Source organism: Piliocolobus tephrosceles, chromosome 15, assembly GCF_002776525.5.
Source record: "Piliocolobus tephrosceles isolate RC106 chromosome 15, ASM277652v3, whole genome shotgun sequence".
NCBI classification, from domain to species: domain Eukaryota; kingdom Metazoa; phylum Chordata; class Mammalia; order Primates; family Cercopithecidae; genus Piliocolobus; species Piliocolobus tephrosceles.
The window spans coordinates 62,248,659-62,320,214 of record NC_045448.1 but is presented as its reverse complement, the minus strand read 5'-3'; the positions used below and the strand labels follow the sequence as shown (position 1 = coordinate 62,320,214).

Genomic DNA, 71,556 nt, shown 5'->3' with positions numbered 1-71,556 from the left:
ATTATATTAATAAAAGAAAAAAACAAGCATACATGTTTTTATTTTGTGCCCCTGGTGACAACCTGAATGGAAAAGACAGTTTATGGACTGTCTTCTTATGGGTGTTTCCCTCTTCGCACGCACACTCTACCGCAAAAATTATTAGAGCCCTTAAGTATATTTGTCGTTGAAAAATTAGGACTTTTTCTACTGTGAAGGTAACTTTTTTTTTTTTAAATAATTCTAGGTTGTTTCTCAGTATTCAAGTCTGCTTTCTCCAATGAGTGTAAATGCAGTGATGAAAGTGATTGACCCAGCCACAGCCACCAGTGTAGATCTTAGAGATATTAAAATAGTTAAGAAGCTTGGGTAAGCATCTCTAATTGCAATTTGAAAAAAAATTTGAAAATGAGCATAAGATTGCCAAAAATAAATAAGTTACGAACACCTAGATGAAGGTCACAAAGCTCTCTTTTCTCTTTTTGGTTTTGTTTTCATGAGAACTTGTATTAGTAAGGGGATCTCAAGATTTTGTTTATATTACTTTATGATGATAAGACAGCAGTGGATCAAAGAGATCCAGTAATGGGGCAATAGTAAATGTGAGGCTGAATCACATTTTATTGGACTGATGACTTTTAATCTGTTAACAGTCTATTAAATGTACAGATGTCCACTCCCTCTTAACTACCCCTTTTTGTTTTTTTCTTAGTGGGACAATTGATGACTGCGAGTTGGTGGAAGGGCTGGTTCTCACCCAAAAAGTATCAAATTCTGGCATAACCAGAGTTGAAAAGGCCAAGATTGGGCTTATTCAGTTTTGCTTATCTGCTCCCAAAACAGATGTAAGTAGAATCCAAATGAAATTGGTTTTGTGTTTAACTTTTTAATAACTCAGGCATTTCTTTATTAAAAATAGAAAATACTTCTAGTGATTTAAAGCATAGATCTCAAAAGAATTACTAGAATTGAGACAAAAATAGAAATTGTTGGTGCTACAAGTGACAAGTCTATATTGTCAATTTGGATATTGAAATTGAGAACTAGCCAATTGCAGCGATGCCTGTAGTCCCAGCTCCTCGGGAAATTTAAGCAGAAAAATTGCTTGAACCTAGGAGTTTGAGGCTGCAGTGTGCTATTCCATCACCTGTGAATAGTCCCTGCACTCCACTCCAGCCTGGGCAACATAGTGGGACCCCATCTTTTGATCGTTGTTAATTTGCAAATGCACACAGATTAGAGAGGGACTCCGTCTTTTAGAAACGACTAGGGTACCCATTTTATATTTTTTGGTTATAAAAAATGTACTTGCAAAAAAGTAAGATGCCAGTGTATTTAGTTGAAAGTAAGACTGAAGTTTGGGGTATGTATCTTATCCAGACTCTTTTCTATGCATGTCTGTATAATTTATTGGTTGGTATAGTTTTGGTTGAATTTATACAGTACATAGTATTTTCACTTAAAATTCTACTTTTAAACTTAAAATAACTTACAATGCAAATTATGATGTTTTTTCTAAACAGATGGATAATCAAATAGTGGTTTCTGACTATGCCCAGATGGACCGAGTGCTGCGAGAAGAGAGAGCCTATATTTTAAATTTAGTGAAGCAAATTAAGAAAACAGGATGTAATGTCCTTCTCATACAGAAGTCTATTCTAAGGTGTGGGACAATTTATTTTGTTCATCCCTTAATGATAATTTTGAGTCTCCACTAGCAGTTTATTTTTTCTGACAAAATATTTGATTTAATCACTTACTCTAAATTCGTATTTTTTAAGGGACACCTCTTAGGTGAAACGAAATAGAGAATTTTTATTTTAAAAGCACAGAGATAAAATGTTAGGCCTCAATATTGTACCATCATTTGCTCAGACCAAGGGAAAAAAATGGTGTAAGTTCAGTTAAGATGTCTAGGAAAAGCACTTTAAAGAAATATATGACTTGTAAATTTAAAACAATAAAGGTGTAATTTTGTTTTTTTGTTTTTTGTTTGTTTGTTTGAGACGGAGGCTCGCCTGTGGCCCAGGCTGGAGTGCAGTGGCATGGTGTTGGCTCACTGCAAGCTCCGCCTCCCGAGTTCACGCCATTCTCCTGCCTCAGCCTCCAGAGTAGCTGGGACTACAGGTGCCTGCCACCATGCCCGGCTAGTTTTTTTGTATTTTTTTAGTAGAGACAGGGTTTCACTGTGTTAGCCAGGGTGGTGTCAATCTCCTGACCTTGTGATCTGCCCGCCTTGGCCTCCCAAAGTGCTGGGATTACAGGCGTGAGCCACCGCGCCCAGCCTCTAATAGCAATTTTTATAGAAACATTTGAGTTGGGTAAACCACCAGAAATCTGCATTTTAACTGGAGTTTTGCTCTTGTTGCCCAGGCTGGAATGCAATGGTGTGGTCTTGGCTCACTGCAACCTCCGCCTCCTGGGTTCAAGCGAGTCTCCTGCCTCAGCCTCCTGAGTAGTTGGGATTACAGGCATGCACCACCACACCCAACTAATTTTGTATTTTTAGTGGAGACGGGGTTTCTCTGTTAGTCAGGCTGGTCTCAAACTCCCAACCTCAGGTGATCCACCAGCCTCAGCCTCCCAAAGTGCTGGGATTACAGGCATGAGCCACCACACCCGACTCTATCCTCCCTTTTAAATGTGGGATATATAATCTTTCCTAGACCAAGGTCCTAAACATCAAGCCTTGTTCTTTTAAAAAGCAAGTTTATTGCAGAATTAATTACCCAGTTAAAAGTGGAATTTATTTAAAGGTCTGTGCAATTGCTTGCCTTGTCACGGGCATGTGTCACCATGCCTGGCTAATTTTTGTCTTTTTAGTGAAGATGAGGTTTTACCATATTGGTCAGGCTAGTCTTGAACTCCTGACCTCGTCATCCACCCGTGTTGGCTTCCCAGAGTGCTGGCATTACAGACATGAGCCACTGTGCCTGGCCAGTATTTTTTTCTAATAGACACATTCCTATTTATTAATATGCCAGAATGTACTGTGGGTGTTCATTTTATATAGTCTTTGATTAAAGACTCAGAAGACTTGGTTCTAATCCCAATCATATAGTAGCTACTGACCTTGAGTAAATTGCCCCCCAAACTCAGTTTGCTCATCTGTATAATAGGGATAGTAGTAATATCTACCTTTCTAGTATCACAGAGTTGTTAGATTATTCACAGTTCATGCGGAAGTGTAAATTTGTGGAGTCTGAATTAATACTTCTAAATTCATGAAGTATTAATAAGCTTTAATTTACCAAGATGTGCTCATTTTTTAAGAAAAATGAGATCAGGCACAGTGGCTCACACCTGTAATCCCAGCACTTTGTGGGGCTGAGGTGGGAGGACCACTTGAGCCCTGAGTTCAAGACTGGCCTGGGCAACATAGGGAGACCTTGTCTCTATTAAATAAACGGGCCAGGTGCGGTGGCTTATGCCTGTAATCCCAGCACTTTAGGAGGCCAAGGCACGTGGATCATCTGAAGTCAGGAGTTCGAGACCAGCCTGGCCAACATGGTAAAACCCCGTCTCTACTAAAAATACAAAAATTAGCCAGGTGTGGTGACAGGAGCCTGTACACTCGGGAGACTGAGGCAGGAGAATCGCTTGAACCCAGGAGGTAGGGGTTGCAATGAGCTGAGATTGTGCCATTGCACGCCAGCCTGGGCAACAAGAGTGAAATTCCATCTCAAAAATATATATATATAAATAGGCCGGGCGCGGTGGCTCAAGCCTGTAATCCCAGCACTTTGGGAGGCCAAGACGGGCGGATCACGAGGTCAGACCATCCTGGCTAATACGGTGAAACCCCGTCTCTACTAAAAAATACAAAAAAAAAAAAAACTAGCCGGGCGAGGTGGCAGGCGCCTGTAGTCCCAGCTACTTGGGAGGCTGAAACAGGAGAATGGCGTAAACCCGGGAGGCGGAGCTTGCAGTGAGCTGAGATCCAGCCACTGCACTGCAGCCTGGGCGACAGAGCGAGACTCCGTCTCAAGAAAGAAAGAAAGAAAAGAGAGAGAGAGAGAGAGAGAGAGAAAGAGAGAAAGAAAGAAAGAAAGAAAGAAAAAATAGTGACCTAGTTATTTTGTGTGTGTTATTAGTGTCATTGGGGACAGAGTACATTTTAATACTGGAACTGTACTAAAATGTCCTTAGAACTGGAAATCTTAATTTTGACCTTATGAACTTAGTAAACTAAAGCATTTTTCTTCAGAAATAATGATTGGTCATTTAAGAAACAGTAATTAAAACCTTAAAGACATTTGAAGACCAAAATTTTTCTTTTAACCTAGCATTGACATAATCACTGATTTTGTATTTTAGAGATGCTCTTAGTGATCTTGCATTACACTTTTTGAACAAAATGAAGATTATGGTGATTAAGGATATTGAAAGAGAAGACATTGAATTTATTTGTAAGGTAAAACATTAACATCTATATTTGTGGAAAATGTCTAATAATCAGATAAATGTTGCCTTAATTTGTGGATTTGACTTTTTTTTCCAGACAATTGGAACCAAGCCAGTTGCTCATATTGACCAATTTACTGCTGACATGCTGGGTTCTGCCGAGTTAGCTGAGGAGGTCAGTTTAAATGGTTCTGGCAAACTGCTTAAGGTAACAATATTACACTTAAATTTTTATTTGCTTAGTTTTGGGTGTGAGTCTTTTTTAACCCTTCAGATACTTAATTTAGAATCTGTTTACTGAAGATTACAGGTTGTGCTAGCCCTGGAAAAACAGTTACAATTGTTGTTCGTGGTTCTAACAAACTGGTGATTGAAGAAGCAGAGCGCTCCATTCATGATGCCTTATGTGTTATTCGTTGTTTAGTGAAGAAGAGGTAATGTCAGTGTTACATTATTAAGTAACGTTTTGAACATTAAAACTACTGTATTCTATTTTTTAAGATATAAATAGTAAATTATTAAAAATTTCTGTTGGATAAAATAAGCTGAAAATATATTTGTGAATTTCAGGGCTCTTATTGCAGGAGGTGGTGCTCCAGAAATAGAGTTGGCCCTACGATTAACTGAATATTCACGAACACTGAGTGGTATGGAATCCTACTGCGTTCGTGCTTTTGCAGATGCTATGGAGGTCATTCCATCTACACTAGCTGAAAATGCCGGCCTGAATCCCATTTCTACGGTAACAGAACTAAGAAACCGGCATGCCCAGGGAGAAAAAACTTCAGGCATTAATGTCCGAAAGGTAATCATTTAATCTCTAATGTAGAAAATGTTGATTAATATAAAATATTGAAAGCTTTGTAGTCATCTGTTGAATGGAAAGCTCTATAATGAAAAGCATAATCTTGGATTTAAATATGAGGCCTGCTGCAGGTTGATTAATCTATGCCATTGAGTGAGAAGGAAGGTGGTGACATCTTAGGGGGTAGTATTATTTATTCACTAAATCTGCCACTTACTAGCTTTTAGCAAGTTACTTAGTCCTCAGTTTCCTCAGGTGTAAAAACAGATGATTAATAGTTCCCTCATAGGCCTGTTGTGAGAATTAAATGCATTTCTAGTTAACAAGCTAAGCTCTTAGATAAATGCTTGGCATATACTAAAGACTATAAAAAATCATTGCCCTAGTTAGCATGAGCTAGTGTAGTTGTGTAAGGTAATCACATAGTAATAATATCGCTTTTTTTATTGATGTTTTGTTGAGGAGACAAATAATAAACACATGACGGGAAAGAACTGATAATCCGACATTATATTTTCTCTATGGTACAGAACTCCAAAGGATGGAACTGTCTGTTTAGGGAAGGCTTTATGAAGATTCATTTTTGGTTGGTAGGGGATGAGGAAATTCCAGATGGGTAAGCAGTGGTTTTACAGGTGAGAAGGACCAAGTAGTTCTTCACCTGTGTAGAGCTGGGATTATATATTAAAGATAATAGTGGGCTTTAAGGTTGGAAAGATCAGATAAAAGCTATTAATAGACTGGACGTGGTGGCTCACGCCTGTAATCCCAGCTCTTTGGGAGGCCGAGGTGGGCAGATCACCTGAGGGCAGGAGTTTGAGACCAGCCTGGCCAACATGGCGAAACCCTGTCTCTACTAAAAATACAAAAAAAAAATTAGCCAGACGAAGTAGCAGGCGCCTTTAATCCCAGCTGCACGGGAGGCTGAGTCAGGAGAATTGCTTGAACCAGGGAGGTGGAGGTTGCTGTGAGCCAACATCACACCATTGCACTCCAGCCTGCACAACAGGATGAGACTCCGTCTCAAAAAAAAAAAAAGGCTCTTAATAGAATGAGGAGGCCCTTGATTATTGAGCCAGCCATTTTTTTTTCCCTGTCCCGTAGTTGGGATCCACTAAAGTGTTTTTTGTTTGTTTTTGGGGGGGGGGGGGCAGAATCCTGGTCTGTCGCCCAGGCTGGAGTGCAGTAGCACTGTCTCAGCTCACTGCAACCTTCTCCCAGGTTAAAGCAATGCTCCTGCCTCAGCCTCCCGCGTAGCTGGGACTACAGGTGTCCGCCACCACGCCGGGCTAATTTTTTTGTATTTTTTAGTAGAGACGGGGTTTCACTGTGTTGCCCAGGCTGGTTTTGAACTCCTGAGCCCAGGCAATTTGCCTGCCTCGGCCTTCCAAAGTGCTAGGATTATAGGCGTGAGCCACCGTGCGCGGCCTAAAGATATTTTTAAGCACGAGGCTAAGGACATGAGTATTTTAAGAAGAGAAGACTGGAAGGAAGGATGCCTGTTAGAGGCCATCAGGAGTAATCCTGGGATAAAGGGAAGTAGGATGGTTCAATGAAGAATTTAAGGTGGGAAATATGAGACTCTAGACTGGTGTTGGTCTAATTAAGAATTAAAATTCAGAGATGATTTAAACATTAAACAGATAATGTTTTATTTGTTTTGTTTTTTTGAGACAGAGTCTCACTGTCACCCAGGCTGGAGTGCAGTGGCGTGATCTTGGCTCACTGCACTCTGCCTCCTGTTCAAGACATTCTGTTGCCTCAGCCTCCCAAGTAGCTGGGACTGCAGGCGCTTGCCCCCACGCCTGGCTAATTTTTTGTATTTTTAGTAGAGACAGTGTTTCATTATGTTGGCCAGATGGTCTCAATCTCCTGACCTCGTGATCTGCCCGCCTTAGCTTCCCAAAGTGCTGGAATTATAGGCGTGAGCCACCACGCCTAACCAAGATATCGTAATTTTTAACTATGAGCATAATGTTTAACTGTGATCATTTTGCTAATTTTACCAACATTTAAAAATAAGTGGCAGGGTGCGGCGGCTCACACCTGAAATCCCAGCACTTTGGGAGGCCAAGGCAGGCCGATCATGAGATCAGGAGATTGAGACCATCCTGGCTAACATGGTGAAATGCTATCTCTACTAAAAATACAGAAAATTAGCCAGGCGTGGTGGCGGGCGCCTATAGTCCCAGCTAGGCCGAGACAGAATGACGTGAACCCGGGAGGTGGAGCTTCCAGTGAGCCGAGATTGCGCTACTGCATTCCAGCCTGGGCAACAGAGCGAGACTCCGACAAAAAAAAGTGATACTTAGAAAAGATGTTGTTTGTGAGTTAGGATTGGGTGACTATAGCATTAATTCAGTTTTTCCAAATTTTAGTTGAAATAACATCCCGCAGTATAGAGAAGGGCTTAGTAGAGTATCATATTCTAATCTGCCTAGACAAGACAAAGGGAAAACTAGATTCAAGTCTTGAGGTACACTGGTAACCACATGGCTGCTGATGTATATTATTAAAGACACTAAAAGCAACTTGCGCTGATTTGATTTGCAGGGTGGTATTTCCAACATTTTGGAGGAACTGGTTGTCCAGCCTCTGTTGGTGTCAGTCAGTGCTCTGACTCTTGCAACTGAAACTGTTCGGAGCATTCTGAAAATCGATGATGTGGTAAGTGTTTCCAGGTTGCAGATTTTCTTAGGAGGTCAAAAAGGCATATATTTTTTAAAATTTTGTTGTTGTTGTTGTTTGGTTGGTTGGTTGGTTGGTTTTTTTTGAGACAGAGTTTTGCTCTGTTGCCCAGGGTGGAGCACAGTGCCACGATCTTGGCTCACTACAACCTCCGCCTCCAGGATTCAAGTGATTCTCCTGTCTCAGCTTCCTGAGTAGCTGGGATTACAGGTGTGAGCCACCACACCTGGCCATTGTTTTTTAAAGGTTTTGCTTTTTTTTTTTTGAGATGAAGTCTTGCTCTGTCGCCCAAGCTGGAGTGCAGTGGCACGATCTCGGCTCACTGCCACCTCCACCTCCTGGGTTCAAGCAGTTCTCCTGCCTCAGCCTCCCACCTCCCAAGTAGCTGGGATTATAGGCATGTGCCACCACACCTGGCTAATTTTTGTATTTTTAGTAGAGACGGGGTTTCACCATGTTGGTCAGGCTGGTCTTGAACTTCTGACCTTGTGATCCGCCTGCCTCAGCCTCCCAAAGTGCTGGGATTACAGGCATGAGCCACTGTGCCCGGCCAGGTTTTTACTTTTGATAAATGTTTGCTAGTCATTAAGGTGACAGCAGTTCTTAATACAGTTTTTCCTTTTATTAATTGCCTTAAACATTTTCCAGCCTTAAAATTTTGTCTGGTTTTGAAATCTAAGTTTTTCTCTTATCAGGTAAACACTCGATAATCTGGATAACTGACTAGCACCATTATGGTCACCAGTATTGCAGCTGGCGTGGAAGAAGATCACCTTGGTGTTCCTTGTTTGGAAGATTATTTCCTCTGAATTTTTGGGCTTGGTCTTCCAGTTGGCATTTGCCTGAAGTTGTATTGAAACAAGTTAATGAAAATATTAAATATTTGGTTTCAAAAGGCAGATTGATTTATCTTCTCCCAACATTCTGTTATTTCTGATACTTTTGAAAAACTAATAAAAGAAGAGTAAAAAGTGAGTTTACATGTTGAGGAAAAAGATGGCCCAGTATGCTCAACACTGATAAATGCTCATTGGCATTAAAAACTACCAACATGTAAATATATATATATGCTGTCTTAAAAGTGAAATATATATATGCTGTCTTAAAAGTGAATGATACTAGTGGCACGTCTCTGAACCTACTCTGGCTTGGGAGGCTGCCAAATTTAAAAAGAAATAATGTTGCAGAAAGAAAATTGAAAAATGAAAGCCTCCTTTTATCCTATCCTAATCCCTTTTCCCAGTAATAATGACTGCTGTGTTGGATTCCTTCTGCAAATACAAGTGTATGCATGTATGTAGCAAATCTTACTTATAGAAAAGGGATTCTTAACTAATGTCTTGTTTCATTGGTTTTAAATATCTTGATTGCCACTGTCCTCATCTAAGCAACAGTGTCATCTCACCATGAAGAGTGTCAAATCTGTAACTAGTCTCTTCCCTTTAGCCATTTTCCCGTCTATTTCGCACACATTGAAGTCTAGTGATTATTTTTTTAGAGAAAAGCTTGTCACCCAGGCTGGAGTGCAGTGGTGTGATCATAGGTTACTGCAGCCTTGAACTCCTGGACTTGAGCTAAGAATAAAGAATCCTGCTTTATTCTTTTGAATAGCTACAGCTATAGGTGTATGTCACCATCCCCCTGTTTGTTTGTTTGTTTGTTTGTTTTTCCAGAAGCAGGATCTTACTATGTTGCCCAGGCTGGTTTTGAACTCCTGGCCTCAAACAGTCCTGCCTTGGTCTTCCAAAGCCCTGGGATTAAAGGCACTTAGTCAAGCACTCCTTTTGTAAGAAGCTTTCATGCCTTTGAGTAAAGGCTAGACCTCTTAAGGTGGATCACAAGTTGGGCCTACACCATCTGGTATTTCAGCTACCATCTCCTTGGGTATTTCACAAGGAGTGTCATGAAAGCAACTGGGCCCCTTTCTAGCATTGTGGAGAAAGGATTTCGGCCAGTCTGAAGCTCCTTTTGTGTTCATCACAGAACTGCAATAGTTAACTAACTTGGTAAGTGTCTTAATATTTTTAGATAGAGATCTCTGTATTATCTGGAATTCAGTATTTCAATTTATTCTTCCTTTTGATAATTAAGAATGTGTGAAATATGTTAATTCTAGCTGCCATAAAACAGTTGAATCAGGTATCTTTTGTGTGTGTGTGTGTGTGTGTGTGTGTCTTTTTTTTTTTTTTTTTTTTTTTCCTTTTTGTGGAGAAAGGGGTCTCGCTGTATTACCCAGGCAGGTCTCGAACTCCTGGGCTCAAGCTATCCTCCCGCCTCTGCCTCCCTGAGAGCTGGGATTACAGGCGTGAGCCACCGCGCCCGGCCAAATCAGGTATCTCTTAAAATCGTAAGTCAAAATACTTAACCTAATCCATATTTAAACATTTGTCACTCACTCAGCATAAGATGTTTTTCAGTGGCAGTGCCTTGCCATGTTGCCTTGGCAGGAGTGTGGTGGCTATTCATGGGCAAAGATCATAGCTCACTATAACCTCAAACTCCTGGGCTCAAGTTATCCTGCCACAGCCTCCCAAGTAACTAGCAATACAGGCCTGTGCCACTGCATCCAGATAGCAGAAAAGTTTTTTTTTTGTTGTGTTTTTGAGACGGAGTCTCTCTCTGTCACCCAGGCTGGAGTGCATTGGTGCCATCTTGGCTTACCACAACCTCCGCCTCCCAGGTTTAAAGGAATTCTCCTGCCCCAGTCTCCTGAGAAGCTGGGATTATAGGTGCACGCCACCACACCTGGCTAGTTTTTGTATTTCTAGTAGAGATGGGGTTTTACCATGTTGGCTAGGCTGGTCTTGAACTCCTGACCTGGTGATCCGCGCATCTTGGCTTCCCAAAGTGCTGGGGTTACAGGCATGAGCCACCATGCCCAGCCAAGTGCTTTTATGTGTTTTGAGACAGGGTCTTGCTCTTTTGCCCAGGCGGGAGCGCAGTGGCACAACTATGGCTCACTATGGCCTCAACTTTCCAAGGCTCAAGCAGTCCCTCCACCTCAGCCTCCCTAGTGGCTGGGACTACAGGCACACACTACCATGCTTGGCTAGTTTTTGCATTTTTTTTTGTAGAGACGAGGTCTCGCTGTATTACCCAGGCTGATGTTGAATTCCTAGGCTCAAGCTATGTTTACCTTGGCTTCCCCAAGTGCTAGGATTACAGGCGTGAGCCACAATGCCCAGCCTAACAGCACAAAGCTTTTTGTTACTAGGTTATGCCTAAATAATACAAATAGTTTATATAGCAGCATTCTTAAAAGAGGATTCTTCCAGCGGTCACTCATGCCTGTAATCCCAGCACTTTGGGAGGCCGAGGTGGGTGGATCACGAGGTCAGGAGTTTGAGACCAGTGTGGCCAACATGGTGAAACCCCGTCTCTACTAAAGGTACAAAAAAAAAAAAATAGCTGGGTGTGGTGGCAGGCACCTGTAATCCCAGCTACTCGGGAGGTTTGAAGAGTAGAATGAACATTGTATTACCCTCCACTTAGATTTAGTTATTAATTGACTTGTTATATAGTTATGTAACAAATAGAAGTCATTGCAGTATGCAAAATTGAGGCAACACGCAAAAACTAGCACAAAAGGAACCTAATAAAAGTTTTACCTATGTTAAATGGTTATAAAGTACCATATTAATACATCCATCTCAAGGGGAAAAAAAAGGGGGAAACAATTGTAAGAAAACAATTGTGTGATGTCCAACACCCAATCCATGTTCAGATTTTTCTGACAGTCTCTAGAGCAAGGGTATCCAATCTTTTGGCTTCCCTGGGCCGCGTTGGAAGATGAAGAATTCTCTTGGGCCAAACCATAAAATACACTTAATGCTAAGAATAGCTGATGAGCTAAAATGAATAAATGCATATATATATATATATAATGTTTTAAGAAAATTTATGAATTTGTGTTGGGTCGCATTCAAAGCCGTCCTGGGCTGCATGCGGCTTGTGGGCCGCGGGTTGGACAAGTTTGCTCTAGAGTGTCTTTTTTTTTCCTTTTTTTTTTTTTTGAGACGGAGTTTAGCTCTTGTTGCCCAGGCTGGAGTGCAATGGCATGATCTCGGCTCACTGCAACCTCTGCCTCCTGGGTTTAAGCGATTCTCCTGCCTCAGCCTGCTGAGTAGCTGAGATTATTGGTGCCTGCCACCACACCTGGTTAGTTTTTGTATTTTTTGGTGGAGACAGGGTATCACCATGTTGTCCAGGCCGGTCTCGGACTCCTGAAGCGGGTCTCGGATCCACCTGCTTCAGCCTCCCAAAGTGCTGTGATTACAGGCATGAGCCACCGCGCCTGCCTTCAAGTGTCTTTTCTACCTTGGGGTTTGTTTGTTTGTTTTTGTTTTTGTTTTGTTTTTGAGACTTCTCGCTCTGTCACCCAGGCTGCAGTGGCACAATCTCGGCTCATTGCAACCTTCACCACCCGGGTTCAAGTGATTCTCCAGCCTCAGGCTCCTGAGTAGCTGGGATTACAGGCACGTGCCACCATGCCTAGCTAATTTTTGTATTTTTAGTAGAAACGGGATTTCACCATGTTGGTCAGGTTGGTCTCGAACTCCTGACCTCGTGATCCGCCTGCCTCAGCCTTCCAAAGTGCCGGGATTATAGGCGTGAGCCACTGTGCCCAGCCCACCTTGTGTTTTAAACCAAGATTCATTTGAGGTTTACACATAGTATTTAGTTATGTCTTACGAGTTTCTAATCTACATTCACCCACTTTTTTGTCTAATGGCATTAGTTTTTTGATGAGTCCTAACTAGCTATTGTGTATCTGTCATCTGGATTCCCTCTTTCTTGTTTCTCTGTTTCCTGTAAAATAAAAAATTAGCTCTAAAGAGGCTTAGATTCAGATTAAACTTTTAGCAAGAATATTTCATAGGGGATACAGTGTATGTTGCAGCACATCTGCCTTAGGGTTCTCCAGAGAAACAACCAATAGGATAAAGAAAAATATGTCTCTAGAAAGATTTATAATGCAGTATTAGATCACATAATTATGGAGGCCAAGAAATCTCACAATCTGCCAACTGGAGATCTAGGAAAGTTTGTGGTGTAGTTCAAAGACCTGAAAGCCAGAAAGACGATGGTGTAGATTTCTGGTCCAGATCTGAAGGCCTAAGAACTAGGAGCTCAGAAGGTAGATTTGTGTCCCAACTCAGCAAGAGAACAAGTTCAGCTTTCCTTCACCTTTTTCTTCTTTTTCTTTTCTTTTTTTTTTTTTTTTGAGACAGTTTTGCTCTGTTGCCCAGGCTGAATTGCGATGGCACAATCTTGGCTCACTGCAACTTCCGCCTCCTGGGTTCAAGTGATTCTCATGTCTCGGCTTCCCGAGTAGCTGAGATTATAGGCGTGCGCCACCACATCCAGCTCATTTTTGTTTTTTTGTTTTGTTTTGTTTTTTAGTAGAGATGGGATGTCACCATGTTGCCCAGGCTGGTCTTGAACTCCTGAATGCAGTTGATCCACCTGCCTCAGCCTCCCAAAATACTGGGATTACAGGTGTGAGCCACCATGCCCAGCCTGAGCCCACGGTCAGCCACCGAGGGCTATCTGCATTATTCAGTTCACCAATTCAAATGTTAATCTTCAGAAACATCTTCACAGACACTCCCAGAAATGTTTAACCAAATACCATCCCTTGGCCAGGTTAACACATTAGGCATCGTAAATCCACCCACTGTCAACTTGGCCATCATATACATCTTCTTAAACCATACTTAAACCTTCAAATAAGGTAATAATGTGGTCATAAATCCAGCTGACATGATACAACTATCCTGTGTAGGACCAAAAACACACTAACCCCTTCCTTAGAAGAAGAGATAAAGTCACCGAGTGAAGTCTTACACTTCTTGATACCCCATAACCAAAATACTGTAATACAAAAAATACACCTTACGTTATTATGGGATAAGGAAATAATGAGAGGAAAATATATGTATATATATCCACATCCATACTCATGACAAATGAGGAACTACTCATGACAATTATAGCACTCATTTCTGTAATGTGATTTTGGTTGTAGCTGTTATTGATAACTACCTTCTATTACATGCTCTGTTTTCCCTTTGTCTTCAGCAAGCACCTCGACTGTTAGTGGTCCTTTCCTCAGTGGGGTGATCCAAATCATTCTGAAGGGTCTGGGCCATTAGTAGTTATACCTTAATTGGGCGGTTGTTATTTTCCATTGGCTGTAATCACAGAGCATGGTAATACTAAGAGACAGCCTAAGGGATCTCCTGTATTCCAGACATGCTCTCCCTTTCCTCTATTGTGGAGAAGTAATTCAGTTTCCCCTTGGTAGTCAGTATCAATCACCCCAGCCAGCACTGTAACTCCCTCCACATGTTGATTCAAAGGTGCATAAGGAGCCAAAAAAGGCCAAGTGGCCAACTTAACTTTCCATTTCAGTGGAATCTTTGTTATGTCTCCTGGTGGAAGCATCCCTCCGTCTAGAACTAAGACCTCTAGACCAGCAGAGCACAAAGTCACAAGAACAGGAAGCAAAAATTGTGTTAGTGGGTCACTGGGTGTAGTAGTAAATGGTACCACTTCCATTTCCACCTCTTGATTCCTAGACCCATGAATTCTGGCTATGGGAGAACAACTGTATATTGGGTACTAATTCAGAGTATACAGCCTCTGGAGAACGTCCCAGCCCTACAAAGTGTTGCCACCTAGCTGGCACTGTAATTGAGTCTTTAAAAAGCCATTCCACTGTTCTTTAAAACCAGCTGTATCTCACGCCTGTAATCCCAGCACCTTGGGAGGCTGAGGCAGGTGGATCACAAGGTCAAGAGATAGAGACCACCTGGCCAAGATGGTGAAACCCCGTCTTTACTAAAAATACAAAAATTAGCCGGGCGTGGTGGTGCGTGCCTCTAGCCGGGCGTGGTGGTGCGTGCCAGGAGAATTGCTTGAACCTGGGAGGTGGAGGTTGCAGTGAGCCGAGATCGTGCCACTGTACTCCAGCCTGGCAACAGAGCGAGACTCCATCTCAAAAAAACAAACAAACAAACAAAAAAGCTGTATCAGAGTAGTGGGGAACACAGTAAGATCAGTGAATTGTATGGGGTTTGGCCCATGACCTTTTTTTTTTTTTTTTTTTTTTTTTTTTTTGAGCTGGTGTCTCACTATGTTGCCCAGGCTGGTCTAGAACCCATGGGCTCAAGCTATGCTCCTTCCTGCTTTGTCCTCCCAAAGTGTTGGGATTAGATGCATGAGCCAATGCACCCATAATCCCAGTGTAACCAAGATCTCTATTTTCAAAGTAGCCATTACTTTCTCAAATTTTCCATGTAACTTTTTCTCCTTTGTGTAATGTGTTAAGGAAGTGGCATCAAGATAAATCTAAAAGGGAGTTTTAGAAGGGAGAGAAGCAGCACAAGATAGGGGAAAAAGTGAAGCAATCTTAAGGTTTCCCCTGGAATCTTGCCTCAACCTGATCCCATAAGGATCTCCCAGAGCATGGATGACAACATATAGTTGTCCCATCAGTATGCAAGGGGTAACTTAAAAACTTTTTTTTGTAATAGCGAAAAACTGTAAACAACTCAATATATAGTAGAATGGTGAATCAGTGATCAATTCATGTATAACTAACTCCTCCCTCAAACTTGGTGGCTTTAAACAACATTATTTCATATGATTTTGTGGGGCACCTAGACCCAGATGGGCAGTTATTCTGAGATCACTTATGTGGCTGCATTTAACTGGGAACATTTGGGGCTGGCATGTTCAAGATGTCTAGTTTTTAGCAAAAATTATGAGCCACGCAAAGAAACAAGAAAGTATGGCTCATATGTGGAGGGAAAGAACAGTCAATATAAACTGTCCCTGAGGAAGCCCAGATGCTGTGCATATAATAGAGATTTTAAATCTGCTACTATAAATATGTTCAAAGAACTAAAGGAAACCAGGGTTAAAGACCTAACCAAATTATTTATGAGAATGATGTCTTGCAAAAAGAGAATATCAATAAAGAGATAGAAATTATAATTTAAAAAACAAAACTTCTGAAGTTGAAAAGTACAATAACTGACATGAAAAATCCGCTGAAGGCACTCAGCAGATTTGAACTTGCAGAAGAGAATCAGCACACTTGGAGGTAGGTCAACAGAGATGACCAGGTCTGAAGGAACAGGAAGAAAAAAGAATGAAAAAAAATGATCAAAGCCTCAGAGATCTGTGGGACTCCCCATCAAGTGTTCCAACATACTCATAATGGGAGTCCCAGAAGAAATGAGAGAAAAAGTGGCAGAATTAGGTTTTTTGTTTGTTTGGTCTTTTTGACAGAGTTTGGCTCTTATTGCCCAGGCTGGAGTGCAATGGCACAATCTCGGCTCACCGCAACCTCCACCTCCTGGGTTCAAGCAATTATCCTGCCTCAGCCTCCTGAGTAGCTGGGATTATAAGCGCTTGCCAATACACCCAGCTAATTTTTGTATTTTTAGTAGAGACAGGGTCTCTTCATGTTGGCCAGGCTGGTCTTGAACTCCTGACCTCAGGTGATCCACCTGCCTCGGCCTCCCAAAGTGCTGGGATTACAGGCGTGAGCCACCACGCCGGGCCATGAATATTTTAAACTCCCTGAATTTGATGAAAAATATGAATCTGCTCATCCAAGAAGCTCAATATACTTAAAGAGATCCATATTTAGACACGTCCTAGTTAAACTGTCAAAAGACAAAACACTTCTTTTTTCTTTAGATGGAGTCTCACTCTTTCACCCAGGCTGGAGTGCAGTGGCACAATTTCAGCTCACTGCAACCTCTGCCTCCTTGGTTCAAGCAATTCTCCTGCTTCAGCCTCCCCAGTAACTGAGATTACAGTTGCACGCCAGCGTGCCCAGCTAATTTTTTTTGTATTTTTGGTAGAGACTAAAATGGTTTCACCATGTTGGCCAGGCTGGTCTCAAACTCCTGACCTTGAGTGATCTGCCTGCCTTAGCGTCCCAAAGTTCTGGGACTACAGGTGTGGGCTGCCGCACCCAGCCAACAAAACACTTTTTAAGCTTTTGTTTGTTTGTTGTTGTTGTTGTATGCAATTTAGTGGTTTTTAGTATGTTCAGAGTTGTACAACTACCATCACCACTATCTAATTCCAGAACATTTTCATCCTCCCACACAGACACTCCCTTCCCTTTAACAATCACACCTCATTTCCTTTCTCTCCAGCCCCTGGCAACCACTAAATACCTTCTATCTTTATGAATTTTCCTATCCTGAATGTTTCATATAAATGGAATCATATAATATGTGGCCTTTTGTGTCTGGCACCTTTTACTTTGCATTATATTTTAAGGTTCATCCACCTTGGAGTATGTATCAATAGGTAAAGCCTTTTTTTTTTTTTTTTCCAATGTAAACCCCTGCATCATTCATTCATTTATTTATTTATGTATTTATGTATGTATTTATTTATTTATAAACGTGGTGAACTTCAATATAGCAATTTTTCTTTTTCTTTTTCTTTTTTTTTTTGAGACGGAGTTCCACCCTTGTCACCCAGGCTAGAGTGCAATGGCAGGTTCTCAGCTCCCTGCAACCTCCGCCTTTCAGGTTCAAGTGATTCTCCTGCCTCAGCCTCCAGAGTAGCTGGAGTTATAGGCGCCTGCCACCACACCTGGCTAATTTGTTTGTATTTTTAGTAGAGACGGGGTTTCACTATGTTGGCCAGGCTGGTCTTGAACTCCTGACCTCAGGTGATCCACCCGTCTCGGCCCCCCAAAGTGCTGGGATTACAGGCGTGAGCCACTGTGACGGCCAAAATAGCAATTGTTACAACAAATGTTATAGTCTAAAGCTCAAACACAGTTTTGCAATTTTGAAATGAATTGCATACAAACCAAATAAAACTTTGTCTTATTTTTTTTTTTTTTTCCTTTTTGTGGAGAACGGGGTCTCGCTGTATTACCCAGGCAGGTCTCGAACTCCTGGGCTCAAGCTATCCTCCCGCCTCTGCCTCCCTGAGAGCTGGGATTACAGGCGTGAGCCACCGCGCCCGGCCAACCAAATAAAACTTACACAATAACAAACATTTCCATCTAAGACTGTGGGAGCATTTGAGCCTTCCCTGTTTGATCTCAGGACCTTTTCACGCAGATGCTTTTCTATGTCATCAAAGTTATGTTCAGCTTCATTTTCGGTCTTCTTTGGCTTGTGCTCTGCCGCTGGTTCTTGTGCTGAACAGCCCAAGAATTGTTGTGGGAATAGCAATGGCTGCAGGAGTTACAGCCATTAGGCCATTAGGGCTAGCTGCCCCCACAGGCTTTTCCTTCTCGTGTTTTTTGTGCTTCATGTATTTCTTATCCATTTTATGTTGCTCGTCCCATTCTTTTTCTTTCTGACTCCTTCATAGGAATTCCTTGCCTGTGGTGGGCTTGATGTTTGAGCAGTCCCACTCGTGACCAGTTTGTAGAGTAGAGGATGACTAAGACTGAACAGAGGATGGAGGTTCTGGGTTGTTTGTGTTTTGTTTTTTATTCTTCAGCTTCTGGCTCAAGAGATTGTGAAACAGATGGGATAGCACTTGAGGAAGTCCAAGGAGCTTCATTTGGTTGTGCCTTCCAGGTAGACCCTTTCCTGTGCTTTGATGATGATGAAAGAGGACATCTCTTGGTGACTTGGGAAATCCTTTGTTTGGGAACTGAAGAATGAAAGATCCTGTGCTTTGTGGGTGGAGAAAGTGATGCCCTTTGTTTTGGAAGCTGAGGTGAAGAAGAGTATCTCCTCAGTTTTGGAGGAGAGTATCTTCTTGAGGAAGGTGAGTGTTGATGGAAGGAAAAGCAGCCCTTCCTGGTGGTGGTATCAAGAGACCTGTGCTGCAGCTGAGGAGGAGGAGTGAAAGGAAAATGTGCCTTCTGGTGGGTGCTGGGGAGGGACTTCTTTTCCGTCTAGCATAAGAGGACGTCTTCTGGTGCTTTCATGGTAATGAAAGGTAATGGTAAATAAAGGTAATGAAAGGAGGCACTCTGGGGAGCTCCCTGCCTGCCTGCCTATTTTTCACACGGAACTTCTTGAATTGCTCACCATCATCTGAGGAGAGGAGCAAAGTCAGATGAAGACTGCTAATTTTGTCATCTATATTGGTATCTCTGCTGCACAGAATCTGTGGCAGCCATTTTGCTACCTTTATCTTCTGATTCGGATAACTCAACTTTTCTAGACTTTGGGTGCTGATGAAGGGGACTCTTTTTTTCTAAGTACCTTCACATTTTGTCACTTTACTAAGTTCTTCGTGGAGCAGCAAAACCACAACTTTTTCTTATATAGTTTGGCTGGGGTATTGGGGAATGATGCATTTTTGGCAGTGGACTTGCTGGAGGCGACAGCCAGTGCACACTCACCTTCAAGGATTTGCTGAAGGAAAGAACTTACTAGTTTTTCAGGGGGCGCTGGATGTCGTCTTGGGAGGCTTCTCTGGTGGTTCCTGGGAACAAGAGGACAACAAGCTACTCCTAGTCAGGATGCTGATGAGTGCCTTTTTCATCTCACTGGAGATCTGCTCCCTCTATGGCTTGGTGGAATCCTTCAAGGGGATGGCCACTTTATTGGCCCTTTTGTTCTTGTAGGTGAATATCATCTTGATGGGATCAATGGTGCCATCTAAAGAAAGTATGATAAGGAAAGCCAGATGCATCTGTGATATTGATCTGGAAAATGACAGAGATCTTGGGTGAATCTTCTTTAACTTTTCAGATTTGTTTATTTGTTTCTGGAGAAGGTTCGTTACTTGCTCTGGTACAAGTGCATGTTTGGGAACTTTCAGATGTCACTAGTAGAAGTGGCCTTTTGTACTAGGTTCTTTCACTTTCTTGAAAGGTTCTTGTAGTGCTGGAGTTTTCTGCTTTTCTGGAGCTGGGGAAGGTCTCTGCCTCTTGGTTCTGTGATGGGGAGATTGAAAATGACTGTGCAATCTCTTGCTCCTGACAGGGTAGGATCCTCTTTTAGGAGAAGGAGATCTGAATTTACATTTTCTTGGGCCTTAAGACCTCTCCCCCTTTTCTCTGCTTTCTTTTTTCTTCCTTATCCTTATTTTTCTCTTTATATTGCTTTTTCATAGACACCAATTTTTTCTTGTTCTATCTGTCCTCCTCCTCCTCCTCCTCCTCCTCCAGTTCTAGGAAAGCAGAACAGATTCCAGTGATGTCTTTTTGTGCACTTAACAGCAGGGACTACAGTTCTCCCATAATTCTCTAGTAATTATTTCATTCAAAAACCCAGTCAGATTGCTTTGTATCATTTTGGAGTCTGGATTTTCCAAACACACATAAGGGAGTGCAGTGTGACGTTGGGATGTCCATTCTGCTGAGACCTAATACAATGATGATGTTACACTTGAGATGCAAGGAATAACTTCCATTTTGGTTCAGGTCTCCACTTCCACCTGGTTGAATATAAACTCAATCACATCTTCTTCAAACCCAAGGATTTCCATTATTCATATTGTTATCTAAGTCTTTATTAGCCTCTAAATTTACTTTGCTTGTGTCTGCCTTTTTTTTCTAGGCATCCTGCAAATTTCAGCTCCTTCAATAGCATGTTTGTTGCTGAACCAATGATCTTGTCTTTCACTTGTTTCTTGGAAAGTCATTTTGCTTCTGAGCTCTGAGATTCCTGCCTAACCCAAAGTGCACTGGACCTCCTGGACCAGAGGGAAAGTCCACTTGTTGGGGGAGTGGCTCAGTAACATTTCATTGTATGCATACACCACATTTTGTTTATCCATTCAACAGTTGAAGGAGTGGCTCCTATTAATGCTGCGATGAACATTTGTGTAAACTACAACAAAGATCAAGTCTGGGCATGTTGGTTCATGCCTGTAATCCCAGCACTTTGGGAGGCTGAGGAGGGTGGATCACTTGAGCCCAAGACCAGCCTGGCAACATAAGTGAAACCCTACAAAATAATAATAATAATAATAAGCTGGGTGTAGTGGCCCGTGCCTACAGTCCCAGTTACTCTGGAGGCTGAGATGGGAGGATCTTTTGAGCCCAGGAGGCAGACATTTCTGTGGCCTGAGATCATGCCACTGCATCCCAGCATGGGTGAAAAAAAAAAAAAAAAAATTGAGACACAGAGGTCAAAGGAAATAGGAAATATCATTTAATTTATTTGGGAAACAAAGAACTGCAATTCACATACACTGAATCAGAGCAGCCCTGAATAGTGTCTCATAAGGCAAGCACAGGAGAGGGTTTTTTAAAATAGGGGATTCCCAGAGATTTTCAGAGGCAGTTCATTGGCTGGGCAGAAATCTTAAATCGCAAACCCATTCTGATTGGTTGGTTAATTAGGGTACTCACCACTGAGAGATGATGAAGGCTGGCAGATACTTACTAACTTCAGTTGTTTCTACAAGTCTATTCTGTGGTTTGACTTTTTACCAGGTGTGAACACAATCCCCTAGCAATCTCCTGACTCCACTTTAGAAAGCCTTCACCTTAGTTACTTCCTTTTCTTCCACACTGCACAAGTTTTTGTGTGAACATGTCTTCAATTATCTTTGCTATATACCTAGGAGTGAGTCATATAGTAATTGTATGTTCAACTTTCAGAGGAACCATCACAATTACTTTTAGCGGGTTTATAGCTTTATTTGACATATATGACGATTGGTAGTTAGTTCTCATCCACACTGACTATCTAGATTTTTGAAAGTGGTAACAGGTATACAGGTAACCAGAGTATAGAGCTTGTTTGGTGAATTTTCATCTTTGTTATGTTTTCTGAACAATCGCACATGTACATGGTGTGAGACATTCCTTATTCCTTTGGCCCTGATAGCTGTGTTAAGCCTGGTATCAGTGCACATATCTGGAGTGCCCATCTTCATGGCAAATTTCTGAATCTCTTTGAATGCCCACAGGGCATGCTTCTTAAAGCCCACTCCATGGATGTGAGCTAGTGACCCAAGTGCATTCTTGAGTCACTACCTTGTTGATGGCAGAACAGCTCATCTTCTTGCCACCATTCTTTGCAGGAGCCATTCTGCCAGGCCCAAGATGGAAAGGAAGAACATGAGGGACTGTGGGAGAAAGAAGGCCTAAACTTTTAAATAAAAGTGGCTGCACCATTTACATTTAAGGCATTTTGACACACTGTATTTTTGTTATTATTTGACTCTATATAATTTCTGCCACGACTTTTTCTGTAATGCACAAATTGTTTTTTGAAGTTTTAAATTTCCCAACTAAAAAGCTTTTCTAGTTATTTTTCTTTTATAATGTCTAACTTGGCTGGGTGTGGTGGCTCATGCCTATAATCCCAGTGCTTTGGGAGGCCAAAGCAGGCGGATTACCTGAGGTCAGGATTTTGAGACCAGCCTGGCCAACATGGTGAAACCCCACCCTCTACTAAAAATACAACATGTGCTATGCGTGGTGGTAGGCGCCTGCAGTCCCAGCTACTCGGGAGGCTGAGGCAGGAGAATCGCTTGAACCTAGGAGGTGGAGGTTGCAGTGAGCCAAGATTGCACCACTGCACTCCAGCCTGGGCGACAAGGCAACTCCATCTTAAAAAAAAAAAAAAAAATTAAGTTTTGTTAATTACAATAAATTATGTCAAAAGCAAAGATAATTTCTTAAAACTCTTCACTGTCTCTTATGTTCCTTGCATCTACTGTATCTGTATGGTGAAATACTATATAACGGTGTGCTACTAGATGTCTTTTCTCAAATTCGCGTTAAGTGATGTCACATCGGTGGCTTGAAATTGGCCATGATGGGAGTATTGACATCATGGAAATCAGCAAATGCTAAAAATTGGACATTTAAACTTAAGAAACTGATGTGGAAAATATTAATAATGCACAGTAAACTTAAAAGTTTGTGTTATCTGTAGCCTTTACATTGTGACTTGCAGAAAAAATTAAGAAAAATTCTTCCAGTGTTAGAAAAGTATTATCTATTTCAGCAAAGAAGTTGCTCATAACACTGACAAGTGAAATTCTGACATATATCTCGGATATGTCACTCTCATCCTAATCATAAATAAAAACAAAAATATTAACCAACATTCATGTTGGAACTAGGTTGTTAATCGCAACCATAAGTTGGCCACAAATATAGGAGTACAGCATAAACCAACCAAAGCATTCTGAGAGAAGCAATTGTCTATGAGGAATTTACAGTAAAGAGAATAGTATATTTCAGTATTTATAATTCATGTGCTCTAATTCCTTATCAATACTTTTTTGTTGTTGTTGAGACGGAGTCTTGCTTTATTGCCCAGGCTGGAGTGCAGAGGCGTGATCCCGGCTAACTACAATCTCCGCCTCCCGGGAGGGCGCCTGTAATCCCAGCCACTCCGGAGGCTGAGGCAGTTTTGTAGCCACAAAACTGGCTGCCGTGACTGACTGGAAATTGCTCCCCTGGACACTTGGCCATACCTGGCGGTCCATATCTCATGGTTCTAGCTCTGGCTTCTGCTTAGAACCCAGCCAGCATCTGTTCCAGCATGGGAAGCAACTGTTCAGCCAAAACAAAGAGCAGCCTGAAGGAAGTGGGGACGTGGGAGACTTTGCTGGTGCTCACACTCATACCGGAGAACAAAGGTTTGGTAAGGGCTCAGACCTTAGAGATGGATTCTCGACGATGTGCAACGCATTAACGAGGAAAATACTGACCGGAGGGGGCCAGTCCTAGGGCTGGGGAGCGGGAGGAGGGCAAAGGATAGAGAGGGGTAGATAGGGAGGGAGTAGATAGGGAGCGGCAGCCTCGGCCTCAGTAAGCAGGGGCTTAGGGAGCAGATGCCTGAGACTGCACCACGTCCGCTATTTTGAGGTTTGGCTTCTCTTACGACCACGTGGTGCAGAGGGAAGGCGCCATTTGATGCGTCCAAATCCCGAGTGGAAAGAGAAGATACGGATGAGGGAGATGGGTGTGTCTGTGATGACTCTTGGGCACTCGCGCCGTTCAATCCTGTCACTCTCAAGCTGATGAACCCAAAGCAAAGGCCAGGTTTACACTACCTGCACCCTCACTCATTAGTGGGAGGGTCAAGCACCACCCAACTCTGGGCTTTTATTGGTCAGGCCAAGAAAAACGCGAGAGGGACAACTGGGAGCCTCCTTGTGATTGGTGGATTCCTACTAGCCCTCAAGTCAATCAGAGTATAATGTACTTCCCTCCTTCCCACGCTGGCTCCCGCGGGAGACATGTTAGGTAGCGCGACGCCAACCTTGCTACTCTTCAGAGGCCGCCACCCAGTAATACGCTCTGTTTTCCTCCGCCGCCGCCGTCTCCTCCATCAACCGTCTCCTTCTAACATATTATTGCAGTTAATAAAAAAGCGCTCTTTTCTTCACAAAAGCAGTTGTTTCATTGTATAATGTGAGAAGTCTGCGTTCAGGCGGTTAAACGCAAAGGAGAGGAAAAGTGCCCTGTTCAGCCTGCCAACCTTCGGAACCAGCAAACAGACTCGGTACTGACCGCCACGATCCAGTAAGCACCCGACTCGGGTCTCTGGCAGCCTGAAAGGAGTTTGTGTGACTTTTGGTCCCTGGCGGCTCCTGTAGTGTCCCCAGTTACGGCGCCCATAGCAACCGGCTCCCTAGCTAGGAGCCCCCGGGTCGCCAGGGGCCGCACCAGCTTTCCCGCCCCGGGCCAGCGCAGGCGCTCAGGTCCCGGAGGCGGGGCGATGGCCGCCTCCCACCGAGCGGCAAAGCTGGTGGCCTCCAGTCTCCAGACCCCTGTAAATCCCATCACTAGAGCGCGGGTCGCCCAGTACGAACGCGAAGACCCCTTACAGGCCCTGGCGGCAGCAGAGGCGATCTTGGAGGACGAAGAGGAGGAGAAAGTGGCGCAGCCCGCTGAGGCGTCGGTAATACTGGGGCGGGACGTGGGTTGGGACCTCGCACGGGTGCAGGCTGAAGGCTGTCCGGGTCCCCGCCCAGCTGAGGGCAGGCTGGTAAACGCGGGTCCCTGTGCACATACATACTCCCTACTTGGTGGTCCTGGCCCAGCCCCTTCTCTACGCTCACGAAAAATACTCTAAATCGAGGCGTTGAAAAGTGTTTTAATTTTCACCAGAGAGTCTGTTGTGAAAATTTCCTAGACAACATTTATGTTACTCTGTTTCTGGCGAGTGCAAAATACAATTTTACTCTTTACTCCCTAGCATCTCGGGAATGGATGGATGGATGGATGGATAGATAGATAGATAGATAGATAGATAGATAGATAGATAGATAGATAGATTTTATAATTTGAGGAAAACTGTTCTGCCAGGTATGTTTCGTTATTACCTTAAGATCTTGGTTATAAGTGGATCTCAACATAGTGCTGGAGAGAGGCGTGTTTAAAACCATCACGTGTTCACTGGCTAAATCAGACGCGGATACAGATAAGCAAATCACTGAGGTTTCAGTGTTTCCTAAACGGCTCTTTAGGGTACAGCGAGACAGTCTTTTCACTGATCAGTTTTCAGTGTTAAATCTGTTGTGGACACCAGTCTAGCAGGTGGAGGGCAGGGTCTGCCATCTGCTCTATTCACTTAAAAGATGGGAATCTTGGCTGTGCGCGTTGGCTCGTGCCTGTAATCCCAGCACTTTGGGAGGCCGAGGCGGGCGGATTACGAGGTCAGGAGTTCGAGACCAGCCTAACCAACATGGTGAAACTCCGTCTTTACTAAAAATACAAAATTTAGCCGGGCATGGTGATGCGCGCCTGTAATCCCAGTTACTCGGAAGGCTGAGGCAGGAGAATCGCTTGAACTTGGGAGGCGAGGGTTGCAGTGAGCTGAGATCTCAGACCTAGTCTCAAAAAAAAAAAAAAAAAAGGGACTCTTGAATTTAAACTAGCAATCTGCAGATAGAAAAAGTTTCTTAATACCATGTGTCCAAAGCTTCTCAGACACAAAACTTATGATTGAGGACTAATTGAAATCCCTGGATATTTTGGAATTCTAATCTCTTTAATCTACTGTAAAATTGTTAATGAGAGCATCTTTAGCAACACCTTTTGTGACCAATCTTTCACCAGTAAACAACTTGAAGTTATCCAGAGTAAGGTAGCCTGAGACCCTGAATGTGAACCAGGATCAGAGTGCTAGGACTGATTTTGTTTATTATAAATTACCCCTCAACACAATTTTCAGTAGGCAACAAGGCAGCGTGATGGAGAAAAACGATTTAAGAGTTATGTATTAGGATCCATTCCCTGCCACTCCCTAGGTGGTGTCAGGACATACTTTCCTTAAATCTCAGTTTCCTCATCTGTAAAATAACTATAATAATTATCTCTTTTTCCCATCTCAGCTCTATGAGAACCAAATGAAAGAATGTGTGTCTCCTCTACAGAGCAATCTATATAAAAGAGTTATCTATATAAACGAGTTGCCAGTGGGAGTGTCATTTGTGTGCCTTCCCAAAGATTAAACTACTTTGGCTTGCTGTGGGAAAGGAGTCAGTCACTTCTAAGTTGCAGATATGCTTCCAAAGTGCCCTGTTAAACTGCAAATTGGTATTAGAAACTGTTATTACCTTAGGAGGGATCAGTTTCTACAATAATCTAGTATGGAAAGGACAGGATCCTACAAGAAACAGAAGGAATCCAAGTCTTAAGAATCTGATACTGTTCTGAGACCACCACACATGAGGGATCCAAAAGTAAAGCTGGGTAAGCTGCCTCAGTGGGTCTGATAGCCAGGTGCACAGGGCTTGGGGAAGAGGCATTAAAAAGGCAGGAAGAGTGCAGGAAACAGGCTCTGATTTCGTCACTCGTTGGCTTGGGTCTCCATCTTGATTTCTAAAGGTTAATTTGCCTTAACCTTATCATCTATAAAATGTAGTAAAGTCAAATAATATACCTAACCCACAAGATTGGTTTGAGAACCACCCATCACAATAGGCCTCTTTCAGCTCTTTAGTTTTGCCAAAGCCAGACCACTCATCGCACCCCACAGTACCCCCCCAACCCCTGCACCATCCCTATACACTCTCCCGGCTCTGGCATGCACATGCATCCCCCCTTGCACTGCCCATATTGGGCACTGATGCCTGTTCCTTGAATCTAGCCTTAGTCAGAGATGTTGGTCCACATATCCTGTTATATGGCTGATGATGACATAGATAAAGCAATGTTCTGTAATTCGCAATTAAAATCTCACTCACTTTGGGAGGCCAAGGCGGGTAGATCACTTGACGTCAGGAGTTTGAAACCAGACTGGCCAACATGGCAAAACCCGGTCTCTACTAAAAATACAAAAAGTAGCCAGGCGTGGTGGCACGTGCCTGTAATCCCAGCTACTAGGGGGCGCTGAGGGAGAACTGCCTGAACCTGGGAGGCAGAGGTTGCAGTGAGCTGAGATTGCAAAAACTGCACTCCAGCCTGGGCAACAGAGTGAGACTCCGTCTCAAAAAAATAAATAAGTAAAAATAAAAAAATCTCACTCCTACTGTGGCAACCTTATCTTTTCAACAAATATTGAACATTTATTAAGTGCTGGTTATTAACTATTCAGTGTATAGCTCACATCCTCACAGAATTTTCAGTCTGGTAAGGGAAATTAGACAATTAAAAACGAACAGGGCTGGGTGTGGTGGCTCACGCCTGTAATCCCAGCACTTGTTGGGAGGCCGAGGTGAATGGATCACCTGAGGTTGGGAGTTCGAGGCCAGCCTGACCAACATGGAGAAACCCCGTCTCTACTAAAAATACAGAGTTAGCCGGGCGTGGTGGCACATGCCTGTAGTCTCAGCTACTTGGGAGGCTGAGGCAGGAGAATCACTTGAACCCAAGGTGGAAGTTGTGGTGAGCCGAGATCGCGCCATTGCACTCCAGCCTGGGCAACAAGAGCGAAACTCCGTCTCAAAAAACAAAAAATGAACAGACACATAACTATAAGATGGGAAATGTGGGGAAAGAAATGAACAGCCTATAATGATTAAAAACAAATAGGAGATAACCCATTTTTTTCCTTCTGACTCCACTTTTTGTTTATTTATTATTATTTTTTGAAACAGAGTTTCACTCTGTTGTCTGGGCTGGAATGCATTGGTGCAGTCACAGGTTGCTGCAGCCTCAACCTCCCAGGCTCAATCTCCTCACGTCAGCCTCCCGAGTAGCTGGGACTAAAGGTGCATGCCACCATGCCCAGCTAATTTTTATATTTTTTTGTAGAGACAGAGTTTTGCCATGTTCCCCAGGCTGGTCTTGAACTCCTGGGCTCAAGTGATCCACCTGCTGTGGCCTCCCAAAAGTGCTGGGATTATAGGCGTGAGCCACTATGCCTGGCTCCACTGTCTATATACATACATACACACATATACACACATACACACACACACACACATATTTTTTTGAGATGGAGTTTCACTCTTCTTGCCCAGGCTGGAGTGCAGTGGTGTGATCTCGGATCACCACACCCTCCACCTCCCAGGTTCAAGCGATTATCCTGACTCAGCCTCCCAAGTAGCTGGGATTACAGACATGCGCCACCACGCCCGGCTAATTTTGTATTTTTAGTAGAGACAGGGTTTCTTCATGTTGGTCAGGCTGGTCTCGAACTACAGACCTCAGGTGATCCACCTGCCTCAGCGTCCCAAAGTGCTGGGATTACAGGCATGAGCCACCGTGCCCGGCCTATATTTTTTAATTCAACAGTTATTTTAGATACAGAGGTGCATGTGCAGGTTTGTTACATGGGTATATTGCATCCAGGTAGTGAGCACGGTACCCAATAGGTAGTTTTTCAACCTATGCTGCCCTCCCTCCCTCCCCACCTGGTGATAGTCTGCAGTGTCTATTGTTTCCTTGTTTATGTGTTTATGTTTATGTGTACTCACTGTTTTACCTGCCACTTATGAGAATATGCAATATTTGGTTTTCTGTTCCTGTGTTAATTTGTTTAAGATTATGGCCTACAGCTCCATCCATGTGACTGTGAAGGATATGATTTCATTCTCTTTTTTTTTTTCTTTTTCTTTCTTTCTTTTTTTTTTTTTTTTTTTTTTTGAGACAGAGTCTCGCTCTCTCGCTAGACTGGAGTACGGTGGCACAATCTCGGCTCAGTGAGACCTGTGCCTCCTGGATTCAAGTGATTCTCCTGCCTCAGCCTCCTGAGTAGCTAGGACTACAGGTGCACACCAGCAGACCTAGCTAATTTTTGTATTTTTAGTAGAGACAGGTTTCACCATGTTGGCCAGGATGATCTCAAACTCACCTCAAGTGATTCACCAGCCTTGACCTCCCAAAGTGCTGTGATTACAGGCTTGAGCCACCACGCCTGGCCTAATTTTTTTATTTTTATTTTTATTTTTTGTAGAGACGAGGTCTCACTATGTTGCCCAAGCTGGTCTCAAACTCCTGGGCTCAAGCAATTCGCCCTCCTCGGCCTCCCAAAGTGCTCGAATTAGAAGTGTATGCCACCACGCCGGGTGACATTCTTCTCTTAAAATATCAAATGCTACATATGAGGCTTAGACCCTTTTAACAGCTCTCCCCCAAAGAGAAAATATGAATACCTACTCCCTCCCTAATGGTAGCCACTGTTTCAAAATTGATATGTATTCTATTCTTCTGGCCGTTTTTCTATCTCCTCCATATATTTTAATATACAGTACATACTATAAATATACATATATCTAGAGAGGGAGATAGTTCTGCAACTTGCTTTTTTTCTTATTTATTGGGAGTTTACCCATGTTAGTACATGTAGATCTGTGTCATTCTTTACAAATTCAGTGAAAAATTTTTTTCAAAAATTACAGATTGCAGATGAAACTATGTGGGCTATAGCACAAACAGTTCTTCATGGGTGCTGATTACTAATAAAGCAACAGGTGCTGGAAAGATTCATTATCTAAATGGGTCAAGCCAATCTAGGGAAGATTATCCTCTAATCTGGTGGCTGCATTTACAACATTCCACAAAAAGCCGATTAAAGGGAGAGGATGCTATTTTAGGCTCTTGGAAAAATAATGTCTATGGCCCTTATTTTGTATACTAAATATTTTCTCAGTGGAGACAATTAAAGATTAAATTAGAATTGGAGGTCATTTACTAGCCATTCATCTGTTTTAGGTTAAACACTGTGAGATCAGTTTATCTGAAAAGTTCCAGCTAGTGTTAACAGTATTAAGCTGAAAACAGAATGGATCCAGTGCAAAATCAGTACATAAGTATAATTTATCAGACCTGCCGCATCTTTCAGAAGCTACTCATTCTTCTATGTGGTTTTCAAACGGTTCTTCCAGGTCCAAATAAATTTGATCCTTCTTGTGTAAATGACTGCTATAAGACTTTTAAGAGATATTCTAAAAGAATGAATGAGAGCACATAGATTCTTTTGCTTAAAAACAGTTCTTTGGAATACCGTCCCTGTTTTTTTTTTTTTTTTTTTTTTTTTTTTGGAGGCGGAGTCTCGCTCTGTGGCCCGGACTGGAGTGCAGTGGCCGGATCTCAGCTCACTGCAAGCTCCGCCTCCCGGGTTTACGCCATTCTCCTGCCTCAGCCTCCCGGGTAGCTGGGACTACAGGCGCCCGCCACCTCGCCCGGCTAGTTTTTTGTATTTTTTAGTAGAGACGGGGTTTCACCGTGTTAGCCAGGATGGTCTCGATCTCCTGACCTCGTGATCCGCCCGTCTCGGCCTCCCAAAGTGCTGGGATTACAGGCTTGAGCCACCCCTGTTTTAATTATAGTTTTTGGAACATAAGCCTTTTACTTAATACTTGGTGGAATATAACTCTTTAGAGCAGCCAGCATTTCTTTGTTCATTCTTTTGCGGGGAGTAACTGCCCTCTTCCCATGGTGGAATTTTTTTTTTTTTTTTTTTTTACTGTACATTCATTCATTCATTCAGCAAATATTCCTTCAACATCTGCCATTAGCCAGGTACTTTTCTAGACACTGGGTACACAACATTGAACAAAGCAGACAAATCTTTGCCTTTGTTTTATTTTTGTTTTTTTTTGAGACAGGGTCACACTGTTACCCAGGCTGGAGTGCAGTGCCTCCATCATAGCTCACTGCAACCCCAACCTCCTGGGCTCAGGTGATCCTTCTGCTTCAGCCCCCCAACTAGCTGGGACTACAGGTGCACACTACCTCACCAAGTTAATTTTTTGTATTTTTTGTAGCGATCAGGCTTTGACATGTTACCCAGGCTGGTCTGAAACTCCTGGACTCAAGCGATCCACCTGCCCCAGCCTCCCAAAGTGCTGGGATTACAGGCCTGAGCCATCATGCCTGGCAAATTCTTGCCTTTGTAATGCTTACTTTTTGGTAGGGGCAGACATGTAATACACAGTCAAGTACAGATACGTAGAACGTCAGTGGTGATGAATACTTCTGGGAAAAATAAGACAGACAAGGGAACTGACATTGAGTCCTAGGAGGAGTTGTAATTTTAAATAGGAGAGTCAGTGAAGACCTTGTTGAGAAGATGACATTTACATAAAGACCTGAAGGAGTGAGCAGGTGGGCCATGTGGATATCTGGAGGAAAAGCATCCTAGGGAGAGGGAACAGCAAGTGCAAAGGCCTTGAAGTAATTCTGTGGATCTTTCTTTCTTTCTTTTTTTTTTTTGAGACAGAGCCTCACTGTGTCACCCAGGCTGGAGTGCAGTGGTGCGATCTTGGCTCACGGCAACCTCCGCTTCCTGGATTCAAGTGATTCTCCTGCCTCAGCCTCCCGAGTAGCTGGGATTATAGGCATACAGCACCATACCCAGCTAAGTTGTGTGTTTAGTAGAGATGGGGTTTCACCATGTTGGCCAGATTGATCTTGGATTCCTGACCTCAAGTGACCCAAAGTGCTGGGATTACAGGCATGAACCACTGCGCCTGGCCAATTCTGTTGATTTTTCGAGCGCAAACTGCAAACTGGATTCAGACACTGCTACTAAAATGAATTGCTGCTGCCCAGATGAAGAACCATTGCTGGGCTGACACAAGCAGACAGGAAGCAGACAGAGGGCTAACAGGAAGGAGCAAGTCCCCTCTTTCTCCTCTAGCCTTGTGTCTCCCTCTAACTCCACTTTTGGCAGAGTCTGATGAGGAGCACTGGCAAAGCAGAAGTGTGGTTTGCAGAGTTCCAGCTCTGGCATTGCAAAGCAGACTCGAGAAGCGTGGCATTGGAGCTGAGAGACACTAGTTTAAAACCTGGCACACCTACTTTATGGATCTTAAAGCTGATGTTCAAGAAGTTCGTGCCCATATCACATTGCTAAGTGCAGAACTCAGACTTGACTGATTATCCTGATATCACATCTGAAATCTTTCTCCTAAGCTGTGAGAACACTCCAAGCTAAAAGTTATTTAACTCCCACCCAACCCTTTCATCTTAGAAGGGTCATAAGGGGGCTGAAACGAGGTGACCAGTAATCAGGAGCCAGTGGTAGACAGGAGAGGGAAACCCCTTCTTGCTTGCCCTAACCTCTCTTTCTAGGTTTGCTTCCCAAAACTGCTTTATGGGTTTTCGTCTCCTTTTATCCGGCAGCCCTATACACTTTGCCCTCTGCTATGCACAGCCTCCCCAACCCCAGCCTGCGCATTTGCTAATGCCATTTCCTTTGTCTAGGGTACTTTCTCCCCTGTTTCCCATAAACACTCTGTGATCCTATAGATTTCTCCGTTCTTCTTTTTTTTTTTTTGAGACAGAGTCTCACTTGGTCACCCAGGCTGTAGTGCAATGGCTCGATCTCAGCTCACTGCAATCTCTGCCTCCCAGGTTCAAGCGATTCTCCTGCCTCTGCCCCCTGAGTAGCTGGTACTGCAGGCACACACCACCACACCTGGCTAATTTTTGTATTTTTAGTAGAGAAGGAGTTTCACCATGTTAGCCAGGCTGGTCTTTAACTCCTGAGCTCAAGTGAGCCACCCACCTCGGCCTCCCAGAGTGCTGGGATTACAGGCGTGAGCTACCATGCCCAGCCTTCTTTTTTCTTGAGACAAGGTCTCACTCTGTCGCCCAGGCTCAAGTGCAGTGGTGCACTCACAGCTCACTGCAGTCTCAACATCCTGGGCTCAAGTGATCCTCCCGCCTCAGCCACCACATCCAGCTAATTAAAAAAAAAAAAAAAAAAAAAAAAAATTTGTGGAGACAGTGTCTTCCTGTGTTGCCCAGGCTGGTCTGGAACCCCTGACCTCAAGTAGTCCTCCCACTGCAGCCTCCCAAAGTGCTGGGATTGCAGGCATGAGCTACCACACCTGGCCTCCATTCTTTATGACTCATCTCAAATATCACCTCCTCCAGGAAGTCTTCCCCTATCTTCCAAACTCAAGCCAAATAAAAGTTCCCTCCATTTCCTGTCTACCACTGGCTCCTGGTCACTGGTCACCTGGTTTCAGCCCCCTTATGACCCTATAAAGGTGAAAGGGTTAGGTGAGAGTTAAATAACTTTTAGTTTGGAGTGTTCTCATGGCTTAGGAGAAAAATTACGGATGTGGTGTCAGAATACTCAATCAGAGACTCCAAAGGCCCTTATCAGTTGGTCTTTGTATCTCTTATGCCACTTTCTACCTCCTATTACCCCTCCTTCCACTGCTTATTTAAATGTTGGTGTTCTCTAACATCTCCATTCTCGGGTCCTCTCATCTCTTGTTGCCCACACTCCCTCCAGGCAGCCTCGTCCATATCCAAGGCTGCACCTGCTACTTCTATGTGGATTGGTGGCTCCTGTGTCTGCTCTCCAGCCCAGCTTTCTCACCAGGTCTCCAGACATATTTAACCACGTGTTTCCTGGTGATGGATGTTCTAGCACTATGCCTCGGATTTATTTATTCCTTTTTCACTCCCTCCCTGATCTGGCAAACTTTGTCCTCATCCAACCATATGTCTCTAGTTTGGCTCACCTCTGTGAATTGTGCCTCTGTCTCTTAGTATCTGACATTGTGACGTACATCTGTCTCCATACTTAGCTGGAAGTAGCTTGTGGGCAGGAATCAGGTGTTCTGTCTCATTCTAAATCATCTGTCAATTATTTATATACATGTCCTTTCCTAAGCTAGCTGGAAACTTCTCAAAGGTAGAGTTTTGTTTGTTTGTTTGTTTGTTTTAAGTGAGACGGAGTCTTGCTTTGTCACCTAAACTGGAGTGCTGTGGTATGATCTTGGCTCACTGCAACCTCCACTTCCTGGGTTCAAGTGACTCTCCCGCCTCAGCCTCCTGAGTAGCTGGGACTACAGGCACGTGCCACCACGCCCGGCTAATTTTTGTATTTTTAGTAGAGACAGGTTTCACCATGTTGGCCAGGCTGGTCTCAAACTCCTGACTTCAAGTGACCTGGCTGCCTCGGCCTCCCAAAGTGCTAGAATTGTAGGTGTGAGCCACCGCGCCTGGCCTCAAAGGTAGAGTTTAAAAAAAACTGACATACCTTTTAGCAGCTAGCTGATTGCAGGATAGCCCCCAAATATTTAATGAATGAGGAAATTCACAAAGTAGTCATCCTACAGGTAAGAAATTTATGGCGAGAAGCACATACAGAAACAGCAGAAGATATCAGAGAATTCTCTTAACTGAATTGTTTGACATACTTAAAGCAGTTCTGATTCATAAAGTTGTTGGTAGCAAATTTCTACATGTAAGTTCTATTGAAGACTGATTTTTGAGACAGAGTCTTGCTCTGTCGCCCCAGGCTGGAGTGCAGTGGCACGATCTTGGCTCACTGCCAGCTCTGCCTCCTGGGTTCACGCCATTCTCCTGCCTCAGCCTCCCAAGTAACTGGGACTACAGGTGCCCACCACCACGCCTGGCTAATTTTTTGTATTTTTAGTGGAAACGAGGTTTTACCGTGTTAGCCGGGATGGTCTCCATCTCCTGACCTCATGAACCACCTGCCTCAGCCTCCCAAAGTGCTGGGATTACAGGCATGAGCTACCGCGCCTGGCCCCTGAAGATTGATTTTTTAAAATTTGTTTTCTCTAAGTTACCCCAAATAGTACAACATTGTCCTCTTGTACACTGATTTTAGCCCATTAAAAAAACACCATATCTTCTGAGAAGCCTCCAGTGAGAAACAAAAACACCACATCTATAACTAGTATTTATAATTGACTCTTCTGAATTTTTCTTTTGAGAGAAGCTAAACAGATTTATTTTCTAGAGTCTTATCAGATTGGATCTATAATTTTCTGTAGCAAATTTTTTCATTTTGCATCTGTTCCAGACAGTAGACTAAATTTAAAACCGTGGTTGGCAGCCTTTTATGCATAGTATCATCAATAATTTCAACTGTTTCTCAACTGAAAACATAATAAAAATTGTATATTTATAGAGAAAATGGGGTTTTATCTCTTTAGTTGCTTCAATTAAAAGAACTGAAAGGGTAGGGCACAGTGACTCACACCTGTAATCCCAGCACTTTGAGAGGCTGAGGTGGGTGGATCACCTGAGGTCAGGAGTTCGAGACCAGCCTGGCCAACATGGTGAAACCCCGTCTCTACTAAAATACAAAAATTAGCTGGGCGTGGTGGTGGGCACCTGTAATCCCAGCTACTCGGGAGACTGAGGCAGGAGAAGGCAGAGGTTGCAGTGAGCCGAGATCACACCACTGCACTCCAGTCTGGGTGACAGAGTGAGACTCTGTCTCAGAAAAAAAAAAAAAAAAAAAAAAAGAACTGAAAGGTATGTAAAGGGAGTGAGGGAGAAAGGCCAGTCAGACCCTTCTAAACATGATCTGTGTGTTGAATAATTACACCATTTTTTCTTCTCTGCTTTGTTGTCATCCCAAAGTCCCTGTCACCCATGGGAGCTACTGCTTTTGTGCCCACAGGAGCAGCTACCCTGAAAATCCCTCCTACCCCCTCCCATGTCCTCTTATTCCCTCCCAAGGTCGTGCCCCACTGTGAGGAGGGCTTCTCCCTGGCTCCTTGATGAGCCACTGAGAACTTTGTCCCTGTCCCCATTCCCTCTATTTCCCTGCCTTCTCTCACTAGCAGTCCTTGGAGCCACACTTCAGAAGCGCAACTGAAGGGAGAGCATTGGGCTGTGGTTGCCTGGTTTGCAGCAGGAAGAACTGGGTTCCTCTTCATCTCAGTTAAGACTTACAACTCAAGCCGGGCGCAGTGGCTCACGCCTGTAATCCCAGCACTTTGGGAGGCTGAGGCGGGTGAATCACGAGGTCAGGAGATCGAGACCAACCTGGCTAACACAGTGAAACCCCGTCTCTACTAAAAATACACAAAATTAGCCAGGTGCGGTGGCGGGCGCCTGTAGTCCCAGCTACTCGGGAGGCTGAGGCAGGAGAATGGTGTGAACCGTGCAGGCAGAACTTGTAGTGAGCCATGATCACGCCACTGCACTCCAGTCTGAGTGACAGAGCGAGACTCTGTCTCAAAAAAACAAAACAAAACAAAAAAAAAACTTACAACTCAGGAGGCTCCTTATAGAAATACTTTGTAAACAGTTATTGGGTTCTATCCTGTTATACCTTTTGTTGGTTGATCTGGGAATCTAACCATCCTTTATCAAATGGATTAAATAACATTTATTTTCTGACAGTTTGGTCTTGCTCCCTCTTGTTCTTAAAATATCACTGGGGAAAATGTACACACAAATAACCTGTAACTCATTCTATATGCATAACCCATAATTAACGTATAACCTAACTAGGTGGACTCTTTAGGAAGCAGCATTTTGGATCAGTGTCAGCTTAATTTGTCTTTCAGCTCCAGTCACCATATAACAGGTGTTTTCTCCCCACCAGGCTGATTTGAACACCAGCTTTTCTGGGGTGGATGAACATGCACCAGTAAGCTCTGAGGACTTTGTGAACTTTCCTGGTATTCACCACTCTAATGAGGAGTATTTCAAGAAAGTAGAAGAGTTGAAGGCTGCCCACCTAGAAACTATGGCAAAATTAGAAAAAATGTACCAGGAAAAATTACATTTAAGGGAAGTTCAGCCAGTGGTCATCAGGGAAGCCTCTCTTAGTGACTGTTCCAGGTAAGGTTGTAACTCAAAGTTATTTGTGGAGTATAAAATAAAATGTATCCTTAAAAGGACAGAACATAGTTATTTCAGAATATTTTCTCTTAAATAGCCCTTTGTACTCTTAATGATATACAGAGGTAGGATTTTGTTCAAAATGTTTAATGGCTTATCAGCTTACTAGATGACTTTTGCTTGAGGGTCATTTGGTGGCCATTTGGTCTTTTCTCTCTGATCCACCCATAGAACTGAGGGCATGTATCAAAATACTTATTCTGGGCCATTTTTAAATGGTAAACATAAAAGTTTAACTTTAAAAGCTCTTTATAATATGTGGATTAACATGAGCTCATTAAAGAGCTAGTACGAAGAGTTCAGGACTAGGAGACATTAATCTGATTTATGTTTTCAAAATAGTCTGCAATTTCAAGACCCATTTCTGCTGTGAATTCACCTGCTCTGAGACCTACACATCTAGTCAGTCAGCGATGCTTGCATGTCTCCTGTGTGCCAGACTATGCCTGGGCACTGAGGAGTCAAAAACAAGATGCCCTCAAGGAGCTTAGAGACTAGCTGAGAACCAAAAATTGCATTACAGCATGATGTAACAGAGTGTTACAGAGGAAGAAGCAGTTGGTTATGCCAAGCTTTTGGAGGGATGCAGGCCAGAATTTTCCACTGAAGTGTCACATCTGAGTTCAGTCTTGGAGGAGGAATAAGTAGTGGTCTTCTAGCCAGCAGCAACCATGTATGCAAAAGCAAGATGGCATGAGAAATAATATCGTGTGTGAGGAACTTCACAGGACTGGATATGAATGCAGAATGGAGACTGGGGTAGCCAGTGGTGAGGGGTAAGACTGAAAAGATAAGTGCCAGTCTCAAAGGGCTTGTAATCTAGGCTTGACTTTGTAGCAGTGAGGAATTATCAAAAAGTTTCAAGCAGGAGAATGACATGATCAGATCTATGCTTCAGAACAGTGACTCTGGAAATTGTGGGGAGAATTTAATAGAGGTTAGTCACAAGGAGCCTCTGCCATCTCAGGTTTCTTGTCTGTAAAATGAAGAAGTCAAAGTAGATAAGGTATGGGCATCTCCCAGCTCTGTTCCAAATAAAAGTGATAATTCTTACAAGCCCTGTCCAGCTCCTCTCTTCTGATTATACCCTGATCTTAGAAAATATGTAACTCTTCGCTGGGCGCAGTGACTCACGCCTGTAATCTCAGCACTTTGGGAGGCAGAGGCAGGCAGATCATGAGGTCAGGAGATTGAGACCATCTTAGGTAACATGGTGAAACCCCATCTCTACTAAAAATACAAAAAATTAGCTGGGCATGGTGGCACATGCCTGTAGTCCCGGCTACTCAGGAGGCTGAGACAGGAGAATCAACCCGGGTGGCAGAGGTTGCAGTGAGCTAAGATCAGGCCACTGCACCCCAACCTGGGCAACAGAGTGAGACTCTGTCTCAGAAAAAAAAAAAAGAAAAGAAAATATGTAACTCTTAATTTTTATATTTGGTCACATACAACTGAAAATATAACATAGTTATTCTTCTCATTTAGATCTGTGTCAGAAAAGAACTCCTATCACCCTGTCTCATTAATGACATCATTTTCAGAGCCTGATTTAGGCCAGTCTTCCTCCTTGTATGTGTCCTCCTCTGAAGAAGAGTTACCCAACCTAGAAAAAGAGTATCCTAGGAAAAACAGAATGATGGCCTATGCTAAGGAGCTTATCAACAACATGTGGAAAGACTTTTGTGTTGAAGATTATATTCGCTGTAAAGATACTGGCTTCCACGCAGCTGAAAAAACAAGGAAGAAACGAAAAGAATGGGTGCCCACGATTACAGTACCGGAGCCTTTTCAAATGATGATAAGAGAACAGAAGAAAAAAGAAGAGTCCATGAAATCTAAATCAGATATTGAAATGGTACATAAACTGCTCAAAAAACAAGAAGAGGATCCAGAGTGTAAGAAGAAATTCCGAGCCAATCCAGTTCCTGCATCTGTCTTTCTCCCCGTTTACCATGATTTAGTCAAGCAAAAAGAAGAACGGAGAAGGTCTCTGAAGGAGAAAAATAAAGAAGCTCTTTTGGCCTCACAAAAGCCATTTAAATTTATAGCAAGGGAGGAACAGAAGCGAGCAGCCCAGGAAAAGCAGCTGAGAGACTTTTTTAAGTCTAAAAAGAAAACAAATCGATTTAAAGCCAGACCCATTCCTCGATCTACTTATGGTTCAACTACCAATGACAAGTTAAAAGAAGAAGAGCTCTATCAAAACCTTAGGACGCAGCTGAGAGCCCAGGAGCGTTTACAGAACTCATCTCCTCTGCCTTGTAGGTCAGCTTGCGGACGCAGGAACCCCAGGTGTCCTGAACAGGCTGTAAAGTTGAAGTGTAAACACAAGGTTAGGTGCCGGACTCCTGATTTTGAGGACCTTCCTGAGAGATATCAGAAACACCTCTCAGAACACAAGTCTCCAAAACTCTTAACGGTGTGTAAACCATTTGATCTTCATGCATCTCCACATGCATCTATTAAAAGAGAAAAAATTTTGGCAGACATCGAAGCAGATAAAGAAAAGTTAAAAGAAACACATTGGCCTTATTTGTCTCCAGTAAGATGTGCAGGTGTAAAGCCTGTGCCTTGTAACTACAACCCTCCAGTGACCACGGTGTCTTCCAGAGGACGAGAACAAGCTGTAAGGTAAGTAACTAAGACACAGTACTGACTGACTCAGGGTTGCCAGATGAGTGTATGCAGCTCTGTGGAGTTTATGTTGGTGAATTTGAAAATACTTAGAAATTATTATTGTATCTATAAAATATTTTACTATATAATATATGATATTTTATCAGAGAGTATGCTAAGAAATTAATGTATTTTTCATTTTATAAATTTTGGGAGATTAGAAAATATTAGTCTTAAGATTTCTAGTTTTCCCTGGCCGGGCGCGGTGGCTCACACCTGTAATCCCAGTGCTTTGGGAGGCCGAGGTGGGTGGATCACAAGGTTAGACTAGGCTGGCCAAGATAGTGAAACCCTATTTCTACTAAAAATACAAAAAATTAGCTGGGCATGGTGGCGGGCGCCTGTAATCCCAGCTACTCAGGAGGCTGAGGCAGGAGAATCGCTTGAATCCAGGAGGCAGAGCTTGCAGTGAGCCAAGATCGTGCCGTGGCACTCCAGCCTCAGCAACAGAGTGAGACTCTGTCTCAAAAAATAAGTAAATAAATAAATAAATATTTCTAGTTTTACAAGTCAGATCCTTTTCAAAGGGTTGCCTTTTTTCAAATTTTGAATTAACAAAATTCAAATTATCCCATGTTAAATCTTTGGTAAACAACATTCTCATTGGCTTAAAGTGGATTAAGCCTAGTTTGTTACCCTCAGGAGATCACTTGAGGAAAAGAAAATGTTGGAAGAAGAGAGAAATCGGATCCTAACTAAACAGAAGCAAAGAATGAAAGAATTGCAGAAACTCCTGACAACCCGGGCTAAGGCTTATGACTCACATCAAAGTTTAGCTCAAATATCTAAATCCAGAGTAAAATGTCTCAGGTATCATAAAAAAGTCTTGAACCTCCAGACCACTGGTTTTCAAACTTTCTTTTTTTTTTTTAATCAGTAGATAGTAAAGTATGAGTAGATTGAAAATGGCATTAGTGTTTTAGCTTATGAATTTAAATTGTCATCAGTTACTTATATTCAGCACACACACACTCACCTCGTGGTGAGAACCAACATATATACTCAACTTCATGGTAAGAACCATGAAGCTATGTTGAGGAATACAAACATTTTCTATTGTGGCCTTAGTTAATAGTTATAATCTTATACCAGTATCTAATCTTGTTCTTTATATTATTTTTGATTGCAGTAAACAGATAAAGAGCTTTGTTTTAAGGTTTGGATGAAATCTGATAGCACAAATTAACACATTACACATCCAGTATGTGATGTGTTCATTAGCACATATGTTAATGTTTAGTAGTATGTGTTGCATTTTGTTAGTTTCGATAGAAAAATAAAAATATTCACGGAATCCTTTAGAACCCCTTCACTAGAATTCTGCAGTACAAAGTTTGAAAACCAGTGTTCCAGATGTTGCACATAAAAATGTTGATGTTTAAGTAGGAAAATATCTCCCTCAAAGCCAGGTAAGTAATATGATTTATTACTTTTTAATCTGATTTCTAAATATACATATGTGCTTTTAATTACAATGAGTATTCTTTTATAATTTAGCATTAATCCATTGACAAAGGGAACTTAATTTGATTAACTTGAGCATAATGTTTCTTAGAAATAGATAACTTACCCTCAGGAAGTAAACTATTAATAGCTTTTTTTTTTTCTGAGACAGAGTCTTGCTGTGTCGCCCAGGCTGGATCGCCCAGGAGATCAAGCGATTCTCCTGCCTCAGCCTACAGAGTTGCTGGGATTACAGGCACTCACCACCATGCCCAGCTAATTTTTTTTTTTTTTTTTAGCAGAGATGTGGTTTTACCATGTTGGCCAGGCTGGTCTCAAACTCCTGACCTCAGGTGATCCGCCAACCTTGGCCTCCCAAAATGCTGGGATTATAGGCGTGAGCCACCACACCCGGACGATAGCTTTTTCATAACCCCAACTTGTGTATAATTAAGCCTAATTATTTGGAAGTATAATTGTTTTCCCCAATCCATTAATTTTATTATCTTGGTACCAATTAAATAGTGTAGTTTAATTTATTATAGGATCTTGCCCAAACAGTGAGAACATTTACGGTAAATTTATATATTTTGGTTCCTGTTTCTCTTTATGTTATGTTCCCATGCTCTTTATTTCTCCTTTGACTTGCTCCCATTGAATTAACTTTGCCACTAACCTGTAGGAGATCTTATTTAGGGGGAAAAAATAACAGCAAAGGCTGGATGCCATGGCTCACATCTATAATCCCAGCACCTTAGGAATCCAAGGCAGGAAGATTGCTTGAGCCCAGGAGTTTGAGACCAGCCTGGTAAACATAATAAGACCCCCATCTCTACAAAAACTTTTTAAAAAATTAGCCAGGTGTGGTGGCATGCACCTGTAGTCCCACCTACTCGAGAGGCTAAGGTGGGAGGATCATTTGAACCCAAGAAGTCGAAGTTGCAGTCAGCCATGATTGTACCACTGCACTCCAGCCTGGGCAACAGAGCGAGAACCTGTCTCAAAAATAATAGGCCGGGCACGATGGCTCATGCCTATAATCCCAGCACTTGGAGAGGCCGAGACAGGCAGATCACCTGAGGTCAGGAGTTCGAGACCAGCCTGACCAACATGGTGAAACCCTCGTCTCTACTAAAAATACAGAAAATTAGCCAGGCATGGTGGTGCATGCCTGTAATCTCAGCTATTCGGAAGGCTGAGGCATGAGAATTGCATGAACCCAGGAGGTGGAGGTTGCAGTGAGCTGAGATGGCACCACTGTGCCAGCCTGAACAACAGAATGAGACTCTGTCTCAAAACAAAAAACAAATAACAACAACAATAAAATAATAAATAAGAGCAAGGTCTTGTTTTCAGAAGAAATTCCTTACAGAGAAGATAGCTGATTTCTTCCAAAATGTTCTTGGTTTTATACACTTATAAATGAAACAAGAAGGCTTTCATTCATCTCTTCAGGTCAGTTTGAAGTCCCTTAATATATGCATGCCTTGGGGATTTCAGAAATTAAAGTGTTCAGACTATTCCTAGAGCATAATATGTGTGGTCTTAGAACCTAGGATTTTATTCTGCATTCCATGAGAATTAACCAGTACAGAAGAGGAATCGAGGTAAACTGTGAACTGTGCTCATAATTTCTGATTTGTCAGCTAAGCTAAATGTTATTTCTTTTTTTTTTCATTGACTTTGTAGAGATTGATAAGTTAAATGTTACATATGTAAGTTCTTATTTCTTAGATGATCTTTTAAAAAATTCCATTGCTTTTATTTAATTTTAGAAAGAGCGAAAAGGAAAGGATGAGAGAATACCAACGAGAACTAGAAGAAAGAGAAGAAAAATTAAAAAAGAGGCCACTGCTATTTGAAAGAGTTGCTCAGGTTGTGTTTATCGGAATTTAAGAGCTATTGTCAATTGTTGTTTTTTTTTTTACAGCTTTAGCTCCTAAATTTACAGTCCATTTTTCTTATGTGTTACATACCTATTGGGATACATTATTGTTGTTTATGTTGGCTTCATCATATCAGCCAATGAGTAATTTTGCTTAAATCCGAGCATTTAACCAAGTGTGGTGGTGTGCACCTGTAGTCCCAGCTACTTGGGAGGCTGAGATGGGCAAATTGCTTGAGCCCAAGAGTTTTGGTCCAACCTGTGCAACGTAGCAAGACCTCATCTCAAAGAAATAATCTGAACATTGAATCTTTTTGATGAAGCACATAAGTTTGATAAATAACATGCCAATCCAGTAGTTTGTAAAATAATTTTGCAAGCTGTTTTCTAATGGCTGGTCTTTTTTCAGTACAAACTTGGTTAGCTATTAAGATGAGGCTACACGATATCACTTGGAGGTCTTTGAAGAATTAAAAAAAAATGAAACAAAATGGCTAATTGAATCAGAGTTATTTCTGCCAGTTTTTTTTTAAGTGAGTCTGTGATTCGGTCTTCTCTGCAATTACTAAAAAACGTCCTTTCTGTAAGAAAAACAAACTAGTCTTACAGACAGTAGACCCTGAGTTTACTCAGTGTAGGCCCAGTTTTATCATCTTTCCCTTAAGGGAGATTTGTTCATTTTAGGTCATCTTCTCCTTTATCCCGTAGGGGGGGCATCTGTACGGGTGACATGGCTTAACAATTGACAAAATCACTGGAGGTTGCAGATTCTAAATTGTGAATTTGAAGCTGTTATAATTGGACAATAGACAGTTGGAGAATTTACCTGTAACAGACGAGCATGGTTACAGAACTGTACTTGTCAGTGACTCGGTGAGGACAGTGGACATGTATTGTGGCTGAATCTGCACGTTACAGTCTCTCAAAGTTACATAATCTTTTTGCTCACTGATCTAGATATAATTTTATATAATGCCTTTCATTTTAAGGGATGGATTTTTTTAACATCTTTATTTCAACTTTAGGGGGAAAAATCATTTTAAGCTGTTCTACATTATAATCATAAAGTGATTGGCTTTTGGCCCAAAGAACTGCAAGTTTTTTGTTTTTGCTTTTTACACTGCTTCTGGGTTTTTCTTATTTATTTTAATTTTTTTCAACTTTTATTTTAAATTCAAGGGGTACATGTGCAGGTTTGTTACAAGGGTATGCCAGGCACTGTGGCTCATGCCTGTAATCCCAGCCAGCATTTTGGGAGGCCGAAGCAGGTGGATCACCTGAGGTCAGGGGTTCAAGACCAGCCTAGCCAACATGGTGAAACCTCATCTCTACTAAAAATACAAAAATTAGCCGGGCATGGTTTTGTGTGCCTGTAATCCCAACTACTTGGGAGGCTGAGGCAGGAGAATTGCTTGAACTTGGGAGGCGGAGGTTGCAGTGAGCTGAGATCTCATCATTGCACTCCAGCCTGAGCAACAAGAGCAAAATTCCATCTCAAAAAAAAAAAAAAGGGGGGTATATTATGTGAGCTGGGGTTTGGGGTATGATTGAACTCATCACCCACGTAATGAGCATAGTACCCAATACGTAGTTTTTCAACCCTTGCCCTCCTCCCTCCACTCTCCCTCTTATATTCTCCAGTGTCTGTTGTTCCCATCATTATTTCCATGTGTACCCAGTGTTTAGTTCCACTTGTAAGTGAGAACATGTGGTGTTTGGTTTTCTGTTTCTGCTTTAGTTTGCTTAGGATAATGGCTTCCAGCTGCATCCATGTTGTTGCAGAGGACATGATTTCATTCTTTTTTATGGCTGTGTAGTATTCCGTGGTATATGTGTAACATATTTTCTGTATCCAATCCACTGCTGATGGGCTGGGTTGATACCATGTCTTTGCTGTTGTGAATAGCACCAGCACTTGTTATTGTCTGTCTGGTTTTTATAAAAAACTATTTTTAGAGACAGGGTCTCACTCTGTTGCCCAAGCCAGTGCAGTAGTACAATCTCACTGTAACCTTGAACTCCTGGACTCAGATGATACCCAGTATCAGCATCCCCAGTAGCTGAGACAAGGGCCCACACCATCATGCCCAGCTAATTTTATTTTTTGTAGAGACTGGATCTCACTGTATTGCCCAGGCTGGTCTTGAACTCCTGGCCTCAAGTGATCTTCCCACCTCCCCCTCCCAAGTTGATGGGATTATAGGCGTGAGCCGCTGCATCTAGCTTTTGTCTGTCTTTTTGTTACAGCCTTCCTAGTGGGTATTGTTCAGTAACATTCTTTCAACTGTTCTTTTATCTTTTTCATTACAGACTCTATCTACTAGCTTATTGATATGGTAGGTGAGGATTTAGCTGTTTTACCACATTCTCTCGGAAGCACACTTACCTTCCCTTTCTCTGTCTTTCCATCCTTCCATTTCCTAGTCAGCTCTATCACAGATCAGAATTCACTGTTATGATTTAGTAAACAATGTTAGCAGCTGAGCCCTATATTATTATCATCACATTTTCTTTTCTTTTCTTTTTTTTTTTTTTTTTTTTTGAGACAGTCTTGCTCTGTCACCCAGACTGGAGTACAGTGGCACAATCTCGGCTCACTGAAGCCTCTGCCTCCTGGGTTCAAGCCATTCTCCTGCCTCAGCCTCCTGAGTAGCTGGGATTACAGGCACGCACCACCACGCCCAGCTAATTTTTTTTGTATTTTTTAGTAGAGATGAGGTTTCACCACATTGGTCAGGCTGGTCTCGAACTGGGCTGGTCTTAAGCTCCTGGGCTCAAGAAATCCTCCTTTCTCAGCCTTCCAAAGTGCCGGATTCCAGGTGTGAGCCACCACACCCAGCCTATCTTTTATATCTCTGCGCATACTGGTGATGTCGTCTCAGTTTCCTTCAAGTTTCTTTTTCTCTTTTTTAGCCTCTTGTCTATCATATTAGAAGCTTTCCTCAGATTTTCTTTGGTTGTCTGTTTGCATTTAAGAGGGAGATTGTACAAAGTTATTTGGAAGCTAGTTTCTAATGTTTTTTGTGAGGTTGCTGAAAGACAAGGGCTCCGCTAAGCACTTTCTATGCATTATCTTAACTGACCTTTACACTGCTCCTGTGAGGTTCTTATTTCACAGATGAGGGACATCTTGAGGCTTAGATGATACAACCAGAAGAAGGGGAACCAGGATTCAAACCCAGATCTGGCTGTCTTCGTGTGATTGTTTTATCTGTCATCTTGTTTTCCTGCCCCCTTCTCAACAAATACTTTTTGAATATCAGAAAATCCCTTGAGACTCTTAAAGTCGGATAGAAACAAGACAGACAAATGTAGTCATTCAAGACACACAACTGCAGCAATTACAGATGTGTATTGAGACAAAATTGTCAATATGATTGTTTGGGAGGTTGGGGGAATGGTCAGATTGATATATTCTTTTTTTCTATTAACCTCAATTCCAGGGAGCCAGGTGCATAACCTGGGAATACTAATATTTGTGTTAGTGACATGTGAGGCTTGTTCCAAGAGGTCTAGGGGAAAAAAAGGAAAGTAAATAAAATGCTAAATTAAAGGTATCATTATGGGTGATACTATAAAACTAGAAAGAAAGTATGAGGTATTATTTGGGAAGACCAAAAATTGAACACATATACAACAATGATTTATTATAGTGCTGTTTGTCCAAGAAATATCTTTTTCTTTTTTTTTTTTTTTTTGAGAAGGAGTCTCGCTCTGTCGCCCAGCCTGGAGTGCAGTGGCGCAATCTCAGCTCACTGCAACCTCCACCTCCCGGGTTCAAGTGATTCTCCTGCCTCAGCCTCCTGAGTATCTGGGATTACAGGCGCGTGCCACCATGCCTGGCTAATTTTTTTTTTTTTTTTTGAGACGGGGTCTCGCTCTCTCGCCCAGGCTGGAGCGCAGTGGCGCAATCTCCACTCACTGCAAGCTCCGCCTTCCGGGTTCACGCCATTCTCCTGTCTCAGCCTCCCGCTAATTATTTTTGTATTTTTAGTCGAGACGAAGTTTCAGCATGTTGGTCAGGCTGGTCTCAAACTCCTGACCTTGTGATCCGCCCACCTTAACTTCTCAACGTTCTGGGATTACAGGCGTGAACCACCACATCCAGTCAGAAATATCTTTATATTAGAAAAATTAGGCCAGTGACTCACACCCTGTAATCCCAACACTTTGGGAAACTGAGGGGGCAGGATCATTTGAGGCCAAGAGTTTGAGACCAGTGTCTACTGTTCTCATTTTTTTTTTTTTTTGAGACAAGGTCTCACTCTGTCACCTGGGCTGGAGTGCAGTGGTGTGATCTCAGCTCACTGCAACCTCTGCCTTCTGGGTTCAAGCGATTCTCCTGCCTCAGTCTCCCGAGTAGCTGGGATTACAGGTGTGCACCACCACACCTGGCAAATTTTTTTGTATTTTTAGTGGAGACAGGGTTTCACCATGTTGGCTGGGCTGGTCCCGAACACCTGACCTCAAGTGATCCACCTGCCTCGGCCTCCCAAAGTGCTGGGATTACAGGCATGAGCCACCGTGCTTGGCCTACTGTTCTCATCTTCATATCTGTGTGTACCCAATTCCTCCCCATTCAGCTGGTCATTGAGAAACCTGTCAAATTTTCTTCCTAAATAATTTTTGGATCTGCCCTTCACCATCCTTGATGGTGAAATGGCAGGTGGAACCTTTATTTCCTATCTGAATCATAATAGTTTGATTGATTTTTCTGCCTTGCTCTTTGCAGAACCATTCATTGTATCTTCACCTTACCATTTCCATTCCTCTACTAACATGTTAACCCTGGGTAGACAGTTAATAAGCCTTTATAACAGGGGCAATCATCCATTCTCACCAATTCCATTTATTCTCATTTTCAATGAATGATATCAAGGGGTCTTCTCATTAACTCCTCAACTAGTATATACAGAGTTACTGTGGCAGTGAATCACCATTGCTTTTTTTTTTTTTAGTACATTTTTTTTCCTGCAGTGTATTTTGCTGGAACTATTGCTGCTAATTAACAGTTGGTTTTATTAAAAACCATTTTAATAGCTTGCAGCTATTTGCTTTGCCCATTTATAGCAGTTAATTGTGGTCTCGCTCCTGCTGCGTGATTCCCTAACACAATATGCCTGTGATTCTTTACAGAATAAACTATGTTGTCCTGTTTCTTGGAAATCACAGGATTAATTAACTGAGAAGATGTTTGATTGAATTTTAAACCAAAGTCAGATGAAGGCTTACTGGCACAAATTTTGACTAATGTCTTATATATTTAATTGCTGAAGTCAAAATATACTATTGGTAATGCATTCAGAGCTAGGTTTGGAGTTTCTTTATTCTTCTCTGTAGTCTTTAGGGTATAGTTCTTATTTCTCATTTTGCCCTTCCTTTCAGTTCCCCAAGGCTTGTCTGTTGATATTCAGGCACTGTGGGTTCTGGATGGGTTTTTAAACCCATTTGGGTTTAAAATGGGTAAAACCCAGATGGGTTTAAAAACCCATTCTGGATGGGTTTTTACTTACTTTTCTAAAAAATATTATTGTTATTCACAGTGAGTGCATTTTAGCAGCAGTTTGAGTGCTTCTTTTTCAGTTTTCCAGAGTATCAGGAAATGCACTGGTCATAGTTTTATCCATTGTAATCAGTCCTTGCTATTTCGGGTTCTCCTGTGTAACACTAGACTCCATGGTCCCTCATTATACTAGATTTGGCAAATATCTGACAACTACATTGCTCAAGTCAGGCTTTAGGTCACCTTCAAACCCTAGGACAACCATTACCACTTAGAGAAAGCAGCATGATGTAATAAAAAAAGACCTAGGAAATGGTCAAGAGACTTGGTTCTACCACTCACTAGCCTTGTCACCTTAATCAAACAATTTCAAGTTTGAGGCAGGGTCCAGGGGAGATTTGGTTTCTTTATTGATTAAATATGGGGGTTAGACTGGGTGCTCCTCCACACACTTCCCAGTATGAATGCCATTGGTACATTGGAATTGGGCTAGTCCTAGTCACCTTGCTTTAGTTGGAGGTCCAGAGGGCAGTTCTTGGCCCTCTCACAGTTCAGATCCACTCATAGGAGCTAAAATGGACTAAAGTCGAGGCACTAGTGTGAACCCAGGCACTTTGTGACTCCATAAAGCCTGCCATCTCTGGATCTGTGATGACTTCAGTTTGACCCAGGTATGAGAGAGTCATCACAATTCCAACAGATCTTAAAGCCAGGAAGTGACATTCTACAGATTTGAACCCAGTTCTAAATTCATATTGTTTTCGTTATATCCCTTGCTTCCTCTACAGAGTAAAGATTACAACACTGGTGCTTTTAACATCTTTAATGAATTGGGGATATGGCTTATAAAGAGTAAAAATTACAGTAGATACATAAAATAAAAGAATTTGGCTGGGCACCATGCCTCATGCCTATAATCCCAGCACTTTGGGAGGCCAAGGCGGGTGGATCACTTGAGTCCAGGAGTTTGAGACTATCCTGGACAACATAGTCCCATCCTACAAAAAATACAACAAGCCCCATCCTACAAAATATACAAAAATTAGCTGGGCATGCTGGGACATACAAAAACAGGGCGGGCACGGTGGCTCACGACTGGAGTAGCCTGTGGTCCCAGCTACTCCAGAGGCTGAGGTGGGAGGATCGCTTGAGTCCAGGAGGTTGAGGCTGCAGTGAGTTGTGTTCACACCACTGCACTCCAGCCTGGGTAACAGAGCAAGACCCTGTCTCAAAAAGAAAAGAAAAGGAAAGAATCCTCTGACAACAATTATTGCATGAAATCTTTTTTTCAGATATCTGTATAAACAGTCATAAAAGTATACAAAACCTAGGTACAATATAAAAAATAATTATAGATCAATCTAATGTGGCCGCCACCCATGTTAACCATTGCCAGCACCCCAAAAACCCTACATGCCCCTTGCAGATCACAGCCCTTCTACCTCTCCCCAAGAGGTAACCACCATTCTGACTCTCAGGATAAGTACTTCCTTGTTTTTCATTGCAATTTTACAGTGTGTGTACCTATCCTCAAATAATATAGTTGTTTTGCCCATTTCTGAACTTTATATAGATCATACAATATGTACTTGTTAGTGCTTTGCTTCGTTTGCTCAGTATTATATTTGTGAGATCCATCCATGTTGTGGCATGTAACTGTAGTTCATTCATTTTCATTGCTTTATTTTACTCCATTATAGGAATAGACCACAATTTATTTATCCATTCTTCTGCCAATAGATATTTGGGTGATTTCCAATTTGGGGTTATTGAAGGACAGTACTATCCTGACCATTCTAGTACATGTCCTCCCTTGGGACACATGTGGGAGCTTCTCTGGGCATATTCCTAGGAGAGTAATTGTTGGTCTTAGGGTATGCAGATTTTCAACCAACTGTGACTGCTGAACTTAATTATCACTGGCACTTTTAATCCATACATTTTTAATGAAAATTTAAAGTCTTCTGTTCTCGTCTAAAAGGGTTTGTCTTTCCTATAGAAAAATGCAAGAATGGCAGCAGAAAAGCATTATTCTAATACCCTAAAAGCACTAGGAATATCTGATGAGTTTGTTTCAAAGAAAGGCCAAAGTGGAAAAGTACTTGAGTACTTCAACAATCAAGAGACAAAAAGTGTCACTGAAGACAAAGAAAGGTAACATGTATAAGATGTCTGAATGGCTTACCTTTGAAAAATTATTACCTGCAGAAAAGCACAATTTTATACTATATATATTTTTTGTTCTATTTTGTTTTAAAAAGATCTTTTACCCAATAGTAAAAGACATGTGAACTGTTGTAAAACATACTGATATTTTAACATGTTTGACACATTAACGTTCACATGAAGTTATTTTATTTTTAAAGCAGAATAAGATTTCTTACTGACGTAAGTAACAAAAATAATAGCATGCTTTCAAATGAAGTTTAAATAATCAATCACTCAAATTTTGAAATAGGGCAGGCACGGTGGCTCACGACTATAATCCTAGCACTTTGGGAGGCTGAGGCAGGTAGATCACAAGGTCAGGAGATCGAGACCATCCTGGCTAACACGCTGAAACCCCGTCTCTACTGAAAATATAAAAAATTAGCCGAGTGTGGTGGCAGATACCTGTAGTCCCAGCTACTCGGGAGGCTAAGGCAGGAGAATGGCATGAACCCGGGAGGCGGAGCTTGCAGTGAGCCAAGATCGCACCACTGCACTCCAGCCTGGGTGACAGAGCGAGACTCCATCTCAAAAAAATAAAAAAATAAAAATTTTTGAAATAAATTAGTTTTCAGGAATATTAAATTTCTCAATGGGCACTTTTATAGCATTTTCTTTCTTTTTTTTGAGCTGTCTTGATAACAAATTGGAATTCATACACTTGAGGAAGACTGGCTACATGGTGGCATACTTTCAGAGGGTTTGTTTACTTTTAAACTAACTCATTTTTCCTTTGAAAGATTGATAAATTTCTTCCCCTAGCTTTAATGAAGAAGAAAAAATAGAAGAAAGAGAGAATGGGGAAGAAAATTATTTTATTGATACCAACAGCCAGGATTCTTACAAGGAAAAAGATGAAGCCGATGAAGAAAGTGAAGAAGAGAAATCTGTTGAAGAATCACACTGAATCATCAAGGTCTCCTCTCTATGCCCTTGCTGTTGTTTGCAGCGTCAGGGTGTCAGCAGCTGCATTTGTGTTTAGAACATCTGTGGGGATGCCTCTGATATGTGCAGGGCTGTTGATCAAAGTCTGAAAAGCCCGAATCCAGCTGATTGGTCATTTGATCAGTTAGAGTAAGGCTTTGCCTATTCAGTTTTAAAAATCATTGTATATGATCTGTTTGCAACTATGATTTTGTATTTTTAAAAAGTGTTTCAGAACCACAGCTGTCACAAACTGATTAGTTTAAAAAAAATACATTATTTCGTTAATTTTACTGGAAAAAATGGTGTGGTATTGAAAGCAGAGAGAAGTATTGGTCTTTGGTGATTTACTTTTTAAAAATTTTGGAAAGTGTGAATCAGTAAGTATTTTTAATTATACTATTTGCCCATTCTTTTTCTCTGCAATACATTTCACAGAATAAATCCTCGAACTTGTTTTGCTGCTCTGAGCCATTTTTAAAAGTATAGAAAAAAAATAGATACTTGCAAATTTACATTTATTTTTGCACTGAAAGTTTACTGTTAAATTGTCTACACCATCATCCCTTTTTCTTTTTATCCTTAGTTCTAGTCCAAATTATTTTTGATATTATTGGGAAAGTTTTTATACTAGCTTTTTTAACCCTATGTATTATTACAGATGGAAGTAATTATGGCATGTGCTAAATTAGGGGCAAGTATCCCTGTTTTATATATGATGAAATTGTGCATAATAACTTGGCTAAGGCAAGTCTTCAAAGTAATTCAGATTTAATTCTTTACTGCTAGACCCAGTTGTGTTCAACTTTTTACATATTATTGCCAACGTGCTTTGTCTCTCTGTGTATAGTGTTAATCTGATTTTATAAATCTATAATTTTTTTCTTTAAGCAAATTTTTGTTTTAAAATTTGAAGTCAATCATAAAGATAATACAGCATAAGACATTTTCTTCTCTAAAAACAATCAGCATCATTTTAAAAGGATGAACTAATACAGGTGTATGTAATAGCAGTGTTTCCCAACTGGCAATTTATGCTTTAAATTAAAAAATAAGGTCGTTTTTCTCCATCAGGGGCAAATGTTTACTTGTAATTTTCTCCTTACAGTTCGTGTTAAGTTGCTTTTCACTATTGTTATATTGTAAACTCCTTGGGAGTTGGCACCACTTAAAAATTCATCTTTGTATTCCCTTAATATTTGGCACAGGATTGTACATATGGCAGGTACTTAATAAAGGTTTGAATGAATGTGTAGATGAGTATGGTTTTTATATACTTACAGCTACTTCAGAACGAGTACACATGGGATTAAAAACATTTCCCTCCTAGCTCATTGGGAACCTGTGAAACACAATCTGCAAATTGTAATAGTGCTTAAAACATTACTTGCTTTCAAGGATTCACTCCATGGCCTGTCCCTTCTCAATTTCATAGGGAGAGTGTGGGCTTTGGTCATGAAACACTTGGCTTCAGGACCAATCTCATTTTCTTACCTTTAAAAAAATGGGAATAGTACCTATCTTGAGTGGCCGTGGGAAGGACTGGATGAAATCATGTATGGAAAGGTCTTTGCAAACTGTGATATTCAAATGATGGTGTCAGAAGACAGAATATTCCTGAGGAAACTATTAACTTAAAATACTTGTACTTAAATGAGATACACTGTGATTTAAATATTATTTTGTTAGAAATAACTTTTGAAGCACTTTGTTAGACATCTGGTAAACACAGAACCAAAGTTAGAGAGAGAGAGACACTGACAGCTTCACATCATTCTATGCATATCACTGTTTTCTTAAGAAAGCCGTCAAATTGACGGCTGAAACATTACTTTAGCAGGTCACATTACACAGTGATGGTCAGAAGTCAACTGGTTAAATCAAACATGTTTTCAGGTGTTAGGTAACTGAAAAGTTTTTACATTTGTATCATCTGAATTGGCTCCAGAATTCCTTTTGCTTATGGGATTTTACTTTATATAAGATTAACCTAACATCAAGAAAAAGGTTATGCTCTTTTTTCTTTCATAATATTACTGGATACCCTATGATTTCATATGTATTTCTGCAGAAGAAATGGTCTGGGGACTGTTGGAGAATTAAGTTATTTTAGACATACACAAACACACATGTATATATGTATCTATATATATGATGGAAGGCTGGATACGGTGGCTCATGCCTGTAATCCCAGCACTTTCAAAGGCAGAGGAAGGCGGCTCACTTGAGGTCAGGAGTTCAAGATCAGCCTGGGCAACATGGTGAAACCCTGTCTCTACAAAAAGTACAAAAGTTAGCCAGGCAGGGTGTCATGCACCGAGTAGTCCCAGATACTCGGGAAGCTAAGGTGGGAGGATTGGTTGAGCCCAGGTGGTTGAGGCTGCAGTGAGCCCTGATCATGCCACTCTAACCTAGGTAACAAAGTGAGACCCTGACTCAAAAATAAAATATATATATGATGGAAAATTTCACTTTTTTTTTTTTTTTGAGACAGAGTCTCTCACTCTTGCCCAGTCTGGAGTGCAGTGGCGTGATCTCGGCTCATTGCAACCCTTGCTGCCCGGGTTCAAGCGATTCTCCTGCTCCACCTCCCAAGTAGCTGGGATTACAGGTGCCTGCCACCACGCCTGGCTAATTTTTGTAGTTTTAGTAGAGACATGGTTTCACCATCTTGGCCAGGCTGGTCTTGAACTCCTGACCTCGTGATCCACCTGCCTCAGCCTCCCAAAGTGCTGGGATTACAGGTGTGAGCCACCATAACCGGCCACCAATTATTCTTTTACTCTGTTGAGTTAGTCTACACAATAAAACAAATGGGCATGCCTTTAAGGGTATCTGGTATTTTTCTCTTACACAGTATTTCTCAAGTTAATTCTAGTTACTTGAGAATAGCAAAGATTTCAACATTTGGACCTAGGCAATAAAAAGTCATTAACTTCAGGCCGGGTGTAGTGGCTCATCCCTGTAATCCCAACACTTTGGGAGGTTGAGGCAGGCGGATCACCTGAGATCAGGAGTTTGAGACCAGCCTGGCCAACATGGTGAAACCCTGTCTCTACTAAAAATACAAAAAAATTAGCCAGGTGTGGTGGCATGTGCCTATAATCCCAGCCACTTGGGAGGCTGAGGCAGGAGAATCGCTTGAACCTGGGAGGCGGAGGTTGCAGTGAGCCGAGATTGTGCCACTGCACTCCAGCCTGGGCAATAAGAGTGAAAATTCAGTCTCAAAAAAAATAAATAATAACTTTATAAAAATTACGGGCTGGGCACGGTGGCTCATGCCTGTAATCCCAGCACTTTGGGAGGCCGAGGGGGGCAGATCACGAAGTCAGGAGACCAAGACCATCCTGTCTAACACGGTGAAACCCCATCTCTACTAAAAATACAAAAAGTTAGCCAGGCGTGGTGGCGGGTGCCTGTAGTCCCAGCTACTCGGGAGGCTGAGACAGGAGAATGGCGTGAACCCTGGAGGCGAAGCTTGCAGTGAGCCGAGAGCGTGCCACTGTACTCCAGCCTGGGCGACAGAGCGAGACTAAGTCTCAAAAAAAAAAAAAAAAAAAAAATTACCTCATTGCTTCAAAGAAAAATGTATGCCCTTCTCAACTATCACATATATGTATATGTGTGTTTTAGTGGTTGTTTAGAAGGGAGCAAGTTATTGTGAAATGAAGTTTTTGTCAATTTGACAAGATTTAGACTATAATATTATAGTGTCAAAGTTATTACTTTGTCCTAAATGCTTTAGGCAGTCTCATTTCTTGTCACTAATATGTAGTCCTGATGTGGCCTATGGTTGGCTAACTTACCTGTATTGTTAGAAAAGTTATAGGAATAACATTTTTAATTTTTAATTTTAATTTTAATTTAGCTTAGAGACAGTGTCTCGCTATGTTGCCCAGGCTGGTCTCAAACTCCTGGGCTCAAGTGATCCTCCTGCCTTGGCTTCTCAAAGTGTTAGGATTACAGGCATGAGCCACCGTGCCTGGCCAGGAATAACTTTTATGTTATAGCAACTTTGTTTTTAAGGGAGGAAATAATAATCAGGGTCACAGTATATAGTGTGTTTTTAAATTTTTACTTAAAAATTACAATATTCTGCCAGGCACAGTGGCTCACACCTGTAATCCCAGCACTTTGGGAGGTTGAGGCAGGCGGATTACTTGAGGTCAGGAGTTTGAGACCAGCCTGACCAACATGGTGAAACCCTGTCTTTACAAAAAATACAAAAATTAGCCAGGTATGGTCGTGGGCACCTGTAATCCCAGCTACCCAGGAGGCCAAGGCAGGAGAATCACTTGAACCTGAGAGGCAGAAGTTGCAGTGAGCTGAGACCATGCCACAGCACTCCAGCCCGGGCAACAGAGCAAGACTCTGTCTTAAAAAAAAAAAAAAAAAAAGTCCAGTATTCTGGCCAGATGCAGTGGCCTACACCTGTAATCTCAGCACTTTGGAAGACTGAGGTGGGAAAATCACTTGAGTCCAGGAGTTCAAGACCAGCCTGGGCAACAGAGTGAGATCCTGTCTCAGAAAAAAAGAAAAAAAAATATTCAGATTCTATTTTACAACTAATATAGATGGAATAAATGAAAAATAAAACTATGGCTTGTAAAATTTTCTAGTTAAGAAAGCAGATATACTAACATTTAGATGTCTACTTTAATTATTTTTTCATTTTTGTAACAAATAAGACTGTGGTCTTTGGCAAATTATAAATCTCAATAAGAGAAGGAGATAAAAAATTGAGAAGGAAAAAAATTGGTATATAACTATTAAAAGTCAAGGCATAGCCGGGTGCGGTGGCTCACGCCTGTAATCCCAGCACTTTGGGAGGCCGAGGCAGGCAGATCACAAGGTCAGGAGTTCGAGACTAGCCTGGCCAATATGGTGAAACCCCATCTCTACTAAAGGTTCAAAAATTAGCCGGGCATGGTGGTGGGCGCCTGTAGTCCCAGCTACTCTGGAGGCTGAGGCAGGAGAATTGCTTGAACCCAGGAAGCCAAGGTTGCAGTGAGCCGAGATTGTGCCACTGCACTCCAGCCTGGGTGACAGAGCAAGACTCTGTCTAAAAAAAAAAAAAGAAGGAAAAAAAGTCACAGCATAAAATGCATGCTTATATCTAACTCTGAAAAGATATACCAGAAAATAAAAATGTTAATAGAGTTTGCCTCTAAGAGCCTGGGAATAGGTGATGGAAGAGAGACTTCATTTTTTTGTTTCTTCCTTTTCAACACTTGCATATGTTAAAGAAAAATATAAACGAGGCTTTAGCTTTGTAGGAAGGTATTTTCTAGTCATATCTTCTAGATGTGCCCATCACCTAATGTCAAGAATTATCAACTCACAATTAAGTTTATTTCTTCTATATTCCCACTCTCTAACCCCTAGTTGTTTCGAAGCGAATCACAGACATATTTCATGTATAAATATTTCAGTATAGATCTTTAAATGATAAAAACTTTCCCTTGTTACACAGCTCCAATACCATCATCACACATACAAAAAAGAATAATACAAAAAAGAATAACCCCTTAATACCAGTTATCTAGCAGTGTTACATTTATCCTACTGTCTTTAAGGTGATGTTTTTCAGTGTCTTCCTTAATGCCACCAACAAATAACTTCTTAACAGCTGAGTGGCACCTGGTCTTTGAGAACCTTCTCTTGAGACAGCCCTCTTTGGTTCCACAGCTCTCCCATCAACCTTGTGTGGCCTTGTATTCATGACTGCATCCACCTGCTCCACAGTGGCATAGGTGACAAACCCAAAGCCCCTGGAGCGCTTGGTGTTGGGATCTCTCATGACCACAGCCTGTGAGCATTCCCCATTGCTCAGAATGGCTCCTCAGCCTCTCATCAGTCGTTTCAAAGCTCAGCCCTCCAGTGAAGAGCTGCCACAGCTGCTCGGCTCTTTAGGATACTGACTTAGACATGACGGCAGTGGGAAGAGAGATTTTAACCATGCTTCCTGGTGGCAGCCATGGGCAGAAAGTGGGTTTCTATTAAATGCAGCAGAACACAGTTCCTAATTCAAGAGATATACCCAACCTATCATTAAATATACTGTATGAAGTAACATTTCTGAATTTCTACCAGCAACATGTGTCTGTGATGTACAGTGAGGTCCATCATTTACTTCTCTTAGAAGAATGCTCACTTCTTCCAAGACAAAAAATATCCTCTATGAGGAAAAAATGCAAAACAAGACATTAACATTGTATAATAGAAAAAAATCATAAAGGAACCTTTCTCAAACAAATAATGATATTCATTCATCTTGAATGCTTAATAAAAAGATGGTATACTTCATTATGAAAATAAGTTACCCTGTTGCACTATAATAAAGCTCAGATAGATGAAAAAAAAACACAGCATCCTTTTGCTAACCCTAAAATTTATGTTCCTGAAAACCATGCCAAGAGAGTGTGTGGCTGAGGAACTGCAATACTTCATGGGAAACAAAAAGAGGAATCAAAATAGGACAGGAGGAAGCCTGACAAAGTCAGTGCATTTAAAAAAATGTTCACTAATATAGAACAGTCCACTGAAGATAATGTCAATGACATTAATGTACAATTCGTTGTTTTTTGTTATTCCTTGCTCACCACCACATTTTCAGGACTTCTCTTTCTATCAGATTTGAACGAGATTTTGGTTTTTTGGTTTTTTTGTTTTGAGATAGAGTCTCACTCTGTCACCTAGGCTGGAGTGCAGCAGCGGGATTGTGGCTCACTGTAACCTCCACCTCCTGGGTTCAGTGATCCTCCTTCCTCAGCCTCCTGAGTAGCTGGGACTACAGGCATGTGCCACCACCATGCCTGGCTAATTTTTGTACTTTTTGTAGAGACAGGGTTTTGCCATGTTGCCCAGGCTGGTCTTGAACTCCAGGAATCCAGTGATCCACCCACCTCAGCTTCCCAGATTGCTGGGTGCATTTAGTTTTGATAGCATTTAGTGTCTTTTTGTCTAAACAGCTCTCTGCCTTTTTTGTCTTTCATTTCATTGTTACTTTGTAAGAGTCCAGGCCAGTCATCTGTAGCCTGGCATATAATTTAGATTTGTCTAATTGTTTGCTTTGATTGGATTCTGGTTAAACATTGTGGGTAGGAATACTACCTAGCTAATTTGTGTACTTTGTATGACATTAAGTGGGGAGGCACAGAATGTCACTTTGTCGCATTATTATTGATACTAAATTTGATCACTTGGTTAAAGGGTTATCCATCCATCAGTTCTCTCCATTGTAAAGGCACCTGTATCCCTTGATGGCTTAAGTAACCTGGTAGTGTCGCGGGGATACTTGACACGGTGTGAACATCCTGTTCCCCAACCCATTTTACCTAATGGTTTTAGTATTCCTTGATGGTCTTTACCTGAATAAGTTGTTATGCTAGGGGTTGCAAAATGATCGTTTTCTAATTCTATTATGCGTTCTATATTAGCTGATAGTCTCTGTAAAGAAGAGCTTCCCAGTCTTTTTTATGTGAGGTATCACCATGATGCACAAATTCTTCATTTATTCAATGTGTTATAATGTGTTACCATCATTAAAATTTTATAATTATGCTCAAATTGTCCTAAATTTGGCCAGTGGGAGCTCCTACGAGCTGGTTTGTGTGTTTTATTTACATCTTTCCATCAGTCTTTGTGCACTTTCTTACTTTCTGGAACAAGAAGAAATCCAAGGATCATCTTGTACTTTCTCTGCCCCAGCCCTGGCGTTGGCCATTTATTTGACAGACCCTGAAGCCTTTTAATGGAAAATGGTGTTCAGAAATTAGGATCCAGCCAGGCATAGTGGCTCATGCCTGTAATCCCAGTGCTTTGGGAGGCCGAGGCAGGTGGATCACATGAGGCCAGGAGTTTGAGACAAGCCTGGCCAACGGTGTGAGACCCCATCTCTACTGAAAACACAAAAATTAGCCCGGCGTGGTGGTGGGCACCTGTAATCCCAGCTATTCGGGAGGCTGAGGCAGGAGAATCGCTTGAACTCAGGAGGTGGAGGCAGTGAGCCGAGATTGCACCACTGCACTTCAGCCTGGGTGATAGAGACTCCAACTCAAAAAATAAAAATAAAAATTAGGATCTGAATATTAGGGATACTCATTGTTACTAAATGTCATTGTTTCTAGGTCTGGGAAACATACATGCTTCTTGTTTGGGTTTGGTTTTGGTTTTGTTGCTTGTTCCAGACAGGGTCTTGCTTTGTCACCCAGGCTGGAATACAGTGGTAGAATCACTGCAGTCTCAACTTCCTGGGTTCAAGCGATCCTCCCACCTCAGCCTGCTGAGTAGCTGGGACCACTCTTACAAGCCACTGCACCTGGCTAATTTTTAATCGTTTTTGTAGAGATAGGGTCTCACTATGTTGCCCAGGCTGGTCTTGGACTCTTGAACTCAAGCCATCCTCCTGCCTCGGCCTCCCAAAGTGTTGGGATTACAGGCATGAGCCACTGCACCTGGCCTATGTTTCTTTGTTTTTGAAAATGTTGGTTTAACACTTGGTGATGAAGCAACTTGAAGGATTTGTCCTAAGCTGAGTGTATCTCAATGCTGGGCTTGAATGTCTGTCACACGAAAAAGAGACCCCACCAGGCTCCATGCTTAGGACCCAGTATTCACATATGGTGAGTGTGTTATTAATTATATTGAATTTAAATTCTTATTTCAATAATCTTCTTGAAAATTTTGAATTTGTTGGCTTAGTCCAAAGTAAGAATTGGTTAGATCACCATTATTTTTCCTCCTAATGTGGCTGATTAAGAGCTTGTACCAGGTACAGAGAAGCATTCTTGCATTTTCTTGTTTCCTTGTGCTGTGTAATAGTATTATCTTCAGTCTGAGGTTTCTCTGCAGGATTTTCTTTTAAAGCTGCTTGTCTGTTTTGTGAGGATTGGTTTTGGAAAGCTGCTAATATGATCTGTGAAATGACTCACAGGGCACACACAACCTAAGGGGCATGGCCAAGTTCCATGCGAATGAAAGCGAAGGGCCCTGTCCCCACGTGGCTCTTGGCCGTCTGCAGACCGGATCATGTGAGGAGCCAGTGACAACCCACATATTAAATCTTGGTAAAGTTTTATTTCCTATTTATTTATTTATTTATTTATTTATTTATTTATTTATTATACTTTAAGTTCTAGGGTACATGTGCATAACGTGCAGGTTTGTTAAATATGTATACATGTGCCATGTTGGTGTGCTGCACCCATCAACTCATCAGCACCCTATTTCCTTTTTAGATAAAGTTAGTATAAATGTTCTCCCTATTTCAGTTTTGAATTGCAGTTTCTTTCTGCAGCAAATGGGTCATGTTGCTCCCCTCCCGCCCTGGGTGTGTGACCCCACTTGGAAAATGCCTGCTTGGGGCCCCTGCGGCTGACTCCCGGCTGCTTTCCCTGCTTCCTCTCTGGCCGATGCAGCCACTGTGGCTAGAGTGAAGAGTGACTGCAGGACTGTGATTGCTGAGGCAAGTAGGGCAGAGAATGAAGGGCCATTTGCTCCAAGTTAAAGTACACAGAAGCTGGCGCTGTGGCTCACACCTGTAATCCTCGCACTTCAGGAGGCCGACGTGGGAGGATCATGTCCAGGAGTTCGAGACCAGCCTGGGCAACATAGCGAGACCCCCCCCACATCTCTACAAAAAAATACAAAAATTAGCCACACCTAGTGGTGTGTGTCTGTGTTCCCAGCTACTCAGGAGACTGAGGCAGAGGATTGCTTGAGCCCAGGAGGTCGAGGCTGCAGTGAGCAGAGATTGCACCACCACATTCCATCCTGGGTGACAGAGTGAGACCCTGTCTCAACTAAAAAAAAAAAAGCTGTCAGTTTACAGTAAGCCAGGATAGAGAGAGAATAAACCTGAACTCCCCAACTCACCACTGCCCCCAGTGTCGAGATGATATTTGCAGATTTGGGCAAGGGATGAAGGGATGCCTCTGCTGTCAGTCAAGGTCACAGTGCTAATGTGACCCAGGCAGTGGGAGGGTGAATGTAAGGTAATAAATGAAGTGAAAACAGTGTGTTCACAGGAGTGAGACTTCTATGCGTAGCTCAAATGTGGGGTTTCAGAAGAAATACATCCTCAGGGTGGAGGTGTGTTCGAGTTTATGCTATGGGAGAAAGCCAACGTCAGTGGAGGTCTCACTGCCACCCAAAGATCCACGCTTACCTCCTCTCAGGGGGTGGAGGTTGTAGGGGAGGCAAGCAAGACTTGAGCTTAGGAGGCCTCTCTGCAGAGCCAGCAGTAACTGGTGTAGGGCTCAAGAAAAGATGTTGATTTTCCACAGAAGCCTAAGGATGAAAAATTTGCAAGACACAGAAAAAAGGGGATAGGCTTTCAATTATTTTTGTTAGGAGGACTGGTTTGCTTTGGGTAAAAGGAGGTACAGTGGAGGATGGACAAAACATAGGGAGAGAGTCCGGGTGTGGTGACTCACACCTGTAATCCCCGTATTTTGGGAGGCTGAGGTGGGCGGATCACTTGAGGTCAGGAATTCAAGACCAGCCTGGCCAACCTGGTGAAATCCGGTCTCTGCTAAAAACACAAAAACCATCTGGGCATGAGAGGGCATGCCTGTAATCCCAGTTACTTGGGAAGCTGAGGCAGGAGAACTGCTTTAACCCGGGAGGCGAAGGTTGCAGTGAGCTGAGACCGTGCCACTGCACTCCAGCCTGGGTGACAGAATGAGACTTCATCTCGAAAAAAAAGAGACACATCTTTCAGGGTGGACACGGAGGATTTGTCAGTAAACAGCAAACATTTTGCTCAGGTTGGAGAGGCTCCTGGCCCTTTGTACGCACTTTCCTGGGGCGACACAGCTGGCCGTCAGGACATTAGTCATAAGTTGTCCCCTCCCTTGAGGCTGATTCAACAAACAGGTTCTTTCCTGCTCTCCAAGCATGCCATCATACAGCATGCCGGCATGGCATTTGGACAAAGATGGAGTCTCGCTCTGTCACCCAGGCTGGAGTGCAGTGGCCGGATCTCAGCTCACTGCAAGCTCCGCCTCCTGGGTTCAGGCCATTCTCCTGGGTCAGCCTCCTGAGTAGCTGGGACTACAGGCGCCTGCCACCTCGCCCGGCTAGTTTTTTGTATTTTTTAGTAGAGACGGGGTTTCACCGTGTTAGCCAGGCTGGTCTCGATCTCCTGACCTCGTGATCCACCCGTCTTGGCCTCCCAAAGTGCTGGGATTACAGGCTTCAGCCACCATGCCCGGCCCCCTGGACAAAGATTTTGTACCTAACTTTGTAATTATATGGAATCTCTCTGAGAAAGGTCCTCCCAGATAATGGTGTGATTTACTAGAGGACAGTAATTTATAGCTGTAATCTGTTAATCCTATGAGTATCCCTAGAGGAGGAAAAATCTTGATTGTATGGAAACTGTGGGGACTTAAGGTCTTTATAAAAGAATTGACCCAAGGCTGCCCCGGGTCATCTGATGGGAACAACTCCTTCTTTGTGGACCCCTAGGCATCAAGAAATAGCTGCACACCCACAGATAGTGACTGATTTGGAGAAAGGGAGCTGATTGCTCACTCTTCAGAGTGATAGAGACTGTCAACTGAAAAATCATGAGAAATTCCAGCATCTCTAACCTCACTCTGAGAGTGGCAGCCCTGGAAAGGAGAAATTTATTTCTTAAGAAGGGGATTCAGCCTCTGGCTGAAAAACTGAAAGCAAACTCTTTGAAAGAGAAGAGGTTGGCAAGGGATTTATACTGAAGTTGGCCAAGTATACACATTCAACAGGTTGTAGGAGGAGCTATGAATATTCATGAAGGGGGTCCTGATCATGCATTTTGAATAAACATGCATTTTTGTTCTTGTGTCTTGCCCTGCTGCCCAGGCTGGAGTGCAGTGGTGCAATCATGGCTCACTGCAGCCTTGACCTCCTAGACTCAAGAAATCCTCTCACCTCAACCTCCCAAGTAGCTGAGATTACAGGTGCACATCATCAAGTCTGGCTAATTTTTGTATTTTTTGTAGAGACGGAGTTTCGTCACATTGCCCTGGCTTGTCTCAAACTCCTCTCAAGCAGAGGAAAGGGAGAGAAGCAGAGATACAGATTACAATTGTGCTAACAGTTGTCTGAGCATAACTGTATAACAGTATTACGACTACTGCATTTCAACTCATGTTACAGCAAGCATTTCAATGATACGACAATATCTTTGATCAAGGCATTCTGTAGTTCAGGAGTGGGCAGAAAGCAGTTAAAAGATCTAACAAAACTAATAAGAAGCAAAAAAGTTCAAAGAGCAAACTGTCAGGAACCTAGGAACTCAGAGAAAATGGGGATAAGTTCTGGACGAACAGAATTTACGTACAGAATTCCAATCCATTTCTGAGGCAATGATTTTCTCACTGGTAGGTGACACTCCAGCCACCCACGAACCTCATGCCCCTTGTCTCAGTGGTGCTCCCCTTTGCCCCCTGACTGAGTCTGAGGGGCTTCTGCATTTTCCCTCCCATTGCTGCCTCCAGGATGCATCTTTCTGGCATCTCTAACCTCACTCTGAGAGTGGCAGCCCTGACTGCCTGGCACTTTTCACACACTGCTAAGTCAGAACTCCTCAGGGTTGGGTCATAATTGTTGTAATGTTGTATCCCTGAAGGCCAGATTTTATCTTTCCACTTTCTATCCCCAGGACTGGCCCAGAGTCCAGTATGTAGGATGGACTTAATCCATGTTTTTGAGTGAATGACTAATACATAAATCCATAATAATCAAGCACACTATGTTTCAGCAAACACCTCAACAATATAGCTATCAGAGTGACTTTTTTCTTTCTTTTTTCTTTTTTTTGAGACAGGGTCTTGCTCTGTCACCCAGGCTGGAATGCAGTGGCACAACTGCAGCTGACTGCAGCCTCACCTTCCTGGGCTCAAAGTTATCATTCCACCTCTGCCTCCCAAATAGCTGGGTCCACAGGTGCATGCCACCACATCTGGCTTACTTTTTTTTTTTTTTTTTTTTTGAGGTGGAGTCTTGCTGTGTTGCCCAGGCTGGAGTGCAATGGCATGATCTCAGCTCACTGCAACCTCCATCTCCCGAGTTCAAGCAATTCTTCTGCTTCAGCCTCCTGAGTAGCTGTTACTACAGGCGTGCATCACCATGCCTGGCTAATTATTATATATATATATTTTTTAGCAGAGACCAGGTGTCATCATATTGGCCAGGCTGGTCTTGAACTCCTGACCTTGTGATCTACCCGCCTCGGCCTTCCAAAGTGCTGGGATTACAGATGTGAGCCAGTATGCCTGGCCACATCTGGCTAATTTTTTAAATTACTTGTAGAGTTGAGGTCTCTCTAGTTGCCCAGGCTGGTCTTGAACTCCTCGGCTCAGGTGATTCTCAGCCTCCCAAAACGCTGAGATTACAGGCATGAGCCACTGCCTAGAATATCTTTTTTCTCTTTTTTCTGGTATTGTTACTTTAATCTTCATAAGAACATAACTCAAGACTATTCACTACCAAATTTACACTTAAGCATTGTTTTTTTTTTTTTTTTTAGATGGAGTCTTGCTTTGTTGCCCAGGCTGGAGTGCAGTGGTGTGATCTAGGCTTACTGCAAGCTTCGCCTCCCAGGTTCATGCCATTCTCCTGCCTTAGTCCCCCGAGTAACTAGGACTATAGGCACCACCACCACGCCTGACTAATTTTTTTGTATTTTTAGTAGAGATGGGGTTTCACCGTGTTAGCCAGGATGGTCTCGATCTCCTGACTTTGCGATCCGCCTGCCTCGGCCTCCCAAAGTGCTGGGATTACAGGCGTGAGCCACCGCACCCAGCCAGTATTCTTCTTTAAAGGATGGAATGTTTGTTGTTGTTGTTGTTGTTGTTGTTTTGGTTTTTAAGAGTCTCACTTTTTTTGCCCAGGGTAGAATATAATGGTGCGATCTCGGCTCACTGCAACCTCTGCCTCCCAGGTTCAAGTGATTCTCCTGCCTCAGCCTCCTGAGTAGCTAGGATTACAGGCGATGCCCGGCTAATTTTTGTATTTTTAGTAGAGACAGTATTTCACCATATTGGCCAGGCTGGTCTCGAACTCCCGACCTCAGGTGATCCACCTGCCTTGGCCTCCCAAAGTACTGGGATTACAGGCATGAGCCACCATGCCTGGACTAAAGTATGGAATGTTTTATTGGAGGCTTTTAATTATTTTATTTCAACCAGAGAGCTAACTTATAAATAATTCATATGAAATCATCAGACTGTCCCACAATACATACTAATTCATTAATTAACAAAAACTTAATCTAGGTACTGAGAATACATCAGCAAACAAAAAAGAGAGCCCCTAGTCTCACAAAATTTACATGCCAGTTGGGGGAGGATTGGAGATAAGCAGTATAAAAATAATGTCAGCTGGGCGCGGTGGCTCAAGCCTGTAATCCCAGCACTTTGGGAGGCCGAGACGGGCGGATCACGAGGTCAGGAGATCAAGACCATCCTGGCTAACATGGTGAAACCCCGTTTCTACTAAAAAATACAAAAAACTAGCTGGGCAAGGTGGCGGGCGCCTGTAGTCCTAGCTACTCGGGAGGCTGAGGCAGGAGAATGGCGTAAACCCGGGAGGCGGAGCTTGCAGTGAGCTGAGATCCGGCCACTGCACTCCAGCCTGGGCGACAGAGCGAGACTCCGTCTCAAAAAAAAAAAAAAGACTCTCCTTTTACAGCTGTGCGTGGTGGCTCACGCCCCTAATCCCAGCACTTTGGGAGGCGGAGGCGGGTGGATCACCTGAGGTCAGGAGTTCAAGATCAGCCTGGCCAACACGGTGTAACCCTGCCTCTACTAAAAATACAAAAATTAGCCAGGTGTGGTGGTGTGCTCCTGTAATCCCAGTTACTCAGGAGGCTGAGGCAGGAGAATCGCTTGAACCCAGGAGGTGGAGGTTGCAGTGAGCCAAGATCATGCCACTGCACTCCAGCCTGGGCAACAAGAGTGAAACTTTGTCTAAAAAAAAGAAAAAGAAAAAAAAGAAAAGACTCTCCTTTTCCAACCTCCTGCATTAGTTATCTATTACTGCATCACACATTACCTCAAAGTTTAGTAGATCCAACAACAAACACAGGATCTCATAGTTTCTGTAGGTCAGGAATAGGAGACCAGCTTAGCTTCTGCTGGTTCCAGCTCTGCATCTTTCACGAGGCTACAATCAAGATGTCAATCAGGGCTGTCATCATCAGAAGGCTTTACTGGGGCTGGAGAATCCACTTCCAAGGGTGAGCATCCTCACATGGCAGCTGGCTTCCCCAGAGCGAGTGATCTGAGAAAGTAAGCAAGAAGGAAGTCCCAGTGCCTTTTATGACCTAGTCTCAGAAGTGGCACACTGTCACTTCTGCCCCATTCTATTTGCTAGTAGCCAGTTGCCACATTCGGCCCACATTTAAAGGAGTGGAATTCATCACTGCCTCTTAAAGAAAGGAATTTTTAAAAACTTGTGGACATATTTTTAAACCACCATATGTCTCAAATAAACCATTTTTCAAGGCGGCTAGTCCTTCAAGCTATTTCTCCATTCTCTTCCTCCTTTCAGGGCCACTCTTCTCAATGTACTGATCTCTTTCCTTCCCTTACTTTTTCATCTTTTAACATTCAACTTCCGACAGTCCAGATTATAGTCCCCCTAATAGAACAACACTGCTCTTGAGCGTAATATCCAAATTAGCACGGCATTCAAGGCCTAGCCATAGGCTTGAATTTTCATCTTATCTCCCACAGTGTCCTTTACATATCAGCCAGTTGGATTTCTCAGCATTCCGCAAACATGCCTTCGGTTTTCCCACCTCCGTGCTTTCGCTTAGATGGTTTCCCTCACCAGGAAGCATCTTCTACTCAAGTCTTTTTTTCTTTTTTTTTTTTTTGAGACAGAGTCTCACTCAGATGCCCAGGCTAGAGTGCAGTGGGGAGATCACGGTTCACTGTAGCTGCCACCTCCTGGGTTCAAGCGATTCTTGTACCTCAGCCTCCCAAGTAGTTGGGGTTACAGGCATGTGCCACTATGCCTGGCTAATTTTTGTATTTTTAGAAGAGATGAAGTTTCGCCATGTTGGCCAGGCTGGTCTCGAACTCCTGACCTCAAGTGATCTGCCCACCCTGGCCTCCCAAAATGCTGGGATTATAGGCATAAGCCACTGTGCCCAGCCTCAGGTTCTCATTTTCAAGACCCAGTTCAAATGTCATGTCATGCAAGAAGACTTCCTTTATCTCCCTTCCTCCTTCACACTCCCAGAGCACATTGATCATCAGCTTTACCACAGTCATCCCATTTTACACCATTATGGTATTGGTATATGGCTCTGTGTTCTTTTTAGTACCCTGAACAACACCTTGCTCACTCAGACTAAGTTCTTAATCTTTTTTGGATGAATAAATTTACCTAAATCATTAAGATTTAATTTTACTCTCACCAAAAGGCAAATTAAAGTCTCTATAATCTCCAATACTGTTAGATTAACATACAGAACTAAGGGAAATTGCAGAAGGGTCTCTGCTGAAGAAAAATACAGTTTTATATTTGAACAGTTTCAATGGAGTGACTCAAAGTAAATCACAATTATTCTCTAAAAAGGTCTGCTTCTAAGATATGTTTGCATACAGTATTTTTACAATTCCTGGTCAACATGTAATTTCCATGGAAACAGATCACACACACTGGAGAATAAAGGAATTGAATTGTGTTTGAGCTGCAGTTTGTCATTTCCATGGAGCTATCTGTGCTAAATATTTGAGTATTCAGGGAAACTATAATTTAAAATCACCAAAGTAAACACATAATTGATGCTTTTACAAATTGCAATATCTACTATTAATTTTAAAGATTTTTATTAAAATGTAGAGATAATATAAAGGGAAGTTTGAATATGTCTTAAATCATACTTTAACATCAACAAACAAAATACCTTTTTTGGCTGGGCATGGTGGCTTAAGCCTGTAATCGCAGCACTTTGGGATGCCAAGGCGGGTGGATCACGAGGTCAGGAGACCAAGACCATCCTGGCTAAGATGGTGAAACCCCGTCTCTACTAAAAATCAAAAAACAAATTAGCCGGGCATGGTGGCAGGCGCCTGTAGTCCCAGCTACTCAGGAGGCTGAGGCAGGAGAATGACGTGAACCCGGGAGGTGGAGCTTGCAGTGAGTCGAGATCGTGCCACTGCACTCCAGCCTGGGTGACAGAGCGAGACTCCGTCTCAAAAACAAACAAACAAACAAAGAAAAACCAACCTTTTCTTGCCTCTTTGCTAGTGCAGAAAAGGGAAAGAATTAAAAGCTCAGCCTGGGCCAGGCACAGTGGCTCACACCTATAATCCCAGCTACTCGGGAGGCTGAGGCAGGAGAATGGCTTGAACCCGGGAGGCGAAGGACGCAGCCAGCCGAGATGGTTCCACTGCACTCCAGCCTGGGCAACAGAGTGAGACCCTGTCACAAACAAACAAACTCAGCCTGCAAAGGGTGGTGTTGCTGTTTTTGGTCTATAGATAAAATAATCTGCTCTGATGTCATTCAACTGCACAAAAAAGGCCTGCAGTCTACATTTGCTGTCTAGCAATAAGCTGTCTAAATTTTGATTCCAAATATGACTAATCAAATAAAGACAGTTTGTTTAAAACACATGCATAGAAGCGATACGATGAAGATGCTTTCACTCGCTTGCTAGTGCTGTAAACTTTTACGACTTGTGTAATGTATCATTTCCTCAAGCACTGTAAAAACTCACCCAGAAACCTCAAATCACTAGAAATACCGCATTTTGAAAATACGGTATTTCTCTATTTTTGGAATAATAATCTAATCTATTTTTGGACTAATAGTCTAACTTTGTAAATGAAAATTCACAGACACCTATTCAAACATCTCGAAATGTTCAAGAGGCATCAGAAACATCACCAGATTTTCCTTTGATTCTCATGTATTGTACATCAATTGCTGATTTTTATTTTTACATTTCAATAAATATAATCAGAGCAAACATAACATAGAAAAAAGGAAAATAATTATAAAAGCCATACATACTTTTCATTTAAAATGTGCACATACGCTATTATTACAAAGAAGTTACATCTCACTTCCACTGCATATTCCACAATCATAACAACTGTTTTTTGTTTGTTTGTTTGTTTGAGACGACTTACCCTTTTGTCGCCCAGGCTGGAGTGCAGTGGCACGATCTGGTCTCACTGCAAGCTCCTTCTCCTGGGTTCAAGTGATTCTCCTGCCTCAGCCTCCTGAGTAGCTGGGATTACAGGCGCCCGCCACCACGCCTGGCTAATTTGTTGTATGTTTAGTACAGACGCGGTTTCGCCATGTTGGCCAGGCTGGCCTCGAACTCCTGACCGCAGGGGATCCACCTGCCTCTGCCTCCCAAAGTGCTGGGATTACAGTATGAGCCACTGCGCTGGCCCTTTTTTTTTTTTTTTTTTTTTTTTTGGCAAGACAAGGTCTTGCTTTGTCGCCCAGGCTGGAGTGGTATGGTGCGAGCTCGGCTCGCTGCAACCTTTGGCTCACTGCAACCTCTGCCTCCCACACTCAAATGATCCTCCCGCCTCAGCCTCCTGAGTAGTGAGACTAAACGTGCCCACCATCATGTCTGACTAATTTTTTGTTGTTGTTGTTGCCTAGGCTGATCTCAAACTGCTGGGTGCAATTTGCCCGCCTCAGCCTCCCAAAGTGCTGGGATTACCAGCATGAGTCACTGCGCCGGGCCTCAACTGTTCATTTTTAATGTTAATCAAAGAATGCATTGGTAGAAGGCAATTTAAGTGTAACACACTTGGCTTCTTTATAGACGTCTCTCTTTACATCTGTCTCTCTACGCTAAAATTTATGGTTCTTTTTCTTGCAAAAAAGAACCATATCTCATTCTGCCAGTGGCAAAAACTTAAAAAGCAAGAAGGTAAAAGTCCAAAAAAAAAAAAAGCAGCGGAAAGCTGCCAACAGAGTATTCCTTTCATTGGGCCAGTTTTCATTATTTTCTGATAGTTATGCTCCAGTGGAAATCGGAATGAAGCCTTTCCTTATGTGGGCAGAATCCGGCAGAGTGATAACAATCCCCTCACAGAGGTTTGCTTCATGCTCAGCCCCTTCCTCCAGCCAGGGAAGGCTGCCTCCTAGGGCTGCGCTTCTGTTCCCTCACAGGGCACTGTAGGGCTGCCTGCTCCCTCAGCTAAATAACTGGCACCATGCTCAGAGGAGTAAGAGCTCCAGTTATGCGCTTGGTCCCAGTTATTCTCTCCTGTCCCGGCTTTCCTTTTCTGGCTTTGATTGAAATTAATAGCGACCCAGGGGTTCGGAGATGATTCAGCTTTGACGCTCCCTGAGAGTGTGTGAATTTAGTGGACAGAGGGCCTATGGTAAGCCTAAAATCCAAGATGTAATAACAGAGGCAAAAATAGATGAGAAAGCCAAAATACTCAGGCCTGGACACCCTCTTTGAGTCAAGTTAATAACAATGTGCACGCCATAGACAGTCTTCTATTTTTCCCTTCAGATTCATTCTCTAGCCTTTTTTAGCCAGCTCTGTGCCCTGAGAGGCGGACCCACCTGGACTGCATCACTGGGCTCCCTTACCTCCCGACTTCTAGTGGGTTCCACACATGTGGAGGGGTGCTGGTCCTGACAGGAAGTTGGTGAGACAGTGAGGAAGGGGTGCTTATTTCCCTGGCTCCCCCACTGCCACATAGCCACAGGTTGGCTTTTCTTCTAGCGAAAGCTATGGCTCCTGTCAAGGACTCACACAACCCAGTTCTCCCTCAAGGGTTTAGCAACCATCCCTACTCTTTCCCCCTTCAAGCATTAGGGGGGCCATAGCTCCCCGCTGTTACTAGCCTGGGGGTACTACAGCATCCCCCACCCTTTTCTTTTTTTTTGAGACAGAGTTTTACTCTGTCACCCAGGCTGGAGTACAGTGGCAAGATCTCAGCTCACTGCAGCCTCTGCATCCCGGGCTCGAGACATCTTGCCACCTCAGCCTCCTGAGTAGCTGGGACCACAGGCGCACACTACCAGGCCCAGCTAATTTTTGTACTTTTTGTAGAACGACGTTTCACCATGTTGCCTAGGCTGGTCTTGAACCCCTGGACTCCCACCTT

The 71,556-nt window shown here is 42.6% G+C and overlaps 2 protein-coding genes across 4 annotated transcripts in view; both read left to right on the top strand.

The window, feature by feature from the left end:
- Nucleotides 1-8,846, top strand: part of CCT4 (chaperonin containing TCP1 subunit 4) — a 21,483-nt gene extending 12,637 nt beyond the window's left edge. Inside the window, 9 exon segments of the mRNA XM_023228340.1 lie at nucleotides 227-348; nucleotides 692-824; nucleotides 1,503-1,642; nucleotides 4,297-4,393; nucleotides 4,481-4,591; nucleotides 4,687-4,817; nucleotides 4,954-5,188; nucleotides 7,742-7,855; nucleotides 8,572-8,846. Coding sequence (XP_023084108.1) covers nucleotides 227-348; nucleotides 692-824; nucleotides 1,503-1,642; nucleotides 4,297-4,393; nucleotides 4,481-4,591; nucleotides 4,687-4,817; nucleotides 4,954-5,188; nucleotides 7,742-7,855; nucleotides 8,572-8,586 — 1,098 coding nt within the window. The 3' untranslated portion in view covers nucleotides 8,587-8,846.
- A 15,577-nt stretch (nucleotides 8,847-24,423) lies between these two features.
- Nucleotides 24,424-52,723, top strand: FAM161A (FAM161 centrosomal protein A). 3 transcript variants are annotated; one of them, XM_023228337.1, is made up of 7 exons: nucleotides 24,424-24,702; nucleotides 36,526-36,764; nucleotides 38,310-39,455; nucleotides 40,143-40,310; nucleotides 42,719-42,818; nucleotides 50,331-50,485; nucleotides 51,302-52,723. In XM_023228337.1, exons 1-7 carry the CDS (start codon nucleotides 24,520-24,522, stop codon nucleotides 51,444-51,446), a joined length of 2,136 nt encoding a protein of 711 aa, XP_023084105.1. In that variant the 5' UTR covers nucleotides 24,424-24,519; the 3' UTR covers nucleotides 51,447-52,723. The 3 variants fall into 3 exon arrangements, with proteins under 3 accessions (XP_023084105.1, XP_023084106.1, XP_023084107.1); XM_023228338.1 differs by lacking the exon at nucleotides 40,143-40,310; XM_023228339.1 differs by lacking the exon at nucleotides 50,331-50,485 and having other exon boundaries at nucleotides 51,302-51,431.
- Nucleotides 52,724-71,556: the final 18,833 nt, after the last annotated feature.

Bases quoted from the DNA above. Each gene is read 5' to 3' on its own strand.
- FAM161A (XM_023228337.1), top strand. From the start codon at position 24,520: ATGGCCGCCTCCCACCGAGCGGCAAAGCTGGTGGCCTCCAGTCTCCAG. The intron at 39,456-40,142 runs GTAAGTAACTAA...TGTTACCCTCAG, and splicing joins GGACGAGAACAAGCTGTAAG to GAGATCACTTGAGGAAAAGA. The intron at 50,486-51,301 runs GTAACATGTATA...TTCTTCCCCTAG, and splicing joins GTCACTGAAGACAAAGAAAG to CTTTAATGAAGAAGAAAAAA.